We start from the raw sequence: 71111 nt of genomic DNA on the forward strand, positions 1-71111 counted from the left end.
TAGAAAATGATTTTGGAAAAGACATTTTATGTTAATAGCAGACCCCTTAGCCTTATGGCTTGCTATAACAAGGTTGAATAATTTGCAACAAGCTTCAAAACTTGAAGGCTTAGTCTTTACCTTCAATTACTGTCAGATCAGGCTTTATCAGGCTCCAGGTGCTTTGCTTCAAGCCATCCGTTGAAAAGAAATCATACTTCAGGAATGAAAAGGGGGCTAGCACAAGTACTAATTTAGTGAAATGTGGCCATTGTCACGGGGGAACACAAACCTGGTTAAGGGCATGAAAGTCCTCCAGCGTCTTTGAATCCTTTTCCTATGTAGAAGTTACAAGCGTGTTATTATTACCCATTGAAAATCAACGGGGAAAAGAGCCAGGAGCCCAAAGCCCATTCAGACTAATCATCTCAGTGCATTCAATCACACAACTGTCAGCCTTAGTGTAATCACAGCCAGCACAGGCAGAAAATGGCATTTCAAAAATGTTACTGTCAGGTCCTGCCTTCTTCCAGCCTCTGTGGCTTACTTTCTTCCACAGCTGACATGATTTGACCCACTAGCAGTGTCAGCCCCACAACATTTTCTAGGAAAAGGACTGCAAATATGCCTGCCACTACCTCCCACTTTCCTACCCAAGATAGATGTCGCTAACGGATTGCCACCCTCATTTCTGCTAAGCCCTGATAGCTGCAGCCTTAGATCCTCAGTGTTCCAGGCAGCTAAGTGCAATGGCCTCGGACTGGTATTCGGGAGAAAACCTATATGGTGTCCCTGCTCTTGGACCAATCTCGATGTAAAAGGCCATAGAGAGAACCAGTTTAGGACTCCAGCCCTCACATGAAGGCAGCCATTCTAATCAGTCTGGCCCTGACACTGTTTCTATTCTTATAACTGGGTTCTGCTTCATTCATTCATCCACCCATCCAACAAATGTTCACTTGCCCAAAGTCCTCCCTGCTGTGTGCAGTTGTGTAGCCTGATCCTTCACACTCAGACTAGTGTATGGGAAGATTCTTCCTTCACTCAAGGCCTTTGAGAGAATGTCCCAGAAAGGAAAAGAGGAAAGAATAAAAGGAAAAAAAAAAGTAAGGAAAGGAAAGGAAAAGAAAAACCAAGAGAAAAGCCTAGACTTTCTTAAGTCTGGTTCACGTGGACACACACACACACACACACACACACACACACACACCCCTCTGCTTCCAAGACACTTGAGTACTTCCTGCCCTCATCTTTCTTTCCCTGGCTTATCCCTGGGATGATCTGGTTTGGTTTTATTTGGCTGTGAGAATTCTGGACGAAGAGGCTAAGGAGAAAAAAAACAAACAGGTCCTTTTTCGTGGTGATGCTCAGGTGGTCCTGTGCATTTTCATCTCTTCAAAGTGATTTGGTCATCACTCGCCTTGAGGCTGCAGAGACTATTATCCTGTCATGACAGATAAGCAAGTGAGAAGCAATGGACTTCTCCCTGCTCTCTCACCCTCCACACCTATACATGGGACGCATCCTCTGAATCTGTCCTGCCTTTGTCATGCTTCGTCCTGCCTTAGCTCGGGCTCTGCTAGCCTCTTCCTGGTCTACAGCTATGGTTGGAGCCCATGGACCGTGCATGTGTCAGCTGCTGCTGATGAACTGTGGGAGTCCCTTCCCTTCTTTGTGCCCAGTCCCACAGCTTTCAAGGATCACTGAGATTACAGGAGATGTGAACCTACATATCCCCAAAAGGGTCTCAGAGAGTGTGCCCATCTCACTCTCCTTTTCTGCCTAGTCTACTCTCCACACTGATGCCACAGCAATCTTTCTGAAATGTGAACCCAATCAAGTTATTTTCTTTTCAGTACCCCTCCCATTCTCTCTCTATGCAATAGTTTATCATAGTTCATAAGCCTTTCCTGACCTGGCTCCCCCAACATTTCTGGCCTAACCTGTCATTCTGTCAAATACCGCTTTGCTTCTAACCATATAAAATTACACAAAATTCTCCCTGAATGCATGATTTCCCATTAACCCAAGCCTTTTCATGCACTATTACTCCTGCCTGGAATTTCTTCCTCTCTATTGTCCATTTGGTGAATTCTGGCCATTCTTAAAGAATCAGTACAAATGGGCCACATTCTGCAGAACCTCTCAAGCGCTCATGCTTGCAGGCTCTCTCCTTAGTGGGCCGTTCTCACCATGCACACGTGCCTCCAGTACAGCAAATGCCATCCTGCATTGTGTTGTTAGTTCACTTGTCTCTCTCCCAGACTGGGAGCTCTCCAAGAGTGGCTGCCTGATCATGCTCTTCTGGTGTCCCCAGCACACACTTGGGACTAACTGATGCTTGTTGAATAATAAGACTGAGTTGCTTAGGTAGTTAATGCATAGTGAGAAGAGTACAGACTTATGATAGTTTGACTTACTATTTTTCGAATTTACCAGGGTGCAAAAGCGATATGCATTCAGTAAAAAACCCATTTCAAATTTTAAATTTTGATCTTTTCCTGGGCTAGCAATATGTAGCATGATACTCTGTCATGATGCTGGGCAGCAGCAGTGAGCCCCATCTCCCAGCCAGGCGTGCGATCAGGGGCGTAAACGACAGATACTCTACAGTGTAGTGCTGCACACGTTTTTTGGATATTGTGTTCCGAGCACATTTAAGGTAGGCTGGGCTAAGCTATGATATTCATAGGTGTATTCAATGCATTTATTACTGATTATATTTTCAATTTACACCAGGTTTATCAGGACTTTGTAAGTTGAGGAGCATCTGTATTGTTTCCTTTCTGTTATGGGTTGATTGTGTTATGCAAAAAAGTACGTTGAAGTCCTAACTCCCAGTACCTCAGAAGGTAACTTTATTTACAATTAAGATGGTTGCAAGTGTAATGTGTTAAAATAAAGTCATGCTGGATTATGCTGGGCCCCTAATCCAATATGACTGGTGTCCTTATACTAAGAGGAGGAAGGACACAGAGACAGACACACACACAGGCCATGCAATATCAGAGGCAGAGACTAGAGTGAGACATCTATAAGTCAAGCATGCCAAGGATTTCTGGGAACTCCTAGAAGCTGGAAGAGGCTAGGCAGGATTTTTCCCTAGAGCCATTGGAGAGAACATGGTACTGCTGACACCTTGATTTCAGACTGCCAGCCTCCAGAACCATGAGACAATAAATTTCTGTTGTTTTATAGCATTTAGTTTGTGGTACTTTGTTAAAGCAGCCCTACGAAACTAATACACTTTCCATCAGACCATATGGTCAATCCTTATCCTTCACATTGAATAATGACCTTGCTGATTATCTTCCAGTCTTTGCACAGGGATGACAAAAAGGCCAGTATGCAGGTGACACAAGGACCATGAAACTCATAAAGGTTAAGCTCCAAGGGCCCATCATAAATGAGGCCCTTTCCAAGGGCATGGGAGGGTCTCCAGCTTTGTGTTCACATGATTATAAGTTTTTGTAAAATTTTCAAAATGATATTTTAATCACGATCAATTAAGGGCACTGTCTTTTGCCTCTCTAACTTTCCCGTGGGCCATGAACTTTTTGACATTCTGCTAACAGGATATAAATTTGGAGATATATTTAGTTTGGTTTAGTGAGATATATGTACGTGGTTTTCAGTCACTTATGTGTATAGTGACGTTATTGCTAGCTCTCACATTTCTCCTCCCACTCACCATGTCAACTCAGCAAAGTGCCACGAAGGTGCAGGGCCAGAGGTCACACTGTATTATGCATGTGTCCTTTGGTGTCCAATCCTGAAACTAGGGGGGAAGTTATATCCACATACTAGTCTGTGAAGGATTCTTTGAATCACCAGATGTGTAAAGTGTAATTGGAAAATCTGGTGCTCATACCAACTCTTTGTTAAAATTGAAGTTCTCTTCTGTCAGAAATATACTTCAATAATGTAGTGTATACAGTGATAAACCCTCCTTACATTTTTATATTGTGACGGGAGTCTCATAAAAGCATTTAATCTGAATTTTTGTGTTTGAGAACACAAACCTGTAGCAATTAGACTCACAAACTGGTGAGTCCATTCTGAATGTAAAGCTGCATGTTTTCTGCAATGCATATTAGACCATGTTTTAGTGAATCTAATCTCTCTTGTACTGATGAGGTCTGGTGGTTCTGGATGAAACAGCGTGCAAGAAACAGCCTGGAGAAATAAGTGTTGCCCTGGACAAAACTCCTACACATATTCATCTTTGAATCATTATGTAGCATAAGAGTAATTTGTTGTACAATTATGTAGCTCATTGCAACGCAACAGCCATTTCAAAGTGCATTTTTTTCTGGTGAATGTGTGTCATGAATTCTAAAAGTATTTAAGATTAGCCAAGAAATGCCCTGAAATCCTACAGCTAACTATGAAAGCAACTAGATAGAAATTTTCAGAGATTTGACAACTTTAAAAATGCAATAAAACCACTAATAAATTGTGAAGCCAATAACTTTTCAAACTATTATTAATACAAAACAACTTCTTTCTTTTGCTAGAAGACTAAATTTTCTGTTTTCTCTCCAGAACAGATCAAATTGTTAATTTATAAAGAATTAATCAGAGAGTATGCAGCCAAAAACTGTGAGGGAAGAAAGTCTTATAGAGATCTGCCAGGCAATTGTTTAATAAGAATGTTATATTATATTTATGGATTTTGAGATACTTTTGCTTTTAGTCAACTTTGTTATATTTGTAATTTGTTATACTTTCTTCTCTTAGTATAAACAACTACTTTTGTACCAAATTTTATATTTCTCATTTTTCTTAAAGAAGGCCCCTTCCAAATTATGTGTTAAGCCCCACGTAACTGGGGTCTGCCCAGGCTAATACATAATCATGATTGACATGATTTGTTTATCAAGTTTTATTGAAAGCCAACTGCAGGCAGGGCAATGTGTTAGAGGCTTTCTGGTATAGAGTTAAAGTGGGAAGAGACTTACGTTGGAAAAAAGGGTCCATGGGTCCAGTCCTAATTCTCCCAGAGATAGCCGTATGAGATTAGGCAAGTCCTTCCTGTCTTTAAACTTGATTTCTTCTTCAGTTAAATAAAATTTGTATAATATTAAATGAGTTCTAAAGCTAATCTTCACTTGAAGATTTTATGAACATGCATTTCAGAGTCAGCCCAAACCTCAATACCATTTCTGAATAACATTATCACCATCTAGCTGTTTCTGCTGGCTAGGAGCTTAGGGCTTACTGAGCCAGGGCTTGTCTGTGGTTTGTTGTGATAGGCAATCTTTGCTGGTAGTTCTGTTTCTTTGTTTCATAGGGTGGTTTACATCTTGGGCCAAATGAGTCCCATTTCTGATTGCTGAATTGTTGAAGCTGTGCCTGTTTCAGCAGGGGTTACCACACCTAACAGCTAGATTGCATCTTGGTCTTATTGATCCTCTGACAAGTTCTGCCCAAGATAGACTCCTGCCTGCCAGTCTGGGGCATGATTCCATGACTTTGTTTTCATGGACCCTAACTTTTAATAAAACAGTTTGTTTGATGTTTCAACTGTGCTGACTGTGTTCCAGGATGCTGGCTATGATTTCTGCCACAGGGATAATGTTTAATTTCACGTGGGAAATCAACATTGCTCTGTAATTGTTTGGTTTGCTAAGGAACCATCTTCCATATAAATGTCAAAAACAAAATTTCCATCAACCAGTTAGTTAATGCTTATCCCATGTTAGAAAATTAGCACTTGTGCTTCAGTCAATGCTTCTATTTTTATTTTCACACCTAAGTTAATCAATAACCATTTTATCATTATTCACTTGATTTGACTCACTTCCTCTTTTTTCCAACGAGGATTAGAGTTGGATTTCTTAATTCAACAGGGAATTCTGGCCACATCAAAATGTTACTTTTTAAACCTGGAAAGATCATAAATTGTACTCGGGTTTGATTTCGGTTTCCAAAGATAAGAAGGTGTCAACAGGCCTTAATAAGGTCAGTTACATAAGCAGGTAATTAGTGTGAGAACAGAATGTCAACGTTGATAAAAGCTGCTAATCTGGTTATTTTAAAAGATGTTTCAGCTGTGGCACATATCTTTTAAACAAGAACTCCTGTCTGCTGACTGTTTTTGAAGATTACACAGAGTCAGCTAAATGATTCATTTACTAACTCCCTCAATAAATATTTGCTAAGGCACTGGATGAGGAACTGTTGGCCACTTTGCAGAGATGATGCAGTTCCACAAAGGGAGAGTCAGTATGAAGAAGATGAAAGTTATAGGTCAACTTGACTCAGAAAAAGAAACCCTGCCTTTGAAGTTCCACCTCAAAGATCGGAAATTAATAGATGGTGTTGATCTATGCTGGCTTGGCAGAGCACTGAGGGAGCAATAGAAAAAGAAAAGCTCAACCCCAGCATGGTCCTTTTGGGAGCCAGGAGACATGTGGTCATTTGGTTGCTGCTGCAGAAGGTAACTAACCATAAGGCTGAGTCACTGTCATGCGGGAGACCCTGCTCGCTGTGCCATTTGTCGTGCGGGGTGGCCTGCGGGGTCTCTGGTCCCGCTCCCCACATAAGAACGCAGGACATGGTGAGGCCAAAAAGGAACACCCACGGAGCCATAGGTAGGGGAGTCATACCACTGTGGTCTCACTGGAGGCTGGGCCCACCAGACACGTGACCTGCTGTCAGCCTTTCTGCCAACCTACCGACGACTCTCCTCCACTCTCCTCGACTCTGTTCCTCTACTCTCTTCCGCTCTCCTCGGCTCCTCGGTAATCCTCAGCTCTCCTCCGCTCTCCTCCGTAGCCGCAGCAGTTATACTAGCGGCCAATCGGCCAACACACCACAGCCGACAGCCAATCAGCCACAGCTGATGGCCATCTACTACCCGAGCCAGCACCCTTCCACGTGAGGCCGAGAGCCTGTAAACTACTTTCTGGGGCTCTGTCCCCACAGTCACAAAAGCAATCAGACAATAGAAATTGCAGGGAGCAAATAGCACACTGTCTGGTCATATATCAGTCGATTTTTTTCTATCACTATGTAGATGGGTCAAATTATTAGAACCAATGCAACTATAGTTCTAAACTACGTGAAAAGTGTCCTGGGCATTTTACTAATTAATTAATTAATCAATCATTCAAACAATTTTTATTGAGCACCTGCTATACTAGGCTGTTGCTAGGTGCTGAGGAATCAAAGATAAATAAAACAAGGCCTGAGTGTCTGGAGGTCAGTGTAAGGAGACAGATGAGGAAATCAACATGACAATGCAGTTGGAAAGCATGATGATAGAGCACTTGAAAAGCACCTAGTTCATTCTGGTGAGGGAGTGGTGACAACAGGTGAGGCAGTAAGGCCTGAATTGTAGGTAGCCTACCCAACCACCATTCCCGAATTCGTCCTTGCCATCAGAATCATGTTTTTGTTCTGTATGAGGCAGAATGCACTCAAAGATGATGAGCTTCTCCAGTCATAGGTAAACCACAGTAATCCTTCTCCCTTTGCCAGTGATTGGTATAGGGTGAGCTAGTGACCCAGACCTACCTAATAGGAACAGAGGGGAAGTCTGCTGGGAAAGATTTTCTTCTCTGATGAAAAAGAGAGCTAGCTATCCAAGGGGAAGCCCTCATTTCTTTCCACTTTTGGATGTGGTTTTGTGCAGATCTGCAGTTTAGAGTCAAGGCATGTGTGGGGACAGAGCCCCAGAGAGCAGTTTCCAGGCTCTCGGCCTCACATGGAAAAGTGCTGGCTCGGGTAGTAGATGGCTGTCAGCTGTGGCTAGTTGGCCATCAGCTGTAACCAGTTAGCCAATTGGCCACTGATATAATTGCCGTGGCTGCACTGGTTGGTCAGTCGAGTCGGTCAGTTGGCAGGCAGAGAAGTGGACAGCAGGTTGCAGGTCGTGTGACTCCAGCCTCCAGTGAAACTATAGTGCCTCCAGTGAGACTATAGTGGTACAACTCCCCTACCTATGGCTCCGTGGGTGTTCCTTTTTGGCCTAACCATATCCTGTGTTCTTATGCGGGGAGCGGGACTAGAGGCCCCACAGGCTGCCCCACACGACAAATTGCACAGTGAGCAGCGTCTCCCGCATGACAGCATGCATTTTCAGACCATATTGGGAAAGCAAGACAAAGAAAAGGCAGCTTAGAGCTCAGACATCATCTAGCTGCTAACTTAACTAGTTCCAGAATTGGCTGCTGTGCACTTCTTACTAGATAATAAATATCTATATTGTACTATATTAAATATCTAGTTTAATATTTTGTTACTTGAAGCTGAAAACATACAAACCAGTGCAAAATTCTTCTTGAACGAAGTTCTGAGCTGAGTGTTGAGGAGTGTGTAAGACTTAAGAAGACAGAGAAGTGAGTGAAGGATGTTCCTGGTGGATACACGCACAAAGGCGCTAAGCCAGACTGACAGTAGTACATTTGGGGAACTACTGCAAGTACTTCAGCATAATTAACCAAGAGATGGGGCTAGAGAGAAATGCAGGGCCTTGTGTGCCATGAGAAGCAGCTTAATTGTATCCTAAAAGAATCTCTTAGATTTGACTATTGTAACGGCCACAGAGAGGACAGATCAGGGGTTTTGGGATGAAACAGAGCATGTAGGATAATCCTGACAAGAAATGGAAAGGGTCATGGTGAAGGGGATGCAGAGGAGGGGTAGGCTTGGAAGATGTTAGGGAGGCAGACTCCACAGGTCTTGAAGGCTGACTGAATGTGGTGGGGAAGATATAGGGAGATGAAGACCAACTCTTGGGTTTCTGGTGGGTATCTAGGGAGATAGGAAATAAACAAGGTGGTTCTGAGGCTGGGGGAAATAGCTGGTAAGCATGAGACGGGACTGAAGTGCACGGTGATAATAAATTTTACTTGAATGCATTACATTTGAGAATTCTGAAGGACCATCAAGAAGGGATTTTTAGTGGGAAGTTACACAGGTAGGACTGAAGACAAGTGCTCTAAGGAGAGGCCTCACCTGGAGAGAGACGCTATCGAGGCACGATAAATAGACTGAAATAAGAAGGCTGTCTCTGGAAATACCCAAACTTTAGAAGCAAAAACGTGGAAAAAGTAAGAAAAAGTGGGACAAAGGAGGCAAAGAGGCATCAGCCAATGAAATAGGAGAAAAGCCAAGGGAAAATAGTGCAATGAAAGAAAAGGGAAAATTGTTTCAAGAAGAGGAGAGTCAGTAGTGCCACATTCCAGAGAAATGCCAACTAAGATGGACACTGAAAAAAATCCAGGGGATTTTTCAAGAGGGAACTCATAATCACCTTTAACAAAATAGTTTCAGGGGAGTGGTGAATATAGAAACAGGTTTGAGCTGTGGTGAGGAGGGAATGGGAGGTAAGGAAATGGAGACAGACATATAAATCATGGGTTCCCAAACTTGGCTGCACTTTGGAATTCCCAGGTCTCAGCCCTGGCAAGTTTAATTGGTCTAGGGACTGTCCTGGCCATGGGGAGTATCAAAGTTCCCCCCCACATGACTCTATTATGTATCAAAATTAGAGAACCACGGCTACAGACTACTCTTTGGCAAACTCAGCTTTGATTGGGAGGAAGGCTTATCTATTGCGAGAAGGAGGCTAGAGTAAGGCATCCCATCTTCAGGGAGAGAGAAGAGATTGAGACAGACAGAGATAAAGGATTCAGCTCTTGATGGGAAGAAATGCAGCTGGTCTTCTATGAGGGGAGTGGAAGCTATAAGATGTGTAAAGGGGTTTGTAAAGAGCAAGTTGCGGGAGACCTCTCTTCTGGCTCTATTATTCTAGTGTTCCTTGTTGAGGCTCCTCAGGGGCCAGGGAGCTATCATTTGTGTGATGAGTTGACTGATTGTTTTCTTGTTTACATCTGACCCACCTACTACACTGCAAGCTCCATGGGGGCAGGGACCTCATCTGTTTTGCTCACCATTGGATCTCCAATGACAAACTTACTGTCTGGACTCCAGTAGGTGCTCATTAAATTATCTGTTGAATGAATGAGTGGTTTGTTTATCTTGGTGCACTCAGCAGTGATCACTAGGATGCTAAAAAAATAAGTTGAAAGAAGTGAGAAGCCAGAGGCCTGCCACAGCATCACACCACATCCAACTTCTTACTTTATCATCAAAACCACAGAGCCTAGAAACTGTAAATGAAGACCAGTGACCAAAGTGCAGCCAAGACCCCATTGGGCAGACTGGTCACCTGGGCAACTCACTGGAGAAGGAAAGGAGAGTTGGAGTGGGAAGTAGCTCTTTGAGAATGTGAATGAATCAAGAATAATTCCAAATGGTGTGGGCACAACAGGTATTTACAAACAGGTTTTCCTTTTTTTTTTTTGTAGGCTGAGTAGGCCAGCTGGCTCACATGATTGCACAAGTAGCTGAAGAAGCAGATTAATAAAATATAGTGTCTCTGTTCCCCTTATTGGGCTGGCATATGCCTTCTTGGATGCAGATGGTCTGTCTCTCCCTAATAGAAAGGAAGCTCCATGAGGGCAGGGAATTTTGTCTGTTTCATTCTCTGATGTATCCTCAGCCCCTAAGTCAGCATTTGGACCATGATAAATATTTATTGAACGAATGAAAGAACCTTCACCATGTGCTTTGGCTGTTATTCCAGGCCACTGTAGGATCCCTGCTCTCAACTCCTGTAGCACTTTCCCTCCCACTCTAGAACTTAACATCACCTGTTGTGTTATGGTGCTGGCTGTGTACACATTCTCGAGATTCTGGATTCCATAGGGAAGACATTTTGTCTAATCGCATTCTTGAATGCCCTTAGTACTTATCATAGTTCTATGCACATAAGGAAGTTTTAATTAAATGTTGAATTCATTCCTTTAAAAAATATTGGCTGAGTATTTCTAGTTCCTGGTGCGGTGGTAGGTCATTGATAAACAAGAACCAATTCCTCGCCTCAAGAGTTTGCCATCCAGGAAGGAGGCAGACCTACAGGCAAGAAATCAAACCAGTGAGAAGTGCTGCAGTGAGGTCTGTACATAGGGCAATAGGAGGGCGCATTTCTGTCTGCCTGTGGGTTAGGGTGTGGGTGGTTGGAAGGTGGATCAGGGAAGGCTCCTCAGAGAGGTTCTGTTTGAGTAGGGAGATAGAAGGAAATGTAGGTTGGCAGGCATGGTTGAGGACGGCAAAGGCAAAAGAGTGGTGGCAATGTGAGAAGCATATTTGGCAGAGAGAAGAGTATGGACCATAAACACAGGGAGACATGAGAAAGCAGGACTGTGTTCAGGGCTGGGAATGTCTGTCATGACATGGAAAATAAATCAATGATTGATTATAATCAGAATCTGGGACTCAACTTACTACTACAGCAGCTGAAGGTAGACAAAATCCTTTCTGCTCCTGGATGGAGGGAACCCAGACCCAGTGTGTAGATCCCAATAAATAAGAGATCCACACCAAAGCGTGGCCTCTGATTTCTTTGTTTGTTTGTTTTTGTAATTAATACTGTGATTGTTAAGATCTCATCTTTCTGTACGCTAAATCCTTCATGTTGAGTCTGATACTGATCTGTGTGATTACACTCTTCTCTTAATATTGACCTGCACTTATGGCATGAGATATACTTTCAAATAATAAAACTTGTTTTTCTTTGAGATAAAAAGGGCTGGAAAAGAAAATGACTATAGTGTCTGTAGAAAGAGAAATGAAATAAACATTTTGGGATAAACATAAACATTTGAAGCCCCAAACTGTGATCTATTAGGGATATTTGTATCCAAAAGAGAAATCTGTAGACAGTAGTGAACAGAAAATGTTTAGGCTTCAAATACCGAATGCTTCAGGGAGGACATAACTCTTAAAACAATCAAATTCAAAGGAAAGAGAATTGAAACTAAGTCCCATTCCTAATTTGTACTAAAAACTGTAGTCAAAGTGTATGATTTATAAACGAAATTATCCTTGGACTGCTGAAATGACGTGATAGACTTCCTCAATGAAAGGAGGAAAGAGAAAGAAGAACTGTTTTCTCAGAATGTATTTCCTCTCTGAGTGGGGCTCCTGTTTAATTGGTTTTGCCCTGATTTTTCTGTGAGCAGAAATGGAGAGAAAATTACAGGGTGGACCACTCAAGGCACAGCCCCCAGACTCCTGTCTCTTCAGAGGGAAGAGACAAAGTAGAAGGTATTTTGACATTTTGTTTTTATTTTTCTAAAATGGTTCAAGTAACCTACCTTTTTTCATGATGCTATCCACACAAGAGAAATGCAATTTCTCTATATAGGCATACCTCGTTTTATTGCTCTTTGCTTTATTGCACTATCACAGATATTGTGTTTTGACAAATTGAGGACAAGACCTCCACTAGCAAAAAGATTACGACTCATTTTATTGTGATACTCGCTTTAGTGTGGTGGTCTGGAACCAAACCCACGATATCGCCAAGGTTTGCCTGAAATTCTTGTCAGAGACAAAATTAGATAAATAAATAAAATTCCTCCAACTGCTTAAGAATGCAATGGGCTGTAAGTAAATAGACATATGTGGTATGAATTGAAAGGCTCCATGAAACTTTCTTTATAACCATAATACAAATAGTTTCCATTATTCTGCCATTGAGCCTAGAGTTCCTATTTGATTCATTCCTTTAGGGGAAGATATGTCAGTATTTCAGATTACTCTGATTAAATGATGATACCCAGCTAGAGAGTTGGCGACTGGATAGCAGGGCTTTTTTTTGCTTCCTTAGTGTGCCCCCTTGGCCCAAGTCTAGTCCATACCTATGGCAGGTGTTCAGTAAGTACATGTGAAGAGCCAAACTAGGCATAGTCAACCATTAACACCATAATAGAATGGTTCATCTATAAACTAATTCTACAACTAAGAACACTGGAATCTATGCTTATTCAGATGAAGGAAAGTTAGGTTAGTTTGGGTGCCTTTGCAGACCAGGTGTAGGAGAGGGTGCAGTGAGATGCCTGAGGCCCAGGGCTCTAGACTTGTATTAGAAATATAATGTGAACAACATATGTAATTTTAAAAACCTGGGAGCCACACTGAGAAAGGTAAAAGAAAAAGGTGAAATTAATGTTAAAATATTATATTTAACCCAATATATCAAAAATATTACCATTTCAACATGTAACCGAAATAAAATTATTAGTGATTTAAAATTTTTTTCATGCTAAGTCTTCAAAATCCAGTGTGTAGTTTAATCTAATAGCAAACCTCAATTCAGACGAGCTGCATTTCAAGTGTCCAATAGCCACATGTGGCTACCATATTATACGGCACAGATCCAGAAGGGAGAGAAAGAGGGAGGGGCACTGCAGTGGGGGAGCCTTGGGGAAATAGGGGCAGTAGAAAGTGGTGGGAACAGGGGGTCGGGGAGGAGAGTTGTAAAGCAAGAAGGGATCAAGACAAAACGTGCTTTGTATGTTTGCTGGGGCATCTTTGGTACCGTGGCTGGAGCTATGCTGGTCAGGTATGTTTGACTCAGGCTGGGCCAGAAGGATTCTGAGGGCCTGGGTGTAGGTGGGTTCCTTCAAGTGGAAGTTGTATGATTCTGCTGGTGCCTTTGAAGTGAATTAATCCAACCCAAAGTCTCTTAGTTTAATAAGTTCAATGAGTTAATAAGATACTCAAGATTATCAGTTATTTTCTTCTAGAGAAAATTATCATCTTCTAGAGAAACATAATCAAATGATCATCTTTAGCACAGGTATCCCTGGCCAAATTACATCTCCACAACTCTATATTTAATGCCATAGAGACAGTAGAGACTGTGAGGAAGAGGGCAACAGAGGAACTTTTGATTTCACCTTTATCAGAATGCCATCCAGTTTATCCCGGGCACTTTTCCATGATCTAAAACTCCAATCTTTCTCCTCAGGAAATCTTTCTCTTCCTCCTGCTTAATCAAACCATCTTCTTTTATTTGTCTTTCATTCTCTCTCTGCCCACATTTAAATAATAAAACAGTAGTGTATTTTGACAGCAATCCGGTTCCAAATTGAATTTCTGAGAAAACCTGCTTCTAGATGCACTGTTTTAGGCTCAGGTCTTCTAAATTGCCTTCTTAGCTTTTGGGTTAATAATACTTTCACTGAGCTTTCTTGAGGGTGGGAGGTGTTTTATTTGTTTTCTTTATGTAAACCTAATAAGATGGAATATTCTTTATAAAACAGTGGCTCCTATTCCTTTTTTGATGTATTCATAAGTGAAATCTACCACCCTTTGGGAATGTCATCAATGTTAGTGACCCTGAAATGTAAAGCTAGGGCAGAATTTATATAATTAACAAATTCAGGACAAACTTGAGGCCTGCTGGTTGGGGGGTACTTGCATCTGTGGATCAGCCACCTATTTCCACATTTCTCTTCCCAGGGCCTGAATGCAGTTCCTAACAACACAGAAAGAAACAGAATGTTGAGTAGCTGATCTAGTATTGGCTGCCTAGGTTTGGCAAGAAACTCACACTGCTGCTGTGCAGCCAGGAAGAACTTATCTGCCTTTGTAATTTAAAGGCCTGGACTATAGAAATGTCTAAGAAATGTAATCCAAGCAGGAAAAAAAATTTTCCTATCCAATGTCTAAAAAGCCAATTTTAGGATTAGCTTTAACAAGGTCTAAACTGTTCAATTTTTTCTAAAATCAAATTCATGCTGCAGTCATGCCTACTCAGACATAAAGGGCTCCAGAAGGGTCAGACCAAGGTCAGCCTCAGAGGCCATGATCGTTGTTGTTTATTGTGGTAGGCAGAATTCTAAGATTCTGCACTGAAAATTCTTGCCCTCTGGTATATATACCCTGTATAATCTTCTCCCCTTGCGTATGGGCAGGACTTGTGACTATGAGGGGATGTCACTGCTATGACTGGGTTCCTAATTAGTTGAGTTTAACAGAAAGGGAAATTATCCTGGGTGGGCTTGATTTAAGTGAAAACCTCAAGAGCAAGAGATTCCCCTGCTAACCTAGGAGAAGCAAACAGCCATGTTGTGAGCTGTCTATGGAGAGGCCTCTGAATAGATGGGAGCCATGGCCTCAGTCCTACAACCACAAGGATCTGAGTACTGTCAACAGGCACGTGAACTTGAAAGATGACCCCAGGCCTCCCATGACACCACAGCTCTAGCCAACACCTTGGTTATGGCTCTAGGACATCCTCTAGGACATTAAGAGGTGCTGAGCCCCTGAGTCCTGGAAACAGTGAGATGATAAACGTTTGTTGTTTCAAATTGCTAAGTTTGTGTTAGTATTTTACGTAGCAGTAGAAAGCTAATACACTTCTGAGGCATTCCTCCAGCCACAATAAACTGTGCTGTTAATTTCCAAGTTAAAAACCTGCATCTTGCATATTCTGTACTTACTCAAGCACTTGCAAAGCCCAAAGCTTCTAGCATCCAACTGAGCTTTCTCAGCTTCAATCATTTCATGGATTATTTTCTCCCCAAGTAGCAATCCTTATGAATATAACAGCGAGGACCCTGGAGCCAGACTGCCTGGGTTTGAGTTGCAGTTCCCACACTTCCAGGCTGTAAAACTTGGACAAGTTATTTAACCACTATTCCCTACAGTTTCCTCATCTGTAAGAGGGTGTGGTAACCATTGTGCCTTGCTTAGAAAATTGTGAGGCTTCAAAGGAATTAATACATGGAAAAGACATAGAATTTTGCCAGGCACACAGAAAGTTATGTTAACTGTTATTATTTCTCATGGTTTCTTATTCATGCAATAATATATTCAAGTTTAAGAGGTTCACTAAAGAACATCTCTTTTCCCCCCTCCAAATTTAGGGTTCTTTGAAAAATAAGACACAGGAAACCAAGAAATGGAGATCAAATAACAGCTTTATCACTGACAATGCTGACTGGAGAGGTGGCTCAGATGTTCTGTCACCATGGACCTCCTCGTACTTTTCTGAGAATTAAACTCCCCCACCCTTGGGCAGAGCTGGGAAGACAAAGTCCTCTCCCACAGGGCAGACTGCTCCCCGCATGTGGAAGCAAGCAGAGTGCACCCTCTTTGCGGGAAGGAAGAACAGAACCAAAGATTCCAGGAGAGACTGAGCCCAAAATGCTCAATTCCTTTCCCCAGACCCACCAATTAGACATACATACTTTGGGCAGGGCAAATCATTAGGAGGGTCACTCCACCTAGAGGCTGGGTCACAGCCAGAATCTGAATCAGTAAGTCTGGGGTATGGTCTGCGAATCTGCATTTCTACCAAGGTGGTGTTGATGCTGCTGGTCCATGGACCTCACTTTGCAAACCTCTGATCTCAAAGAAGGAAGGTCTCCTTCAAGAGGAAGGCCAGTCATTCCTTGTCTAAACAAGCAAACTGCCTTCTTTCCCCGAAAATAAGACCTAGCCTGACAATCAGCTCTAAAGCATCTTTTGGAGCAAAAATTAATATAAGACTCGGGGTTATATTATATTATATTATATTATATTATATTATATGAAAGACCTAGTCTTATGTTATAGTAAAATAAGACCGGGTCTTATATTAATTTTTGCTTCAAAAGACACACTTGAGCTGATTATCTGGATACGTCTTATTTTCGGGGAAACATGGTATTTGTCTTTGAGTGTCTTAGAGATGTGTGAGTGACAGAAAACAGGGGATGCAGCCCCAATGGCTTTGCTTTACAGCAGACCAGAGAAAGAAGACGTGACTAAACAAAATGACATTTACCATTCTGACACAGTCCTTCTTTACAAGGGGGATTGGATTGCTCTGTCAACACTATTATAGAACCATGGTGACATGTATTTTTTTCATGGAATTGACCCATTATTTCATTAAACTAAACAAATTCACTTAAAAAAACCCCCCAAAAAAACAAAATAAAACAGCCTGAAATTGTTGGATAGCAAAACCTAAAGTAAGATTGGTAAACCTAGGGTTGTTTTTCTTTACTCTCAAACAAAAATTGAGCATTTGAAAATCTTAGGGGCACATTTTCAATTTAATTTCTCTTTATATTTTCATTGTCATCAATCAACATCAGCGTTGTCAGAAAGCAATTATTAAACATGCTAATCATACTGGACACAGCACTAGGAGTTTTGCCGAGCAAGACAGCATATGGACAGGGTCCGTCATCATAACGTGGACTCTCAGCTTGGACTGCGTGGATTCTTGGTGCTCACAGTGAGGCCCCTGGACCAGCAGCACTGATGAGCACTGCAGAATCTCAGGCCATAGCCCAGGCTTCCTATAAATAACAATGTGCGTTTTCACAGGACCACCAGGTGAGCAAATTCACTTTAATATTCAAGAAGCACTGGGCTAGTTATACTCTCCCTCCCTATCCTTTATGTGGCTCCTAGAATGCTCTTATGAAGATCCAAATCTAAACAACCTTTGCTTAAAATTTTTTAATCATGAAAGATTTCAATTTCATAGCTTTTGGAGAGACAAGGGGTAAATAATAAAAATGATTCTAATAGAACAGTAGTAGGTAGATAGGAAAATAGGAAGGGTTAGGTGCTACCTAGCTTAATGGTCTGAATGGTGTTTCTCTGGCTTTTCATCATTTGGGGAGGCATCACAGAAGCCCAGCTTATCTTAAACCTTCACCCTGAAAAAAATATTGCTGTGAAAAGGGAAAAACTTTGTGCGTTTATGACACTGCTCTTTTTTGTGATGGTGGGTTTATACATCTGAGATCTGTGTGGGACAGGAAGATGTAACCACCGTGATTAGCAAATCTAGACATACCAACTCTGGGGGAAACTCTGTTTCTACATGTTGGCAGCCATGCAATGGGAGGTGGAATGTGTCCTGAATCTGAAGAAATTCAAAGAACAATAGAAAAAGCACCAAGGAGCTCACTGATACTAGCTACCGTTTACTGAGTGCTCACCATGCCACACACTGTGCTAAGAGCTTTGCTGCTATTGTTTCATTTAATGTCCATAACAGCCATGGAGGTAGGTATTGATAAAATCACAGTTGACAGGGAAATAAGTATTAGAAAGGTTAAGCAGCTAGTTCGTGTTTTTCAGCTAATAGGAGGTGGAACCAGGATTTAAAACGTCAGTGCTCTCAGCCTGGGCACCATGTTGTCTGCTCCTAAGAAGTCGGATCACATCCCTGCCTTTTCATTTAAATTAATATTCCTCGGACATGAATCTCAGGAAATTGTTTGCTGCCCTTTCCCACTATGCTTCCAGAATGTGTTTCCTTGCAAGTGATGAAGTGGAAATGACACCACTGAGTATGAATGAGTGCATGGAGGTGAAGGTGGGAATGGTGAAACAATGAGTCCTGTCCATACGTCAGCAGAGGTGCCACGGCTCTTGGTGACAGACACCCACTTGCCCCACAGCCAAACTGTCTGCTTTGGCTTCCGTGAGCTGTAGTGGAAGCCGAACTGTCTACTACTACAAGAGGGGCTGGAATTAAAAAATCAAGTAAAACAAAAATCAAACCCTTGTGCTGCTGTGGAAGACCAGGAGCTATCACGTGCCCGTTTCTGAATATTTCAGAGATTACTGCTGCCTGGGAATGGAATTCCAATGACTAGGAGGCAGCGGTATGATTGCCTTAATGCACTGACCATAAAGTCTGTTCATCTTTTTGCCGAGGAGTTAATGAAGCTAGGGCAGAAGCAATTGTTATTGCACCACCTAACGTCTACTATTAAAGCTAAAAGTAAAGCAAGAAGGAACATTCCCAAAGTCATAGAGGAAAATATTTTAAGCCAGAGAGGGAAATCTAAGGCAGGTTATTGTAAACCTTGATTTTCTATTCCATTATGGATGCAGATGGGCCTATAGAGCTCTTGAAATTTATTGCTTTTTCATGCAAATTTGAGCCAAGCAAATTTGAAATTGTGGAATATGAAAATAATAATAAAGTCCCCCTTTAGGTATAACATTTGAGATAATTCAAATTCCCCTATTTGTCATAGTCCCAGCAGGAAATAGATGGCACACTTAAATTGGATGAAAGGACTATTTATAAAGCTGTGGGTAGAGGATAGGGAAACTGCAAGGAATAGTACAAATCTCCCCTCTAGACCCAAAGTGACAAGGGAGTGAGCAGTTACTGAACCCCTTGGGAGGGCAGCTGTGTAGAGCTGGGGGTCTTTGGTGGAGGGACACTGCTGACCCAGGGCAGCCTGGCGGAGGTAACCCTGGGAGTAGATGACCCAACCTCTTTCCTCTATGCTCCTGATTTCTTGTGGGTGCTGCCCATTGGTGGAACCTACCTGGAAGCCAAAGGGCAAGAAGAGTTGTTGATGTAGTCCATACAGGTACACTTTCTGCAGGGACCAGGGTGGGGAAAGATCTAGGGGGCCCCCAAGCTAAACCAAAAAAGGAGACAAGAATCATCTAATTTCAAAGCAGCAGCAGGACAAATTGTAAATGTTATTTCTGCTATTGCCCCCTTCTCCCCCAAGCTATCTATCCATGATCAGGACTGCTCTTGAATTGTGTGGATTTTGATTTATGAGATGCTTCTAGGGAACATGTCTTCCATTAAATTGAACCTCCCCAATTTGTCTTCTTCCCTAAAATACCACTTTGGTTTGGAGTCTTCTGTAAGAAATTTTAAGCCACAAATTAATTACCGGGCTACAGTAAGAATTCTGGCTTACCTCCCTCTATGAAGTTTCTGAGTTCTCGAAATGCCACAAAATTAAGGTTTTTCTAAATACAATTTTGTTTTTATTTTGAGGCATGGGATATTTTCAGAACTATGTAGCTTTTTCTCTTACCATGGAATTGATTGGTGCTCCAAGAAATTAATTTTGAACAGAATTAACAGCTGTGTTTTCACTGTCACAATGGTTGCAGGAACTCTGGTTGCTGGACTATAAACTCCCTGAGGGTAGGGGCGGTGTTTCACTCAACAATTTATCCCCAACTTCTGGCACAATACCTGGTTCTTAGAAAGTACTCAATAAATATTACTTGAATGAATTAACAAAGGTTTTAAAATTATGCATAGATCCATAACTGAATCATATCAATTTCCAGCCATACTCCCTAAGTATGTGTTATTTACTATTTCAGAATCGCTATAAATGATATTGTGAAGGTCGCCTGGTTTCTCCCTTCCACTGGGATGCTGGGAACCTACAAACTAAGAATTTAGTATCCAAGATTAGTCCTTGTGTTATGGTTCAATCACTTTAGCCCTGCAATACTGTGATTTGCTTAGAAAGCTTATATTCTGGCATCTCTTAATGATGGTTTAATCTGAGGTATTTTTTTAACTCAGATTAAATCAAGCCACCCATTAAGAAGGTAATCCATGCATTTGATTTCCATTAAGAGGGAGAGGGATGGATTTCTCCTCTCTCTATCTTCCTTTTGCCCTAATTTCCCTTTCACTTAAACTTCTCCTCTGCTTGCTGATGTCATTGTAGCTTTTAGTGTCTGGCAGGGGTGTGGGTGTGAGCAGCCCCCTTTGCAGCCACTGCTGATTCATCTGGGTGAATCATCTGCCTGGGGCCGAGGTTGGGAGAGAGTAACATCTCTGTACACCCGCCTCCTCCTCCCCGTCCTCCTCTTTAATTCTCTGCATGTTCACTGCAGGCTTGCTCAGATGAGGCTGCCCAGGAGCCTGGGAACTCACTCAGCTTTCCAAACATCGGGTGATCCTGGGCAGGGAGCCCGCGGTTCTCACCAGTGCAGGGCTGAACTCCTTCACCCTGCTCATCATGAGGCCATTTATAGATTCGAATAGCTAGGAGGTGACCAAACTGACACATCCAAGGCAGCCAGATGTCCAGGAGTCGAGCTTCCCAGCCCTGCCCAGCCTTTCTGCTGTGGGGTTAATTATTATAAACTATCACTTTTGGAGGAATGCTCTTAATTCAACTGTTCTGTAAACCATGGGTCTGTTTCTCAGCTATTAAAATTCAGAGCTTTCCAGACAACAGTAATCTCTGGTTTGATCTTTTTTTCTCCCTTTCCATTTCTTTCTTCTTCTCTTCTTGAACTGCTTCCCCACCTCACTCCTAACTTAAGTTTCCAGCTGTGTATCATTTGGCTCTGTTTCCACTCCAGCTTTTTCTGTAATATGCAGCTGGACCCCTTCCAAGTCCCAGATGTGCTATTTATTTCTGCTGAAGCATCTGGGCCACGACACAATCCTGTTGCTGCAACGTGGCAAACCCACATAAAATCCAACTGGCAGCTAGCTAGCAGGCTGCATCATCCTGACAAGCCAGGGAGGCATTTCAAAGGAAAACAAAGTGAGGACAAAGGAAGAGCTCTGAGGGTGACGGGAACCCAGGTGGAGCCAGAAGCTCACTCTCCCGAGCTGTGGCTTTTAGATGGGCCTAGTAACACTGGAAGACGAGGGTTTGGTTCCTTTCAAAGCAGGGTGGTGCTGCTGCAAACTCAGCCTCCTCCATAAGTGAATAGCAAGCGAGGTTACCCAGTTAACAGATGGGGCTGTGAGCGCAGCGACGGCAGCCCAAAGTCTGAGGAATAAAGAGCTGTAGGGGAGGGACGCTGGACTGGGGGCCGAAGTCCTGGTTCTGGTTCCAACTTCCTGCTGGTTCTCTTCATGACCTTAGGCAAGCCTTTTCATCTGAGCTCCCATTTCCTTTTCCATAAAATTGGAAGGTTGGGTTAAATTGTGGGATTTCAAGCTTTTGTTTTAAAAATTCAAACTAAATCTTAAGTGGAAAGCTTTTACGTATGTGCATTCACTACTGCTGTGAAAGGAAGTGATATAATAACAGTGTTTTGTTAAACAGCCTTACTGGCAGCATTCCAGAGCACCCTGGATCCCACAGAGCTCAAACAGAGGTGGGGGTATGGAGGTGTGCCTTTCCAACATTCTCACCTCAAGTCATGGGGCTCGGCCACATGGCTACCTTTCTCAGTGGCACAGAGAACAAACCTCCCCCTTAACACCTTCTCTTATTTGTTCCTCTCCTGGACTGTCTCTTTAAATTCCTCCACCCCTCCTCCCTTTTATGTTTTCCTTAGCTTCCTGCATGGATGGCCAGTCATTCAGTTCCATCTTTTCTGAATAGGTCTGGCACAATACGAACAGGTGAAACAAATACTTAGCACACAAATCTTGCAGACTACAAAAAAAGGAGCCTGCCTTAGAGCAGATTTTCTGTGTATTATTATATCAAAAGGAACTCTTCTCTCTCTTCTTTCACCTTGAGTCTCATTATTGAAAGCCCCATTTCATATCCTAGCCTTAGCGTGTGTGCCAACCACCAGGAATGAGGGTAAGAGAATATATGGGTGTGTGTCCCTCTGTCTGGCCATTTCTGAGACAACTTTATGGAACCTCAAGAGCTCTGTGGAACACACTTTGAGGACCATTGCACAAGATTCAATCATCACTCCCAATCCTTGGGTCCTCAGAGACGAGTATACTTCTTCACCTGCACTAGAATCCTAGGAAGTCTTTGGACTAGACAGGACTTTTGGAGACAACCCCACGCTTTCTTACCTGCTGCTTTGGGGAAGGTCTGCATCAATCTAGTCCTACGAGTTGATAGAAATTCCCCTTGAAGAAAAATTCTTAACTCCTAGTACCACATAGCTATCTTCAGGTGGCATAACTTTCTCCCTAAGGTGGCGTGGTAGACACTTTGGGAACATGGATGAAGGCAAAGTTCAATATCTCAGAATTTCCTTCCATACACGTGACTTCTTATATGTAGACCAGGAGTCTAGGTGGTCCAGAGATGAGTGCTGTGCTACCAGGGGAGGCCTCACATCATCCTGACTCTTTGGATAAAGTATTGCTTTTCCTCTTATCTTAAATGAGAGGTACAACACCATACTTAAAGCTGTTATAGATTGTCTTATTCTTTCCAAATATTTGCTACCCTATTTGGTGATAGATTAGTATCTCCTGGCTACATGGATGTCAGGCTTAGTTGCTGATTTGCTGTGGCCAATGAAATGTGAGCAAGAGTGATGCACATCACTTCCTAGATAACACTCTGAAAGCCTACGTGAGGTTCCGTCATATCGCTCCTCCCTCTCTTCTAACAAAGGGCAGTGTCTGAGAAGGATGGTACCCCACCTAGGGGATGCTTCTTCAGCCTGGCTCGCAGATTCATGAGAATGTGAAGACAGCACACCCAAGATAGATATGTCGTGGATGTGGCCATGAGCAAGAAACACACCTTTGTTGTTGTAAGCCTCAGACTATTTGAGTTGTTTCTTATGCGTTAGGAGCAAGACATACCTAGCTTTGAATTTCAGCTGTATAACCTTAAGTTACTGAATTTCTCTAAGCCTCATTTTGCTCATTTCTGAAATGGGGATGGTGACGGCACTCATCTCATTGGATTGTTGAAATGATTAAATATGAAAATACAAGTAAATTGCTTAGCACTTATAAAACAATAAATGTTACTGATTATTATAAAATAGATTTAGGGCATAGAATTAAAAGATGGGCGTGTATGAAAGACATGAACAATTATGAAGCATAACAATTTATTATAAATCTTTTAGCACATCTTTTAGAAATAACACTCAGTAGTTTCTGGTCCTATGTTAAGCAGAATAATGGCCCCTAAAGATGTCTAAATCCTAATCCTCAGAACCTGTCAATCTATAACCTTATGTGGCAAGAGGGATTTTGCAAATGTGATTAAGAATTTTGAGATGGGAATTTATCCCGGATAATCTGGACAGGGCTGATGTAATAATATAAATGAAAGAGGGAGGCTGGAGAGTCAGTGAGAGATGTGAGTATGGGAGCAGAGTTAGGAATGATACAATTGCTGGCTCGGAGACAGCCTCTGGAAGGTAGAGAAACCACTGGAATAGATTCTCCTTTTTAGAACCTCCATCAGAACACAGATCTGCCAACACCTGGATTTTAGTCCATTGTGACCATTTGGGACTTTTGACATCCAGAACTATAAAATAATACATTTATGTTGTGTTAAGCCATTAAATTTGTGGTAATTTGTTATAGCAGCAATAGGAATCTAATTAAGGTCCCAATTTTGTTTTCTTTTACTTCAGCACTGCTGCTTCTCGTCAACAGGTAGGCTTGTTCTTTGAGTTCAAAATCATAAAAGTCTGGGTAGGATTTCTTTAGATCCCAACGCATGCTGATCATAAATTAGGCCCCTGCCTGTGGCCACTCTTTCTTGCCAGCTCCCTACTCCACCCCCCAGTACCCCACCCTATCCCATCCCACATACATAATCTCAAAATCATAAAAGAAATGTTGTATTTTACTTTAAAAGTGACATGTTACTCTGTTGGGTGTGTGTAGTTTAGGAGTGGTTTGTAATTATTTTCCAGTCACTACTGAATGATAAAATTAAGGTCAGAGCATCGGGCCCTTAGAAAAACATAAATTATCCCAGCATAATTCTTTTTATTTAAATAATTTTATTTTTGGCATTTTGTACTGAAGTATAATTGACATGTTGACAAAAATTGACACACACTTACAGTGTACCATCTGAAAGGCTTTGACACAAATATATATATATCCATAAAACTATCACTGTAGTCAAGATCATGAACATACCCTTCACCCCCCCAAAGTTTCCTCATATTCCTCTGTAATCCCTCCCCAATCCCTGACACCCCCTTCCCAAGCAAACATTGATTAGCTTTCCACCACAATAATTTTCATTTTTAAGATTTTTATATAAACGGAATTATGCAGTACGTACTTTTTTTTGGTGGATATTTGAATTGTTTCCAGTGTTTGGCTACTACAAATAAAGTTGCCCTGAATATTTGTGTACAAGTATGTGCATGAATGTGTAGTTTCTGTTCTTTTGGGTAAAAGCTAGAGTAGAATGATTGGATCATATGTAAGTATATTTTTTTTATTTTAAAAAAATTTATTAAAATATAGCTAACATACAATATTATATTAGTTTCAGGTATACATTATCATTATTCAACATTTATATACCTAAAGAAGTAATCATAATGGTAAGTTTAGTAACCATCTGACACTATATAATGTTATTACAATATTATTGACTATATTCCTATGCTGTATATTACATCACCATGACTTATTTATTTTATAACTGGAAATTAGGACATCTTATTCCCCTTCACCTTTTCCCCTTTATTTAACTTTTCAATTATAATTGACATTCAATAATATTTTATATTAGTTTCAGGTGTACAGTATAGTGGTTAGAAACTTATATATTTTACAAAGTGATACCTCCGATTAGTCTAGTACTCACCTGGCACTTTACATAGTTATTACAATATTATTGACTATATTCCCTATACTGTACTTTATATCCCCATGACTGTTTTGTAACTACCAATTTGTAGTTCTTAATCACTTCACCTTTCACCAAGACCCCGAGCCCCCCTCCCATCTGGCAACCATCAGTTGTTTTCTATATCTATGAGTCTGTTTCTGTTTTATTTTGTTATTTAGATTCCATATATGTGAGATCATATGGTATTTTTCTTTCTGTTTAACTTATTTCACTTAGTGTAATACCCTATTGGTCTATTCATGTTGGTGCAAATGGTAAGATTTCCTTCTTTTTTATGGCAGAGCTCTACTCCATTGTATACATGTACCACCTCTTCTTCACCCAATTGTCTACTGATGGGCACTTAGGTTGCTTGCGTATCTTGGCTATTGTAAATAATGCTGCAATGAACACAGGGGTATAGATATCTTTTCAAATTAGTATTTTGGATTTCTTTGGATAAACACCCAGAAGTGGAATTGCTGGGTCATATGGTAGTTCTATTTTTAATTTTTTTGAGTAATGTCAATACTGTTTTTTATAGTGCTTGCACCAATTTGCCATGCTACCAACAGTGGTTTTGCACGAGAGTTCCCTTTTCTCTACATCCTAGCCAACACTTTTTTTGGTGTGTGGATTTATTGATGAAAGGCATTCTGACAGGTGTGAAGTGATATCTCATTGTGGTTTTAATTTACATTTCTCTGATTAGTGATGCTGAGCATCTTTTCACATGTCTATTGGCCATCTGCATGTCCTCTTTGGAGAAATGTCTATGCAGGTCCTCTGCCCATTTAATTGGATTATTAGTTTTGTTGTTGTTGTTATTGTTGTTTTTGGTGTTAAGTTGCATGAGTTCTTTATAAGTTTTGGAATATTAACCCCTTCTTGGATCTATTATTGGCGAATATCTTCTCCCATTCAGGAGGTTGTCTTTTCATTTTGTTGATGGTTTCCTTTGTTGTGCAAAAATTTTTCAGTTTGATGCAGTCCCATTTTTTAATTTTTTCTTGTTTCCCTTGCCCAAGGAGATATATCATTAAAAATGTTACTGATTCATTTCCAGTCAAGATGGCGCAGTAGGTAAACATTGTGCTTAACTTCTCTCATGACCACATCAAAATTACAACTCAGCTACAAAACAACCATCATTGAGAATCACCTAAAATCTGGGTGAACCAAAGCCCTACAACTAAGGACACATAGAAGCCACCTTGAGACTGGTAGGAGGGGCAAAGGCGTGGAACAGGCTGGTCCCACACCCATGTGTGACCATTAAAAAAGGAGGGATATCTCGGCTGTGGAGGTCCCTCCAGAGAAGAAAGGGGTCCCAGCCACTCCCCAGCCCAGGATTCCACTGCTGGGGAGAGAAGACCCATAATTTCAGGCTGTGAAAACCAGTGGAGATTATGACTGAGTGAGACGGAGGGCAGCTGCACTCACAGGCATGCCTCTTAAAAGGACCACGTACAGATTTACTCACTGATGGAATCACTGGCTCTGAGCTCCAGCATTGGAGCACAGCTGGAGAGGCGACAGGGACAAATAAGGGGAACTGAGTTGTTTGGCTTCAGGGCAGGGGCTGGAGGGGCAGCTTTCTCCTGGATGGAGGGGCTGGCAGAGGCCGTTGTGTGTTTATTGAGCCCTCCCCCTTCCTGGCTTGCAGATGCAGGTGGCCGCCCTATCTGAGTCTCCATCAAGCTGGCTGACACCATTTGTTCACCACACCCTAGTGATTCGAGATCCCGCCCTCCCAACTTTTGGTCACATCCAAGCCACTTTTTTGGTACAAGTGGCTTTTTTTGTACAAACTGCTCATGCTGCAGATTTTCCTAGGGTCTCTCAAAGGTTTGCCAAACCCAGACATGCAGAATCTGGTTTGAGCACGTCTTATACCTCTGGCTGAGCAGCCCTAAGCCAGACACTAGTGACAGCTGGCCTTGGTTCATGGCTTGGCCTCTCAAGGTACTTCCAAACACAGCATGAATGGTGGTCATCTGAGAGTTTCTTTTGGCTACTGCTGGGTGGATGGGGTGGGGCATGGGCTGTGGCTGAACTTGACTTATAGTGGGTTCCCTCCCAGGTGACCTTGGGGATGGTGCTCCCAGTGGCTAGCTTTGAAACAAGTTGGAGCATCACCCAGCTGCCTCCAAGGACAACACACTCAAGGGGCAGATCGGGCAGGCACCAGAGCCCTGCTGAGGCAAATCCCGCTTTGTAGGGTCAGCCCCTGCACCATAGCTCCTCCACTGTAGTCAAGGCCAGTCCTCACAACCAGTGAGCCTGAGGGTCAATCCCTCCCACTGATGTGCAAATAGCAACCGAAGCTCAACTACAAGAGGAGGACACACACAACCTACACCATATACACACCTGGAGTGCTTGGCTCAAGTGACCAGAAAGATATGCCACTGTGCCCCACAGCACACCTACTGTATAAGGCCACTCTTTTGAGACAGGAAGACACAACAGCACTACATAATACATATAAACAAACACAGGGAGGCAGCTAAAGTGGGGAGAAAGAGAAACATGTCCCAAATAAAAGAACAGAACAAAGCTCCAGAAAAAGAACTAAACAAAAATGGAGACAATCTACCAGACACAGAGTTCCAAACATTGGTTATAAGGATGCCCAATGATCTCAGGGAGAACTTCAATGAAGAGATAGGAAACATAAAAATGAAGATAGAAAATAATTAATAACCAGTCAGAAATAAAGAATACAATAATGGAAATGAAGAATACATTACAGGGAAACAACAGATTAGAAGTAGAGGATCAATCAGTGATTTAAAAGATAAGGTAGGAGAAAGCACCCAATCAGAACAGGAAAAAGAAAAAGGGATCCAAAAATTTGAGGAGAGTTTAAGGGGCTTCTGAGACACTCTCAAGCATAACAACATTCACATTTTAGGGGCACCAAAGGGAGAAGAGAGAGAGAGCAAGGAATTGAAAACCTATTTGAAGATGTAATGACAGAAAACTTCCCTAACCTGGCAAAGAAAATAGATAAACAAGCCCAAAAGCACAGAGAGTCCCAAACAAGATGAACCTAAACAGGCCAACATCAAAACACATCATAATTAAAATGCCAAAGGTTAAAGTGAAAGAGAGAATCTTAAAAGCAGCAAGAGAAAGGCTCCCATAAGACTATCAGCTGATTTCTCAACAGAAACTTTGCAGGCCAGAAGGGATTGGCACAAAATATTCAATGTGATGAAAAGCAAGGATCTACAACCAAGATTACCCAGGAAAGCTATAATTTAAAATTGAACAACAGAGAAAGAACTCCCCAGACAAGAAAAAGCTAAAGGCGTTCATCACCACCAAACCAGTATTACAAGGAATCTTAGAGGGACTTCTTTAAGATGAAAAAATAAAATAAAATAAAAAATATGAATAAAATGGCAATACCTACATACCTATCAACAATTACTTTCAATGGAAATGGATTAAATGCTCCAATCAAAAGATAAGGAAGCTAAATGGATAAGAAAACAAGACCCTTATATATGCTGCCTACAACAGACTCACTTCAGATCAAAAGACACACACAGACTGAAAATAAAGGGATGGAAAAAGATATCTCATGAAAATGGAAACAAACAAAAAGTTGAAGTAGCAATACTTATACCAGATAAAATAGACTTTAAAATAAAGACTATAACAAGAGACAAAGAAGGACCTAGTAATCCCACTTCTGGGTATTTATCTGAACAAACCCAAAGTGCTACTTCAAGGAGAGGTGCTCATCCATATGTTCATTGCAGCATTATTTACATAAGCCAAGATATGAAGGCAACCTGGGTGTCCCTGAATAGATGAATGGATAAAGAAGAGTGGTACATATATACAGTGAACTATTACTCACCTTTAAAAAAGAATGAAATCTTGCCATCTGTGACAACATGGATGGATCTAGAGGGTATTGTGCTGAGTGTAGTAAGTCAGACAACAAAAGACAAATATCATATGATTTCACTTATAAGTGGAATCTAAAGAACAAAATAAACTAATGAAACAAACTCTTAGATACAGAGAACATTTTGATGGTTGCCAGATGGGCGGGGGATTGGGAGTAGGTGGAAAGGGGAAGGGATTAAGAAGTACAAAATTGGTTGTTACACAGTAGTCATGAGGATGTAGGGCATTGCATAAGAAATATAGTCAATAATATGGTAATAACTATGTATGGTGTCAGATGGGTACTAGATCTATTGGGGTAATATATGGGAGGTTGGGGGCAGGGTAAAAAAAGGTGAATGGATTAAGAAATACAAATTGGTAGTTACAAAATAGTCCTGGGAATATAAAGTATGGAAATATTATCAATAATATGGTAATACTATGTATAGTGCCAGGTGGGTACTAGTCGGGCGATCACTTACTAAATTATATAAATGTCTAACCACTATGCTGTACACATGAAATTAGTATAAAATAATATTGAATGTCAACTCTAATTGAAAAATTAAAAGGGGAAAGAAGATAAAAAAGAATCAGAGGTTCAAATTTCCAGATATAAAACAAACAAGTCTTGGGGATGTAATATACAACATAGAAATATAGTCAATAATATTGTGATAATGTGGTAGTGTCAATGGTTGCTGAACTTATCATGTTGATCACTTCTTTTGCATAGGAAATATAATCAATAATGTGGTAATAACTCTGCAAAGTGCCAGGTGGGTATTGCTGAATAACTATGATGTACATCTGAAATTAATATAAAATTGTATGTTAGCTATAATAAAAATCTTTAAAAAATAATACTAAGAGAAATGTCAGAGAGTTTACTGCCTATGTTTTCTTCTGGGAGTTTTATGGTTTTGGGTCTTACACTTAAGTCTTTAATCTATTTTGAGTTTATTCTTGTATAGTGTAAGAAGGTGGTCTAGTTTTATTTTTTTGTTGTTTGCATTATCTGTCCAGTTTTCCCAACACAATTTATTTTATAGAGTGCCTTTACCCCATTGTATATTCTTGCCTCTTTTGTCACAGGTTAATTGACCATATAGGTGTGAGTTTATTTCTGGGCTATCTATTATGTTCTATTGATCTTTGGGTCTGTTTTTATGCAAGTACCATGCTGTTTTGATTACTATAGCCTTGTAGTATAGTTTGATATCACATAGCATGATACATCCAACTTTGTTCTTTCTGAAGACTGTTCTTTCAAAAGACTGTTCAAGGTCTTTTGTGGTGCCATATAAATTTTAGAATTATTTGTTTTAGTTCTGTGAAAAATGCCATTGGTAATTTGATAGGAATTGCACTGAATCAATAGATAGCTTTGGGTAGTATAAATATTTGAACGATGTTAAGTCTTCCTATCCATGAGCATGGTACATGCTTCCATTTATTTTTATCTTCTTCAATTTCTTTCTTCAATGTCTTCTAACTTTGAGTACAAGTATTTTACCTCTAAAAACACCAATTAATTCCATTTCACCCAATGTGTCATTTAAGGCTCCTGTTTCCTTGTTGATTTTCTGTTTAGACCTAAATACTGACCTTTAATTCGGTCAATATATATGTATTTAGGTGCTGCTATGTTGGGTGCATAAATGTGTATAAGGTTTATATCCACTTGTTGGGTTGATCCCTTTATCATTATGAAATGTCCTTGTCTCTTATTATAGCGGTTTTAAAGTCCATTTTGTGTGATATACTCATAAGTATTGCTACCCCAGGTTTTTTTTCCCCTCATTTCCATTTGCATGAAATACATTTTCCATCCCTTTACTTTCTGTTTCTGTGTGTCTTTTGATCGGAAGTGGTTTCTTGTGGACAGCATATGTATGGGTCTTGTTTTCTTATCCACTAGCTATTCTATGTCTTTTGATTGGAGCATTTAATCCATTTACATTTAAAGTAATTATTGATAGGTATGTAATTATTACCACTTTATTATTCACATTTATGTTCTTTTTCTTTCCTCTCTTCTTCTTAGAGAAGTCCCTTTAACATTTCTTGTAATACTGATTTGGTGGTGATGATCTCCATTAGCTTTTTCTTGCCTGGGAAGCTCTTTATCTCTTCTTGAATTTTAAGTGACAGCCTTGCTAGGTAGTCCTGGTTGTACGTCCTTGCTTTTCATAACTTTGAAAATTTCATGCCAATTGTTTCTGGCCTGCAAAGTTTCTGTTGAGAAACCAGCTGATAGTCTTATGGGAGTTCCCTCATAGGTAACTACTGTGATTCCCTGAAAATAAGACTGAGTCTTATACCGTATTTCCCTAAAAATAAGACTGGGTGTTATATTAATTTTTGCTCCAAAAGATGCATTAGGGCATATTTTCAGGGGATGTCCTGCACAACAATCTACATTTATTCAAATACAGTCATGTCATCTTCTTCTGGAACATCGTCATAATGTACTAAATATGTCTGTCTTGCTGACAGTCTTAACTGGGGCTTATTTTTGGGGTAGTCTTATTTTTGGGGAAACACGGCAATTGCCTTTCTCTTGCTGCTTTTAAGATTCTCTTTGTCTTTAACTTTTGGCATTTTAATTATGATGTGTCTTAGAATGGGCCTTTTTGAGTTCATCATGTTTGGAACACTCTGCACTTCCTGGGGCTTGTATGTCTATTTCTTTCATGAGGTTAGGGAAATTTTTAGTCATTATCTCTTCAAATAGGTGCTCAATTCCTTGTTCTCTCTCTTCTCCTTGTACCCCTATGATGTGAATGTTGTTACACTTGATGTTGTCCCAGAGGTCCCTTCAACTAACTTTTTTAAAAATTCCTTTTCTTTTTGCTGTTCCAATTGGGTGTTTTCTGCTACCTTGTTTTCCAATTCAATCCTCTGCTACATCTAATCTTCTTTTGTTTCCTTCTAGTGTATTCTTCATTTTATTTATTGTACTTTTCATTTCTGACTGGTTCTTTTTTTTATGGTTTCTATGTGCTTACTTTTATGGTTTCTTTTTATGCTTACTATCTCTGTGTTGAAGTTCTAAGTTCCTCAAGCATTCTTAAAACCAGTGTTTTGAATTCTGTATCTGATAGATTGCTTATCTCCATTGTTTATTTTTCTGGAGTTTTATCCTGTTCTTTCATATGGGACATGTTTCTTTATCTCCTCATTTGGGCTGCCTACTTGTGTCTGTTTCTATGTATTAGGTAGAGCTGGTATGTCTGCCAGTCTTGGCAAGGTGGCCTTATTTGGTAGGTGTCCTGTGGGACCCAGTGGCACAGTCTCCCTGGTCACCTGGGCTAGAAGCTCCAGCAGGGTCCCTTGTGTGGACATTTCCAGTACCATTCTTGCTGCAGTGGTTCTTGGCTCCTCCACTGCTTCAGCGGGGGGGGGGGGGGGGGGAAGGAGTGGGCTTGGAGTTAAGAGAACACATCATATAGGGAAGCAGAAATCTCCGGGCCCCTCCAACTATACGTAATATATTTAGCCACAAAATTGTAAATATTCTCTTTCTGTTCTAAACAATATAATAAATCCATGTTCAAACTGCTACTTGCTTTGCTTCCCATTGGCTCCTGACACACAGATCTCATACTGTGAACATCATCCAGAAATCTCCTCAAACATGATATGGTCTTTAGCTTTAGTTATTTTCTCCTATTAAAAGAGCGATGTAGCATGGGAGGGGCATCCTTTTTAAGTCCTGGTGCCAGAAAAGAAATCTTTCATTTTTCCTTTGGTCTTGTATTTCTAAGTCTTTTCCCCACCAACATTTTAGAGCTCATAGCTGTGAGGAGCTCCAAGTCTCCAAACTCTTCCTCTCCTTGATATCTGGTCCTTGAGAAGGGGTGTCTAATTACTCTCTCAGAGTATGTGTAAAATCTGAGTATACACGATATACTCACTGTTCTCATGTTAGATTTTTACTATCATATTTCAGTCCAGATTCTTCAGTGGAAAACTTACTGTCATATAATTAACTTTTACTGAATATTTTGTCTAAATATGGTTACACCCATTTTTATCAGGATATTGTATCAATTAGTATTCAGTCATACCCAAGACCAGATGGAGTTGGCTTTTTCTTAGGGGAAAAAAAAAAAAAAAAAAAAAAGCCAGCATGAGCAATTACCTGGCTGGTGTCCTAACTGTCTTAATGTGTGAATCAGAGGGGCCATATGGCCCACCTGATCAATTATGTGGATATTAAGAAGGGGAGGAAAAAATAATCTAGAAAGTCATAGTTAGTCACTCAAGTCTATCATTTATGTCAGAAGTGTGTTAGTCACTCAGTCAAGATTTGCAGATTTGGCTGCTGGGAGCAGCCAGCAGTATGGATGTGTCTCTGAGTTGGTCTTGAAAAGCCTTAATATTATAGGGAGATGAAAATGTTTTTGGAGTCTGCATTACACATGTTAAGAAATCAGAGGTAGCACAGAGTCCTATGTATGAAAAAAATAAAACCAGTTAAAAACCATCATCATTTTGACATTCAAAATGAAAAAGGATAACAAATCTTGCTTAACAAAAACATCATTCCTTATTTGTGCCCATTTTGAGTGACAGATGTCTCCTAGTTGCCATAAATTCCTCACCTGCCTTAACACCCAGTAGAGTCCTACTTTGAGTCATATTACCGCTCTTTATTTTCAAAGGCTTTTCTTGAGTGACAGGCACAAAAATCTCTCTTCTTTGGAGGAATTCATATGACTTCCAGACAGTTATTCATAATTTCATTTAAAAACTCAGTTTTAAAAAAACAATGATGCAGAACAGGGGTTGCAAAGTGCAGCCCATAAGCAGAATTGTTTTGTTTGGTTCTCACAAAGTTTTTAAAGTGAGAAATTTCACATAAAAATACAGATTTTTCCATGGCTATAGTCAACTGGAGTTGAGTGGCAAGTGCCAGCCTGAGATGAGCCCTCTTCAATTCTCTAAGGATGTGCACTGGGCCTGTTTCATTTACTTACACCACCTGCCTAATTCTGTACCTGAACTCTGACCTGAACAACCACCTCTAACACTATGGATAAACTGAGGTATGGAGTCACTCTGAGAGGAAAACACAGCATAATTCCATGGGGACTCAGCTTAGTCTGTGTGAATGGGGGAGGACTTAAAGTGGGAAAAGTTGTTTTTAAAGGTACTGGAATTGTTTCTCTAAAGACATAAATCTTTGGGGGAAGCAAAGAAATGATATTGAGAGACAAAAAAAAAAGAGATGAAGGAAAGGGAGAGGAGGGCATGGCTCTCAGGAAAGACCTGTGTACACTTGGTAGCATGAACAGAATGAAATTAACCAGTCTGTTGCTCACATGTCATTGTCTACCACAGACAATATCCAGGCTCCTGGCACAATGTCAATCAAGAGAGGCCATATTTACAGAGGCTGACTTCGGAATATATGTCCACCTTCTCCTCTAAATTCTACAAACTCTTTGGATTAAGCCATTCTAGCTTTGGAACAGAACCACCATGCAAGTGATTTTACAAAGTGACTTTCTGTCTTGCTCACCAGCCTATAAAGTGTGTGTGGTAGGAGATGCCCATGATGTTGGATTCGTCAGGATACAACTGGCACTTTCAATCCTGATATTCCTTTTTGGATTCAGTAATGAAAATAAATGTTTTCTCTGAAAACCTTATTTTTAAAAATATTACAAACAGTATAAACATTACACCACATGTGATTTCTCTCTTTGCACTGGTGCATAAAGCTCAGAATCAAATCTGTGGCTAGCTTCTACCAAGTATAGGAGACACAATGGAATGATATGCATTTGGGCACCTCACTGTTTTGCTTTTTAAAATTTTCCAGCCCTTAACTTTCCTTTGTTCTTTTTCTTGACTATTAATATTTAAGTGCTTTTAAAAATGTCTCATTGTGATCAGATATTACACAAGTACAGAAAGAATAACCAAACTGGACATTCCAGACGGCAAGCAGTATCTTCAGTCAAATTATCTCAGGTAAAAGGAAATGGAACGATAAAACTTATGGGTAGTAATTGATTGTAATATATAATCGAACATTTTGACCACAAGATGTTTGCCCATTAATTAAAAATTCAATTTAATTTTTGTTCATTTTCTCCATATCTTTGATGAAAATACCTACTTGCATGAAAACTGGTGACTTATTTGACAAGAGTCTTCTCATTGGTTTCTTTCACCACTATAGTCACCTGGCGGGTGTCTGAGATGTGCTGGGTGATATGAGAGGATTCACTTCCCCACCCCCATGCCAGGACCCTAACTCCATGTAGACTGTGGTCATCCTCCATGAAGATCTTGGCCTTCTTCAATCCAGGACTTGGTGTCATCCATGCAGGTTCTTAGATTATACAAAATGAAGGTGATTACAGTTTCTTTTTCCATGTTACCCTTTTTCAATGACTTTTTTATGGGATATCCCAAGATTCATATCCCTGTTGGGATCTTTCCTCCCAATTAATCTTCCAAGTGAAAATTTACCAACCTCACTTCTTTCTTTAGAAAATTTCTGTACTATTAATGTGTTGTTGGGAAAGAAGAGAAGGAGTAAAGATATTAAGAGTGTGTCTGTGGGGACATATAGAAAAGGAAATAATAATGATAATAAAAATGATAGGTATGATATGACTAAAACATTCCTGAGTGGCATAAAAAGAGATGGGAGGGAAGAGAGAGACCTTGATCCTAAGGGTCTCTGCACTAGGCAACACGTGGTGGTGTTGACTGAGGACTGCTTGTTTTTGGTTTGGAAACTGATAACAGTTGTTTGGTACAGAAATGGCTGTGGGTAATTCAGGGAGTAAACATTGTGCAGCTTATATATAAGGCAAGTTCAGCCTTTGTAAGTCCCAGAGTTTCTAATCCGGTTGGAGACAAAGGCTTGCATATGCAACTCAACCAGAGAAGATGTCAAGTATATGATAAATTATCAAGTATATGATATCAAGTATATGATATATTAAAAGTAATAACTTCATTCATTGGGATGCACCCAAATCTCTAAATTCAACCCATAACCAATCCATGGAAAACTCTTCTTACAGAGCACTTAGTTTTGCTTTAGAAGTCCCTCTCTGAAGTGTAGTGAAAATGTTCATATTTCATGACTAGAATTTCATGGATTTCTTGATTTTTGCACTCAAAACCATGTTTTATGAAGCTTTCTTTTAATACCTCATTTTTTCCCTAAAACTATCAATGTCACTTATCTTCTAAGGAGTTTTAAGGTAACCTGTCTCGTTTCTTCAGTTTTGGTATTGCATGGCTAAACCCATTAAATGTTGGGTCTGGTCTGGGTAATACTACTGTAGTGACTACTTTCATAGTTGCAGCAATTTACAAAATTCAGATGAATTTAAACATTGCATTCCAAGTAACTTGGTAATTGAACACTGAAATTTCAGTTTCTTTTAGGTAAATACTTAATAATTTAGCATGTTCTCTGTTCCTTTTCTCATCTCTCCAGGGCTAAGGGTTCTCTATCTTCTCACTGATGGAGGAGGGTCTGGTGTGAATATTGTTTTCTGTCTATGCTGGCCTCTGCTGAGGCTTAGCTGGACCTGCCTGGCAAGTGGAATCTGCCTCTAATCCCATTGTGTCCACTCATATACCAAGTCCTCCAGTTTCTGGTTATCAAGTCCTTTGTTCTGTATCTTTTTTGCTGACAATGCAAGGCCCATTTGGATTCCCCATATGCTCTTAGCCAACCTCCTTGCCTCTCTCTACTAGACACGGGGAATGAATGGTTGCTCTTGCACTCCATTTTAGGGCCATAAGAGATTGCGAGTAGGGAAGATGGAAGATGCGAAAGGCTATTTCAGAATTTCCTTTGGCAACACTTACCCTGCACATACTTTTGTACTCTCCTGGCTGCCCTGTGATAGATGGAATGAGACCCTCTGAGAGGATTTCTTTTCTGAGTTCCAGTTTTCAAGTTGGAAACTAGTCCTCCCTACTCTCAGACTGCTACCTTTTCCAGGGAGGATGGTCTCTACCAATTCCCCAAGGATTCTGACACCTGGAGAGATGACTGTGAGAATCCGTTTCTCAAGATCCTGCACCAACTACCGTGTTTCCCCGAAAATAAGACCTAGTGTACCATCAGCTCTAATGCGTCTTTTGGAGCAAAAATTAAAATAAGACTGGGTATTATATTATATTATATTATATTATATTATATTATATTATATTATAGACCAGGTCTTATATTAAAATAAGACTGGGTCTTATATTAATTTTTGCTCCAAAAGACGCATTAGAGCTAATGGTCTGGCTAGGTCTTATTTTTGGGGAAACACAGTATACACCCTCTAAATTTTCTCCAAGCTCTTTAACCCCAGCCCAGAAAAGGTTCTTATCTCCCCTTTGTGTGGTGGAGATATGGCTTGTATACCATCACATGTTTTTCGTCCTCTATGGTTTATGTTATAAACTCTATGCTCTTAGTGCTCCAGGATTTGCCTTTGAAGAGTTAATTTTTTTTTTTCTCTTTCAATGCTATTGTATCTTCCCCTCTCAAGAGCCTATTTTGAAATTCAAAGTGAACACTTTGATTTGCTGAATTCTGCTGGGTTCTTGGGTATTTTCCTTTCTCTAGGACAAAAGCCTCAGGCTAAAGATCTAATTTAATGGTGAAAATATTGTAGGATAAAAAGTAAATGCCAAGAAGGAAGAACACAGCTGTCAATATTTAAAAATATTTTACAGTTACTTATATGGTATGAACTGAATGACTTAGGTGGTCTACCATAAAATTTTGCCCTTTTGGTGGGGAGCTGGGAAGAAGCAAGGCACATTTCTCAAGATGCTAAGTTCAAATAGTTTTTGAAATTTACTATAGGAGGCTGATGTTTCTCTCCCTCCTTGGCTTTGAAAATATTCCCTATGAAATCCCTTTCTTTCCCATGATCCTCCAGAACCTGGGAAGGTAAATTGGCAAAATTCCATGTAGTAAGCAATACTCACTACCATCTAATAGACTGAACTATCTCCTTGGGGAAAGACAAAGGCTGTGGCTAAAAATGCCAAGTCTAGGATCTTAAAGCTGTACCAGAAAAACTGTGGGAAATATTGTTTTCTTGGCTGGGGAATAAGTTGGATGAATGGAATGTCTTTTTCCCAGCTTGTTAATTGCTACAATTCAAGGAAACAGACCCTAAAAGGAATGGAGGAAATACAATTTTCAGAGAACAAAAGTGAGGACTAGTTATTCTAATATTTTGAGAAGTGTTGTATGAGTATTTGATAAATATTTGCTAATGATGAAATATCACATCTAAAATAATTAATTAAATGCTTATGTTATCCTGGGGTTAAGCTCCTAATTATTGGGAAAAGGTCAAAACACTCCCCAGATTTCTGAGTTCATGATTGTAAACTTGTGTGTGTTTTTTTCATAATATTCACAGAGTGCTTATGTCAAATGCAGTGCAAATGAAGATGCTTTATTCCCAATATGGACTGTTGAAACTAAACTCATTTATATTGAGTGTTGCCATGGTAGGTGTATAACCCATAGAAAAATGATTCATGACTAAGTGATGTATGTATGTATATATGTATGTATAAATGTGTATGTGTATGAATGTCTATGTATAATTATATATATAGTTTTTTTACCTCCTAGAGAGAGTTTGATATTTCAATCTGTCAAAAAATAATTTCATTTACGGGGTGTATCACTTTGTGAGGGGTGTAAATGTCTAACTACTACATTGCTTTGTACACCTGAAAGATATGTATACCTATATACACATATACATATATATGTGTGTGTGTGTGTGTATATATATATATATATATATATATATATATATATATATATGATGAAACAAATAAAAAAACTTATGTCATGGAGCAGTGGTTAAGAATATGGGTGCTGGAGTCGGATTGCTGGGCTAAAACCATTCATTAGCTGTGTGACCTTGGGCAAGGTACTGAACCTTTTTGTATAGCAGTAACCTCATCTTAACTGCACCTGCGCCACGGAGTGGTTGTGGGGATTAAGTGAATTAGAACATGGCACCGTATAAAGTGCCATGTATAACTATTGTTCACAAAACAAATGTGAACTTTGATTATAATTACTAAAATGTGCAAGGCCCATGCTAGACACTTCAAGGGATAAAAAAGAGATAGTCTCTACCTTTATATAGTTTACTATCTCATTGGGAACCCAAGCTACAGTCCAATATAAAGTTAAATAATGCCTGAGAAGAAAACCAACAGTTTACTTCAGCAGCACAGATCAGTCTCTGAAATATAGAAGCCATGGGGGCTGGGTGACCTACATCGAGAGAAGTATCTTTATATAAGGTGTTAGTCTCATATTTATTTCCTTTACTTGATGCTTATCTTTTTGACATGATAAAAAAAAGGCTTACGGCAGATTATATAATAAACATCATTTGCAATGGCCCAGCCTACATTAATCCTGCAGTGGTTTAGCCCTGAGTGTTAAATGATGCCGATGCTGGATTAAGACAACAGAGGTTGGCCAAGCTGTGAGTACTCTGAGAAGTGGGCCAACCCATCATTGCTGCATTTTATAGAGAGATGGTCATTGCTTCAGCTGATTTGTAAATTTTTCTGAGGTTTACAGAGAATTCCAGATTGTGGTTATCCACCTTCAGAAGCAATTCTATAAAAGGACTGGCACAAAACTGCATGTCTAATTGCCAAAATGAATATTACAGTTAAGAAATTCTCCATGAGATCAAGGACAGGGCTGCTTATTATGGTCTGGGATGATGATGGAAGGCCTTGGGGAAGAAGTGAATATGAAAGGGCCTTCAACAGGAATGTAAGGTAATCCTTGGATTAATCCCTTTTCACTCGAACATTAATTCCCCTAACTTAATTTTTTAACTTATCACTCCAGAGTTTCACATAAAGACTGTCTTTGAATGGTACCCATAACAAAAGATAACTTTTTGGTTAAATTATGTGTTTAATAGGTTTCCAGTGTTGATCTGATTATATAACCTTCGTCTATAACATTGTTCCTGTGGGGAAAAAAGGGCATTCTGAATTTCAGACAATTAACTTATAAACCCATTTTTGAAAACTCTGGTTTGATTGGTTCTTTCACCAATTTATTGAGTGCTTTTCATGTATCAGACATTGTTGTGGGTATATATGAATAAAACAAAGATCCCTGCCCTCATGGAACTGACATTCTAGAGAAGAGACAATTAAACAATAAACATAATAAATAATTGGTATAGTATGCTGAAAGGTGCTAAGTTCTATGGAAAAAAGAAAAATTAGAGCAGGGTAAGAGGGCTGAGGATGGGTAGTAATTTTGAATAGGATGGTCATTGAGAAGGTAACATTTAAGCAAAGTGTGAAGGGAGCCAGCCAAGATGACTGACTACATCTGCGTGAAGAGCACTTAAGGCAGAAGGAAGAGCCAGTGCAAAGGCCCTGAGGTAGGAGCTTACCTAGTGAGTTTGAGGAACAGCAACGACGTTGTTGGAGAGGTGGGGGAGAGAAGATGAGGTCAGAGAAGTAAGTTGGGTAGAGGTGGGGGTGGAACTTGCTACATCAGGTAGAGCCTTGCAAGCCTCACCAGGCTATACTACACAGCCGTTGAGAAAGTTAGAGGTCACTTGCACAGGCCTGTCTCAATGTAAGGCCTGCATATATCACTCCTTTTCCTTGTCTCCTATACTTTAATGTGCATACAAATCACCTGAAACCTTGCTAAAATTGAAATTCTGATCAGCAGGTTTGGGATGGGGCCTGAAATTCTGCATTTCAAACAAGCATGCAGATGGTGCCAGGCTACTGGTCCACAACCACACATGAGTAATGAGAGTAAGGTGTACTGAGCTCCCAGGGGCTTTGGGGCTTACCTCTGCATTAGCTGGTTGCAAGGAACTTCTTGTCCCCTTTGAGACTGAAAGGATAACATCAAAAGGCTTTTGTTCACACTTTTATATAGGTCATGGTCTCACCACTGGCCTACTTCATGGTCCTATCACCTGGCTAGTAAGAGCATGGTCTAGGGCTTCCTCCAGGAATATGAGATGGGTTGTCTGGCTGTTTCCATGCAGGTTCTAAGGAGTTTCTAGTGCCTCCTCACTGCCACTATGGAGGCTCTGCTTCTGAACTTCAACCTGGGAAACCCTACTCTGCTCCTTCAATGATAATTAAACTCTGACCACATTCCTGTCTCACTACAGTAACAGGAGTTCTGATTTGTGGCTTTCACTCCTAGCCCTATACTTTGAGTGACAGCTCAGCTCTGTAAACTGGGCCTGAGGCAGCTAGAGGGCTTGGGTGATGCTCCCAGAGAGAAGTGCTCTGCTGATGCCTGTTTATCAGGCAAGGCTGGTGTTCTTAAGAGCTAGCAAGGTAACTGACAGCTGAGCGGGCCTGAAAGGACTTGTGAATATATGAAGCATAGGTTATGAGTCAGATAAGGTAGGCTTGGGTTTGAACTGTGCTTCCATCCTTTACTGTGTAATCTCTGAAATGTTCCTTGGAGTCCCTGGGCCACAGTTTTCTCATGTGGAAACTGAGAATGATAACAGTATCTCCTTAATATACTGAGATAATGCATATAAAGCACTTACGTAGTAAAGTGCCTAATACATAATGAGACTCACAAAATACTAGCTGCTATTATTTTTATAATTACTATTAACATCCCACCACGTACCAAATCATTTTGCGGCCTGGCATTATAGTACTCACCTTTTTATGCCCTTGGAGTTAAGGTACCAGGGCAAATCCCTCCGGAAAGGCTTTCAAAGATGAGACACTGAGGCCAATAGCAGTTTCACCATGATAGATGTCCCAGGAAATATATGAAGGAACTGAAGATGTTTAGTTTAGAAAGTAGATAATGGGGAGACAGGCGTGATAATGGGGAGCTGCCTTCAGCTTGTCTTGTATAAGAGGTATTACACATGTTCTGGAGACCCCCGAGGGCACAACAGAGACCAAAGAAAAGAAATCAAAGGGAAGCACATCCCTTTCTAAAGCAAAGTGAGCTAGGAAGAGAGAGGAAGAGCGTATGTGAGGGGCATCTCCTGCGCAGCTGCGGCGGCAGAGCCAATCATCGGGCGCAGCCCGTCCTCGCACGACGGTACAGTCGCACAGTCGTGACGACGTGGTTGCCATGGAGAGTACCGCTCACTTGGGACCGCGAGCTGGCGCCACAGGCCACCGGGGTGGAGTGTGCCTTTGAAGTCCCGTCGGCTGCCACCATGAGCGGCCGAAGTCGGGGTAGAAAGTCCTCCCGCACCAAAAGCCGGGGCAAAGGCCGCGCCAAAGCCCGAGTCCGCACAGCGCCTGATGACGCCCCGCGTGAGCCGAATCCTCCACAGTTCCAGAGGCTGGAGGAGGAAACCACGGCAGCACAGGTGCAGGCTGGCGAGGGTCGGGGTCGCCTGGAAACCGCTGCGCCGGTGCCGCTCTTCCGCGCGGGGGAAGAGGCTGCCTGCCGGCTGCCTCTGGATTGTGGCCTCGCGCTCCGGGCCCGAGCGGCGGGGGATCGCGGGCGGGCTGAGACCAGGCTCGGCCCGGGAAAGGCCACGTCCCTCTCGGAGCGACTGGCGACAGACACTGTCTTCGTAGGAACCGTGGGAACTGTGGGAAGGCCGAAAAATGGCCCCCGCGTTGGAAACCGGCGTGGGCCTGCTGGGAAGAAGGCCCCAGAAACCTGTAGCACCATGGGGAAGGTGTCTCAGGCCAAAGCTGGTGGGAAGCCGAAGAAAGGGACCTCTGGAGAGTGTATGTCCGTCCCAGTGGTAGAGGAAAATGAGGTGGAAAAGGATGCAGGCTCAGGGCCCCTGGCGTCGGATGGCAGCATGGATACGCTGGAGACCGTCCAGCTGAAGCTGGAGACCATGAACGCCCAAGCAGACAGGGCCTACCTTCGCCTCTCCCGCAAGTTTGGGCAGTTGCGACTGCACCACCTAGAGCGTAGGAACCTCCTTATCCAGAATATCCCAGGCTTCTGGGGGCAAGCTTTTCAGAACCACCCCCAGCTGTCATCCTTTCTGAACAACCAAGATAAAGAAGTACTCAGCTACTTGAACAGCTTAGAGGTGGAAGAGCTTGGCCTCGCCAGATTGGGCTACAAAATCAAGTTCTACTTCGGGCGCAATCCCTATTTTCAAAATAAGGTGCTCATCAAGGAATATGGGTGTGGTCCTTCAGGTCAGGTGGTGTCTCGTTCTACTCCAATCCAGTGGCTCCCAGGGCACGATCTCCAGTCCCTAAGCCAGGGGAACTCAGACAATAGCCGTAGTTTCTTTGGGTGGTTTTCAAACCACAGCTCCATTGAGTCTGACAAGATTGTTGAGATAATTAATGAGGAACTGTGGCCCAATCCCCTGCAGTACTACCTTATGAGTGAAGGGGCCCGTGTAGAGAAAGGAAAGGAGGGCAGGCAGGGCCCAGCAAGACAGCCAGTGGAGACCCCCGAGCCTGGGGTAAACAAATCCAGCTGATCTTGCACAAGTCTTGCTACTATCTCCTAGTGGACCGGTGCCTGGCTGACCACATGTGTTTGGCTCTCTGCCTCCTCTTTTCATGTTGACTGCTGTGCATTCTGTCCCATCTGAATTTCAGTTACAAGAATATGACATTTATGATCATGTTCTTTTGCTTTCCCATGGCCTTGTTTTTTTACTAGTGTCGCATATTATGTGATCTCACTCCTACTGTTTATATGTTAAGAACACATGCTTCAGATGTGTGCTGCCTTTATCTACATGCCTGGACCTTGTTGTTGGCTTGCGGCTTTCCCACCTGTCTTTAACATGGACACTCATGAGTCATTCTCCAAGAGGACCAATGCATCCTTAAGCTCTGCTCCTTTAGGGCCGTTGACTTGGTGGGCTTCGTATTCATGCTGGTCATGCATGCTATGTATGACAAGATATTCTTTTGCCACTGCAGAATGAAGCTAGTACACGGTAACAGCCATCAGCCAGAACTGATTGTTCAGTAACTTGGGGTCACTGGCCAAGGTCCCTCCTACTGGATCTCTGACCAGCGGTCCATGCTACCCTGCAGGACATACAGCAGAATGGCACTTGACTGCCATGCATGGATGAGGTTAAGGGTGAGAGCAGTATTCCATGTGTTCTATACCATCATGCGTCTCTTCCTGCCTCTGGGCCCTTCTACTGGTGAACCTTCACCAAGCTCTGCACTGTGCCCCATCACCATCAGGCCATTGAGTTTTGTCTAGGTTGCTGTTGGCCCCAATTGGCTTCCTGTTCAACAAGGACCTCAAGAACTACCTGTGGACAGAGGCCTCCTGCCAGTGTATGAGACACACACCTACTCTCCCCAGCCTTCCAGGAACCCTATTGGCTGCCAGACTGATGGGTGGGCTGGTATGCATGGACATGAGATCACTGTCATCATGCTGTGGCTCCAGATGATGGTGGGGACTAGAACCACATAGAATGTAGGTACTTTTCTCAACTCCCCTTGTCCCTTCCTCACTCATGACCAGAGTGGAATAGTGGGGTTGCTGGGGAAGAGGTATTCTGATAATGTGAGCCTGTGTCTACATCTCACACGTCCGTACATCCTTACTCACTTTTCCTTCTTTGCTTCTACCTTTGAATACCCATTGGAATAGTCTTTAAAGTCTCCAGTATGGGGCATCACAAGGCTTTCTCCTGGGGTTTGGGGACGAGGGTGGGCAGAATCTGTTCTGGATCTCCAAGATTCATTTCCTCAGGGTGTAAAAGCTGAGCTGGGCCCTCCCTACCCAAGCTTGCTTTGTGTTTTATTTCCCCCTCTCATCCCTGAAGATGGGGAAGTAGGACTGTATCTATATTTGTTCTCCCCCTAACTTTCCTTTCCTTGTGGAAGACCTCATTCTGAGATCCCAAAGGACTGGGGAGGCCTTGACTCACACTTGTAGAGAGGGTGTGCTAGGCAAGGGAGTTAGAGCAAAAGTGTAGTACAGAAATAAGTTTGGTATCGAATGGGTCTGGAAAAGTAGGTGGAAATGGCTTGAGAAGCCTCAGGGAGAATATGCCTATCTCAGTGATGGAGGTGATGTGGAAGGACTCCTGTGGGTGGGAATGTGAGAATTAAAGGGGTTGCAGGCAAATACAGAGTAACAGAATGCATCCACAAAAGGAGAGCGTATGCCCAAAATTTTGTCTAGATCAGGATATGCCCAGAGTTCTGTCCAATCTCTATTTCACCATTAGTGTGTTTTATAAATAAGAGAAACCAAAAATGGAATGATGTTATTTTGGATTCTTTTTCTTTTGTTCTAGGTATGGCCTTATGTATGTGGAAGATTAATGCTATACGCTGCTTATTTTGCCGCTAAGTACCACATTTCTCATTTTTGCCTAATGGGAAAATAGAACTTTAAGATCTGCCTTTTTTTTTTTTTAACTTTTTGCTCTTTATTATGGATATTTTTCAGACATGCACAGAAGTGAAGAAGATGGTCCCTGGACCCTTTGTGCCTATAACCTAGCTACATTATTTATTAATTGTGATCAACTTGGTTTCATCTGTATCTCTCTCTTGCCACCTGTATTGTTTATTGAAAGTCCAAGACACTGTGCCAATTCAACTGTGACTAGGAGATTGGGACTCCCTTTTGGTGGTGATAGTGGTGGGGTACACTATCATTATTGCATCAGGTCTGTTTTTCGCTCCTAATGTTAACTAATGAAGTTCCAGAGATAAGCCTTAGGAATGGAAGTCTCCAGAATTAACAGGGAGTCTCAGAAAGAGACTCCTGCATCCACAAAAGGAGAGAGTGACTATTCTGCTGTAAACTCTTTTGAAGACCAATAGAATACGGTGCTTACGAGACCCTTTAGCAGAATATCAGTCTTTTTCTCTGTGTAAGATGGAGACTCATGTGACTGTTAGAATTGTTTTCAGCTTGTCCTGGTTTCATAATATAACTCTGGTCTTGGAATAATTTAGAAATTGTTGCTGTGTTCTGTGAAAATAACCTCCCAATAATAATCGGTAACTGGTTGTTTTACTTGCTAATTTGACACCCTGGTAATAATGCGATTATTTCTTTGTTCCTAAGCAGTATAAATTGTTGTAACCTTTCATGCATGAGGAAAAAATAAAAGCCTGTATCTCTGTTATATTTTATTTTCAAAAAAGACTTAGAGGCTGGGTAGTTGAGGGGATGTGTGTACATTGGCCTCAATGAGGGATTCCTAAGCCTTGGGCCCTTGTACGACTAGCTGTATGACTGTATATAAAATTGTGATTTCCAAACCCTTACCAGAGATTGAGATTCTGTGATTCTGGCAGGAAGCCAGGTAGTCTTTTTTTTTTTTTCATAAGCTTTCCGGGTGATTCTAGTGGAAATCCAGTGCTTCTCAAAATTTTTAGTACATCTTATTTGTAGGGGGAATCCTGTTAAAATCCTGTTGAAGTACTGAATTTTGATTTCAGTACTCTGGAGTGGAACCTGAGATTCTGCGTTTCTAACAAACTTTTCAGGTGATACCAGAGCTGGTGCTTTGTGACCTGTAGGAAGGAAGGTGATCTTCAAGTCCGGCTCAGACTAGAGGAATGGTGCTCAGCCCTGGCTTCACATTCAATTCTCTGGGAAGCTTAAAGAAATACACTGCTGGAGTTCCACACAAATACCACTAAATCAGAATTGAGGGGGTAGGAAGGAAGGGGTTGGCTTAGGTATATTATTTTTAAAACATCCCAGGTGATTCTGATGTCCAGGCAGAGTCGAGAACTAGCCCTGATGTTGTTCATAGCACGTCCATAACAAGGACCGTGACCGTTTTCCTTTGATCAGGAGAAGCAGCAGCCACATTAGGACAAACAAATGCCATGTGAAGCTGCCCAGCAGAAAGTGGGTGGAAAAAGTTAGAAGTGGGCTGTTAAATGACAAGAGAATAAAATCAGTCTGTATGATGAAGGACTTGAATCAATAAACGAGCAGTGTTCAGGACATAGTAGGGGCTCAAATTTTGAAAGAATTTAAACATAATTTATATTCAGATGCCTCAGGGCTATGTTGGTAATTAAATTTATAAAGGCCAAATTTGTTTCATAAGGACATGAATTAACTTGTTAGGGTTGCCATAACAAAGTACCACAGACTGGGTGGCTTAAACAATAGAAATGTATTATATTTATTTCCTCAGTTTGGGAGACTAGAAGTCTGAGATGGAGGTGTCAGCAGGGTTTCTTGGTTTCCTCCCTGTGTGTCTGGGAGCAGTGGAAAGAGGTGGAGGTTACATGTAAATTTGGGTGTTCTGCAATGCTAGATGGTGTACCTGGGGGTAATGTAAGCCTAGTGTTGCTATGTCTTCAAAGAGGAATGGGGGGAATCAGGATCTTCATATAGAATCTCCCAATTTTGAATGTTTTTGAGTAAAAAAAAAAAACAACGAAAAAAACATTTAAACACCCAGAGCCCTGCTGTTAGCAATATGTGGAGTACAAAAGGGTATGGAGAGCAGCCTCTTCTTCAGGCTTGAGAAGCTCTCAGGATTCATGCAGAGTTCACTGGGGTAACGAATCTGGAAGTGCTGTCTGCCCAATTCAGGTCACCCACTTGCTTCCCTGAAACAGAGCCTCCATTTCCCAGCCCCCCCTTTCATACCCTTCTCTTCAGTTCCTTGGAGAACCCATCTGATCTGGGATTCACCAGCTCCCCATGGGCTCGTTCATTCATTGCCTGCTGAATGTGCCAGTCTAGGCATTAAAGATACAGTTACGAACACTTGAATTCTGCCCTCCTCCTAGGTTTCACCCTCTTCTCATCTTTTCCCTGGGATTGTCAGTTTCTTTTTCCTACACGGGCTGGTGAGTGCTTTAGGTCCACGTGGGGGTTAAGGAAAGCCTCTTTTCATCCTTTGGCCTCTAGATCAGACTCCACGAGGCAATTAGGCTTTTAATAACCTGGAGAATGAGGGCTTCTTGGAGTAATTCTTGTTATGCTGAGTCCTCGACCCTTTTTTCAAATTTGAGTTTTATTACAAAAGGCCTTCTGGTGTCTTGTTACTTACCGGGCTATTTTGGAAGTGTGGTGGGCTTGTGCTATGCCATAGGTGAGGGTGGAGAGGAAAAAAAATGAGCTTGCTTCTCTTAGCTTACTGGAAGTCTGTGAACTTGTGACTGCCCCTCCTTACACTTTGAGCTTCCTCTCTCTGGTCTATTGCCCTGATTTGCAACAACAGAAAGAGGCACACTGCCCTGAGGTGGCCTCACCTCAGGAGGGAACTTTGCCCTTATTTGCCCCTCTGAAGATTTTGGAAACTCCTTCTGCCCTCTTACCCCTTGAGATCCTTAGTCCTGGAGAGCCGCTGTTACAGATGGGTGGGGCCGCCTGCTTCAGGTGTTGGGACAGCACACACACACACAAAAAGGTGGGCGGGGAGAGACAGCCCAGGCCATCCAGTCTATGGTTTCTATTTCTCTCTCTCCTCAGCATCTTCACTTCTTTTGGAATCTTCTCCAACTGGATTTCACCATTCAGGCTCACAGCTCACTTCTGATTTGCTTTCACCTGAAACTCTGACCTTGGGTTAGTTCTGCTTCTGTACCCCAGATCAGGTGTTCAGTTACTGACTCTCCTAGCCTGGGACCTTGAATTCCTTTCTCTGTCTGGCTCCTATCAATGTGACCCTCAGTTGAGGTTTGACAAATAAAAGACAAAATAGCTCCCAGCTGCGTGACACTTCATGGTTTACAGAGCACATTATTTTACATTATCTCAGTGATAACAACTGTCCCATAAGGAGGCTCAAAGAGGTTAAATGATGACCAAAAGCACAAAACCAGTAAGCAGTAGAGCCAGGACTCCAACTCAGGTCTCCTGATTCCAAACTCCATCCATACATGTGAGGGCGAACATGAGGCCCAAGCAGGTATGTGGCACTTCTTTCCGCAGAGTCCGTACTTAACCCTCTCACAGTGCATCAGGAGCCTCAGCACAACACACTAGTCAGTCACTGCCAATCAGACTTGACCATCCCAACTGGCCTGCAGTCAGAGCTCAATTAGCAGCAGGACTGATTCAATGGGTGGCTCAGAATGGCAGCTGAGGCTTCCTTTTAACTGCCTCATGCTAAGGTCAGGGTTGGTTTTAGACACATGACTGCAGATGGAGGCTGAGTGAGGAGGTTTTTGCCGATAAGTATTAACATCTAAATATGAATGATTTGGAAAAAAGATACTTTTTCTTCCATAACAAGAAGTCTCGTGATAGGAAGTCATAGGCTTGCTTCAGTGGCTCATTGGTATTAGGGCTCTGACTCCACCTCTCTGCTTCTCTTCTCTTGGCTTTCTCCTCATGGTTCCCAGCTGTAAGCATCACATCCTCACTCAGCTGCAGGCAGGCAGGAGGGGGAGGGGAACTTTTCACCTGTCTCTGTCCTTATCGGGGAAGAAAATCTTTGTCAGTAGTCCCTGGTGGGTTTCAGGAGACCTGAGTCAGGTCCCTTGGGGCAAAAATGGGTCACACTCCCACCTTCCAAGGAAATCTAGCACTTTTCAGCATCTCTCGTGGGAGTGGGTTTCTGCCATCGAGGAATAAGGAGAGATCAAGAGTCTAGAGTTGATGGGGACTTTAGTCACTGTAGCTTCGTCTCTTCTGGGGTGATGTGCGGCTATGTTGGTTATGGAACACTACATAATACGTGGAGGCACTTCCCGCGTCCTGGCTCCCAGTCACCTCTGACCAAACTGTACCTGTGCTCCGTGTTTGGTGCCTCATCTCCTCTATTACATGGTAAATGCTTTTCAGGCTAGGCAATGCCTTTCTGATTTTCCTGTCTCCCATAGCACCTAACTCAGTGTTCACTTAAAATTTGATGTAGGTGGTCAATAAATGCTAGTTGCCTGAATGCAATGCATCAATAATCTTTCTAAAATGTAACTTTGATCATGTCAATCGTCAGTTCAAAACCTTCCGGAGTAAGGTCCAAAAGCCTAAGAAGCTCATAACAGTCCCTTCATTATCTGACCCTACATTTTTTTTCCTTTCAAACTTTATTCTGAAAAATTTCAAATATGCATAAAAGTTGACAGAAAAGTACAGTGATCACCTGTATACCTACTATTTAAGTTCAATGATTAATTTTTTTATATGTGTGTGTCTGTGTGTGTGTTGCTGAAACATTTGAAAATAAGTTGCTTGATGCTTCACCCCTAAATACTCAGCATGAATCTCATAAAAAAGGATACTTTCCTACATAATCACAAGACAGTTATCAGACTGCAGAAAATTACAATTCCCAAATATCATCAGTATCCAGTCCATATTTAGGTCTCTCCATTGTACCCGAGATTATCTTATCATATTAGTTTTAAAATCAAGATCTAATAATGTTCAGGCATTGCATTTAATTGCGATCCCTTTAGTGTTTTTAAAACAAAAATAATCCCCTTCCTTTTTTCTCCCACTGACTTTCTGAAGAAGTTAGGCCAATTATAGGATATGCCATGTTCTGGATTTGTCTGATTGCTTCTTCTTGGTGTAATTTAACTTTTTCCTCTGTCCCCTGTATTTCTTGTAAACTGAGGATTAGGGTGAAACACCTTTGGCAAGAATACTACACAAACGAGGCTGTGTACTTCACCATGCGTCACCTCAGGAGGCACAGTGATAGGTTGTCCCACTGTTGTACTAGTATTAGTTTGAGTCTTGATTAAGATGGTGAACACTAGATTGCTCCTTTGTAAAGATTTGTTTTTCCCTTCCAATTAGCTGATAAACTCTGAGATGGTACTTTGTCACCGTGAGAATATCCTGTTGCTTTAAACTTTTCATCCCAAGCTTCCAGTAGCCATTGATGATATTTGCCCAAATCAGTTATTTCACTGTGGGTTACAAAATAGTGACTTTCTAATCTTGGCATTCCTTTTACATATTTTAGCTGGTATTCATTCTCCTTCTTGCTCTCATCATCTGGCCATGAACTATACTTCCTTCTGGAAAGGCAGTATAAATGCTTAACTTGTTTCCTTTAACGACCAATTGTCAACATCAGACGTTGGTGTGATAATCATCTCTAATGTCTTAAATAAGGACGTTTTTCTTCTTGTCTCCTTAGTATCAATGTGGGCTTGTGGGTTTTTATTTAATGTTTCACAATCAATTACAGTTGTCTTTCTTTTGGCTGCTCAATTGACCTGCATTTTGCTGCTAAGTAACTTTTACCAGACTCCTCTAATCTTTGTCCTCGATTTCCTCCCATTGCCCCTGTGTCCTGTGCTCAAGCCACTGTGAGCCACTGCTGGGTCTCTGGTTACCCACTGAGCTTCTCACATTTGCACAAGCTGTTTGCTCAGCGAGAAAGCCCTTACAGCCCCTCTTAGGTGCTCAGATACAGCTCAGATATCCTTGTTCTGTGCTGTAGTTATTACTCTTTCAAGGCTGAATTAGTCCCTCCCTTCTCTTTATTTCCACAATATTTCATCCACACTTCACAGTACCTAACATAGTGACTTGTTCTTGTCTGTTTACTCTCTGTTCCCACCAGAGACTGAGATCCTTGAGGCTGCAGAATAATAAGCACATGTCTTAATCATTTTCACATTCCCGTAACTCAGGGCTTACACATTGTAGGTACTCTTTAAGCACTGAACAAGTGAGCAAATGAATGATCTCTAAAGATTCATGAAAGCATCGCTGACAAACTACAAAGAGGTTACAAGTGCTTAGGTGTAGAGAATGGGAATGATTTCAAGTGCGGGAGAAGCATGACCCTAGTACAAATGGATTAAAGGATGGTGGGGAGGGAAGCTATTACCTGCACAAAGCCTCAGGCAAAAAACTTAATGGCACCAAATTGCTCTGCAATGTATTGGAAGTCAAGTAGGAAAATGGAAGTGAGCAGGAAAGCAAATGAAGAATGTTGGAAATGTACCATGTATGCTGTGCTTTAGTAATCTTCCCCGGCACACGAGTCTATAATCGAAAACAAGAAAAAGCTGATGGGATTTTGGCAATGACTTTCCAGGGGATCTTTCTCTCTCTTTGTATATGGTTATGTATATATAGGCTGAGATCTCTTAAGAGGCCCCTTGAATTTAAACGACTTCAAAAAATCGGGTTAGAACAAAGGCAATCTCTAAAAGAGACTTTTTTTTTTTTTGTCATTGCCAGAGTTCTTTATCTTCCATTTTGAGAACCGTTACTTCACTGAAAAGTAAGCTGGACAAGATTAAACCTGCAGAATGGAACATAGTGAGTGGATCTAAGGAAAACTTAACCTTGAGCTTCAATAGTAAATAGCCCAAATTCCAGGATTAATGGGAAAATATGGCCATCAAAGCCCAGTGCTACATTGCCTAGTGCTATGTCACCAGATACTTTATGAGAAAATTCTGAACACTTAGTGGGGTAAAGCGGCAAGACCAGGCCTTTGAAACTCAGTAACAATGTGGAGAAGATTATGATCACAGAACAGATTGTCCCTCAGGAAGTGAGGTTGTAGGGTCTGGTGTGTCATTGTGAGAGCACTTTACCTTCCACCCTGAAAATCCATCTTGCCACCAGTGCTCCCTCTGGCTTGGGGAGGATTTATTCATCCAACTAGCATTTATGTGAGGGACACTGAGCTCTTACAATTTACATGTCATTCTCAGCAAGTGGGCTTATCTGACTCACTGATAAAATGATACTCCCACCCTCACCGCTCAGTCGATTCCTTCTCACAGCTCCCTCTTCTTCATGTCTATGGTTTCGCCTCTGAGTTTGTTTCTTCCTCTGGACTATACGCTCTCAAGGATATTTGTGCACTGTTGAATCCCAAGTGCATACACATAGGAAGTATGTGACCAATATTTTGGACTGGTGGAAGTGTTAGTCTTATGAGCTATGGCCTGTCAAGATGGCAGGTAGCATGGGCCATACCTTGGAGCTGTCCTGTGGCAGGACGAGCTGTCTCTGCCTAAGTATGCATTGGGACTTGGAGAGACCATTTTGTTGAACACATACCACAAGCCAAACAAAATAATAAGCACATTTAACCACATCATCACAACAATTGTATTGTTATCTTTATTTTCCATATGAGATAAAAGAACACGAGAGTGTAGGTAACTTGTTCAGTTATATAAATTGTAATTCCCAGATCTGGGGTAGAGGCCCTTAACCACTATTCTGCCCTGTTTCTCAGGCTGGGATGTGCAGTATGAGTTGGTAAGTTAGACTAACATTATCTCCTAACTTCAGAGGGAGGTAAAAGGGTGTGTGGCTACAGATATGCTTCCAGAGGGTGGCTGCCAGTGTACCCTCTCATTAGGGAGGAGGTGCGTATGCAAGGCTTTATTTTATTTTTTTGTCAGTGTGTATGCATGTGTGGTAGCACACCTGGGTGTGTGTCCAGAGAGGGTGTGACAGTGGCCAATAAGTCATCTTTGGGACAGCCTGCGGACTGCCTGCTGCTTGTCATCAGGCCCACAGCACCTTGAGGCTGGCAGGGCAAGTGCGCTCACTGAGCAGTTGAGTCCACATTTTAAAGGCTCCCAGCTATGCGTAGCTGGTGGGGAACAGAGACTCTTCCAGCCTGAAGCAGCTCAGAAGAAGGGGGCCTCTCTTGAGGCCCTGAGCAGATGGTTTGACGGTTTGACAGGGAGGCTGAGTTACAGATGGCAGAAGGCTCAACAAAAGGCCATCGCAGCTACTAAATGAGGGGATTTGTGTGTGTACAGACAACATGGCTAGGCCTGCCGGTCGTAAGCTGTTCTTTGAGCTGCAGCCTCCCACTCAGATAGACCTCTCTATCACTGCTGTTTGTCTCCGAATAAAAGACACGGTGAAAATCATTTTCTTGACATTTCCATAGGGGTGTGCTTCCCTATTTATAAAAATTCACTGAAACTTCTACTCCACACAGGAATCATGTGGAGAGAAAGGAAGCAAGACAGTCAACACTTATTGGGCACCTACTGCATACCAGACTAAGTGACTTATATGGAAATTTTTTTTTAATTTCATTTTTTATAATAATAAGTTTATGAAGTCTTGTTATCTACATTTTACAGTTAATGATACCGAAACTCTGAAAGTTAAGAAACTTGCCCAGGGTTACTCAGCCAGAATTCTGACTGAGGGGAGTGTCTGGCTACAAAAACCTGTTTTCATTATACCACACTGCCCCTCCTAGAAGAAAGGAAACATAATTACTCCTAATTTTAATGAGAATGATATGAATCAATTAGAATGCTTTTAGCTGCAGGTAACAGAAACTGACTAAATGAGGCCTAAGAGTAAGGACTGCTGTTGTTCCAATAATAAGGAATTTGGAGGCAAGTGAATCCACAGTTAGTTTAGCTGCTCAGTTATTTTATCAAGTCTCAGATTCTTTCCATCATTCTAGTTCTTCTAATATCCTTGGCATAGACTCAACAAGGACATTTTGTCTTCAAACTTGTCTCATGGTCTCAAGATGACTGCTTCAGTTCCAGGCATCATAGTCTCAAAGACAGTGTCCAAAATAGGAAAGTAGGAAAGGGGGCAAACAGGGACTTCTGTACAGCCCTCTCTCTCTTACCAGGGAAGGAAACACTTTCTGAAGTTTAGTGTACTTCCTTCACATCTCATTCATCTCATTGGCCAAGTGAGTGTGTGTGTGTGTGTCCTCTTAGACCAGGGGTGTCCAAACTTTTTTCAACTTTTTTACCAAGGGCCATATGCGGTAAAATACACAAACAGCCGGGCCACTCACTCGAGATGAAGTACGTATTGCCTCACCTGGTTTATTTAAGTAAACTAAATATATTTTTGGAATTTGCTGCGGGCTAATAAAAAATGGATTGTGGGCCGCAGTTGGCCCGTGGGCCGCAGTTTGGACACCCCTGTCTTAGACCAATTCTTGGCAAAGGCGAGTATTATATTACATTATATTATATTTCATTACATTACATTATATTGTATTTATTATATTATAAGACCCAGTCTTAATATTACTGTAAAATAAGGCCGGGTCTTATATTAATTTTTGCTCCAAAAGATGCATTAGAGCTGATTGTCAGGCTAGGTCTTATTTTCGGGGAAACACGGAGTTCCCCGGGGCTGGGTACATTGCCTGCAAGGAAGAAGGGAGCATGGCTGTTGGGTAGGACTTGCCACATGACACTAAAGTCAAGGGCTCATCAGGCTCTGTGACCACTAGAGCTGGAATAGAATACTTGGGATAACTGAGGACATTCACTATTCGTAGATTTAGATAGCAAACTTGATTAGTAAACTCTCTGATCCCAGGTGTGAATTAGGCACTATGGTGGGTTTAAAGAACCATAGGATACAGGCTTATCTGTATTTTATAATCTAGAGGCGTTAAATAACAGTGAACAGTTAAACAAAAACATGAATCAAAAATTTAACAACAGCCAGCATATCTCTGGGTCAGTGGGCAATTCAGCAGATTCTTCTTGAAAGTATTTTGTGTTTCTTTGTCATATGCATAATTGGATGGAAGTACACTAAACTCTTCAACCAGCAGGATTTATTTTTGTATTCTCTGCTGGTTTTTATTATTTCCTTCCAAAGAAAATACATAAATTTTTCAATGATTTGAGGATATTTTTGGCTAAGAAAATTATTTTTAGGTGTTAAATACAATGTTGCCAGTCTTCTAGAAAAAATATTTGCTTTTTTGACAAGAGATCTAAACTAGTCATAAATTTAACTAGCAGTTCTGGTAGCTTTACTATGTAAGGTCGACATTTTATGTTGTTGTTTTCTTTTCCTTTTGTGGGGGTTCCCTGTGGATCTAAGCAATATTCAAATTAAGCATGAACATTCATTTCAACAGTTACATGAGAGGCATTTGAATGCTGCTCAGCAAAAGGCCACAGCAGCAGCTAAAGCTTTAATTTGGCCTCTGATTAAAGGTAATCTTCTCAATCTGGACTCGGGTTCCTAGTGTAATCCTTTGAACAGATTAAACACAAACACATACTTTGCTGATAATTATGTGTTGATTTGTAATAAATTGGTTAGGAGTAGTTGTCATTTGATTATAAATGGTGATAAAAAATACAACTCTCATTTCTTTAGGCTTCCAACTGGAGAACTTTCCCTGTCACCCAATGATTTTGCTAAGATCACCATTTGGGAGACTACCCTCCCACCTTTTTATTTTTGGACTTTTGTTATATGATCCTCCTAGAAAAGCTTACCTTATTTGTTCCAGCCTCTTCTTGGTTGGCGGCTGGGAAGATCAGGGAGGGTCATGCCCAACATGGCATTTCTCAGGCTCTTTTAGGGGATAGTTCTAATTACAGTGGGGTGTAAGGCTTTTGCCACCCTATCCCACCCTGTTGAGCATTTTAAATGCTCTTCAACCCTAGTTGAGCTGAAGCCATGGTGACTCACAGCAATCTAAAAAGAGATTATTTTGCCGAACAGTCATCCATGGCTAGTTCTCTGCCCTCAGTGCTCCAGTAGCTTCTGGCCAACAAGCAGTTGAGGAAAATGTGGGTCTCTTGACTAAAGGAAAAGGCTAAGATGCACACTGCAGAACATGTTCACCTTATAGCTGCCTTGAGCTCTGCACTTGAAAGCAGTGGCCTTCAAAACCAAAACTGGAACTCCAGTTGGAGCTCAGAGAGCAGTGGGTGTGGAATGTAGTTTAAGAAAGCCTGGCTCGAGTCACTGGTTTGGGGTATGTGGTCATGATGTCGAATGTTCCAGAAGGGTTGACTGCTAAATGTTTACCAAAGTTAGGTCTGGGACCTAGAGAGTTGGGGAAAGGGATATAATGGGAGGTTATAGAGTATGGCAGCTAAGACTTGGAATAAAGCATATTTGGTTCATGTGCAAACTCTGAGTGTGTGCCACCTTAGTAGGTTGTTTGCCTTTGCTAAGCTCCAGTTTTATTATTTGTAAAATAGAGACAAAAGTTCTGAGTTAGGTGGAAGTCATAAAAAACAAGACTCAAATTAACAGAATAAAAATATAATAAAAATTGCTGAAAAATCCAGGGGTGATCTGGACCTCAGATAGGGCTTGATGCAGGGGCTCAGATGGTGAGTCCCTCAGCTGCCTCTCAGCTTTTCTTTCCTCTGTATTAAATTTATTTTCAGGCAGGTTCTTCCCTACTGGTGGTAAGTCAGCTACTTGATGCTCTAGACCCACAAATCTTACCCTTTCAGCAACCCCAATGAAGAAAAACAGTTCCTTTCCAGTTCCAAAAAAAGTCCTGGGGTTGACTCTTAGTGCATTAGGTCATTATGCACACTATAGCCAACTGCTAAGAACTGGGTGAATGCCCAGCCCTGGAGCCTGGAATAGGGTCAGCCCCATCCAAGCTGCAAGGACTGACACCGAGGAAGGGATGAGTTTTCCAAATGAAAAGAAATCATGGTGCCAGTCCCAGAGGAAGCAGGGATGAATGTTGGGCTGGCAAAAACAATAGGTGCCTACTGAACAGCAGTCCATTTCAGGGTCATCCTTGTTAACAAGGAAGTGTGAAGGGCAAGAACAAAAACATACTGCTATTTACCGTGTTTCCCTGAAAATAAGACCTAGCCGGACAATCAGCTGTAATGGGTCTTTGGGAGCAAAAATTAATATAAGACCCGGTATTATATTATAATGATATTATATTATATTATTATATTATACCCGGTCTTATAGTAAAATAAGACCGGGTCTTATATTAATTTTTGCTCCAAAAGACCCATTACAGCTGATAGTCAGGCTAGGTCTTATTTTCGGGGAAACACGGTACAAGGATCAAGTACCAACTCCCTACCTTGCCTTCACAGTACGACTGTCTTTATACTATAGAAGTTTGGTTGCAACTTGAATGTGACATAGAACTCACGTTGCTTTAGGCTCTCAAGGCATCAGGCCTTGTTTTTACTGTTGTTATCTCTCGAGGTCTTGATAGGTTCTCTGCATTTTTTGGTGTGCTTCTTGGCTGTGGATAATCCAGACAGTGGTAGCTGACTGTGATCATGTGAGGCTGGGGGCTGCTTCTGACAGGTGAAAATGGCTCCTGCAGAAGCAGAGGCTCAGTGCCTTTCATCTGAAGCCATTCAGAGCTGGTGATAAAGGTTTGTGCCTCAGAGTCTGGGGAAGGGATATGGGATTTCCTGGGAGCCATGGGACTTTCCGTCTACCTTAGAGAGGTTAAGGAGGTTTTCAGTCCGCCTCCCCAGACCAGTCGCCTGCCCTTCATCCTCCTCATGGCTCCCACTCTGGGGCTTACCTTTCTGTAGCTCCCTCTTGTCTTCTGTTCACAATGGGTCTGTTCTTTAGCAGGTAAACCATTGCTGGTCGCCCCTCGCGATGGCAGGTGGTAGAGGAACACACAAGCAGGTGGGTGTCTTCCAACTCTGGACAGTGCCAGTTAAGGAATGGATGTAAGACTGCCACACAGGTGAAGTCCCTGAGGCTCAGAGATCGCAGGGTTTACCTTAGGATACAGAGCAGAACAGCATTAGAATGAATTCATAACAATGTGGAAAAGACTATTCAGGAGAAGTGTTCCACACAAACGTACTACAGCAACATCAGTCAGAGAAAGAGGTGGACTCCACCTGGTGGGGGTGGTGGGCTCTTCCCTCTGGGCTGGGCTGTGGTGAGGGAGGAGGCAAGCGAGGGAAGAGAGTTTTAGATGAGTTGCTCCAAACGTGGGACTAAGCTAAAAGGAGGCAGGATGTAGAAGGGGCACGGGGCTGACCGCTTGGGGTAGGTGAGGTCCAGATAATTTCAGCCACTAGTAAAAGGGGAGCCTTGGGAGCCAGCGAGGAGGATGTTTGCCCTCAGCAATCCAAAGGAGTCCGGAGGACATACCTACGTAGCCTTGGGCCACAGGGAGGAGGGAAGCTTTGCTATAAGGATGAGGGTTTAGAGTAGAGGCAGCAGCGACCACTCAGAAAGGGGAGCCTCTTCTGTCCCAGGCTGGGAACTCAGGGGATTGCACAGTTATCTTGGACGACTGAATGCCTCTATCTCCTTCATCTGTGGTCACGCTTTGCTCTGTACTTGAGCCAGCTGTGTGAGGACAGGTGTGGGATGATGTGACGATGATGTGATACTGAGGGAGAATGCAGGGCCAGTGGGGGACGCCTGGGTGTCAGGACTGAGGCCTTTGACAGAGAAAGCTCCTTTTCCTCCTCATGCTGAGGTGGTGGTTGGTAGGTGTGAACTGGAGAACCATAAATGGTATTACAGGATAACCCCTGCAGGCCCTTCAGCCTTCTGGGGGGAGCTCTGCTGCCTATGGCTAGGGCAGGGTTTGTGTCCTGTTTCCTGCCCTGTGTGAAGGCCATTGTGAGGTCATTCCCTCACTGTCCATCCCTACCCACACACACATTTCTAAATCATAAAGCCCGCCAGGCTCCAGTCCAACCTAGAGGAACTATTTGTTCTCTTAGGTTTTATTCCAATTTCCATTGCACAGAAGAAAATAAAAAAAAGTCCAAAATAAAAATGAAAACTATTTGTAACCACTAGGGGTTTTGTTTTGGTTATTTTGGGAAGGGTACGTATGGGGGAATGGGTGGGTCAGGGAGTTCTTCATCCCTGGAGAATCTAAATCAATGAAAAGTAAATTAAATTGGCTCCCAAAATTACACTGAAAAGTCTCAACTCAGAATAAACTCTGAAAGCTACATTTCAGCACGAAAAATGAGGGCTTTCTTTTTTTTTTTCTTCTTTTTCTTCTTTTTTTTTTTTTTAATTAAATTTATTGGGGTGACAATTGTTAGTAAAATTACATAGATTTCAGGTATACAATTCTGTATTACATCATCTATATATCCCATTGTGTGTTCATCACCCAGAGTCAGTTCTCCTTCCATCACCATATATTCGATCCCCCTTACCCTCATCTCCCACCCCCCACCCCCCGCCCCCGTTACCCTCTGGCAACCACTAAACTATTGTCTGTGTCTATGAGTTTCTGTTTCTCATTTGTTTGTCTTCTTCTTTTGTTGTTTTTGGTTTATATACCACATATCAGTGAAATCACATGGTTCTCTGCTTTTTCTGTCTGACTTGTTTCGCTCAGCATTACACTCTCAAGATCCATCCATGTTGTCACAAATGTTCCTATATCATCTTTTCTTACTGCCGAATAGTATTCCATTGTGTATATATACCACAACTTCTTTATCCATTCATCTATCGAAGGACATTTTGGTTGTTTCCATGTCTTGGCCACCGTAAACAAAGCTGCAATGAACATTGGAGCACACGTGTCTTTATCTCTAAATGTTTTCAGATTTTTTGGGTAGATACCCAGGAGAGGGATTGCTGGGTCATATGGCAATTCTATTCGTAATTCTTTGAGGAACCTCCACACTGCCTTCCATAACGGCTGCACCAGTCTGCATTCCCACCAACAGTGTATGAGGGTTCCTTTTTCTCCACAGCCTCTCCAACATTTGTTATTATTTGTCTTGTTGATGATAGCCATTCTGACTGGGGTGAGGTGATATCTCATTGTGGTTTTGATTTGCATTTCTCTGATGATTAGTGATGTTGAGCATTTTTTCATATGTCTATTTGCCATTTGTATGTCCTCTTTGGAGAAATGTCTCTTCAAGTCCTCTGCGCATTTTTCAATTGGGTTGTTTGTTTTTTGTTGTTGAGTTGCATGAGTTCCTTGTATATTCTGGATACTAGCCCCTTATCGGAGGCACTGTTTGCAAAAATTTTCTCCCATTCAGTTGGTGGCCTCTTTATTTTGTCAATGGTTTCTTTTGCTGTGCAGAAGCTTTTAAGTTTCATATAGTCCCATTCGTTTATTTTAGCTTTTACTTCCATTGCTTTTCGAGTCAAGTTCATAAAATGCTCTTTGAACCCAAGGTTCATAAGTTTAGTACCTATGTTTTCTTCTATGCAGTTTATTGTGTCAGGTCTTATGCTTAAGTCTTTGATCCATTTTGAATTAAGTTTGGTACATGGTAACAAATAGCAGTCCAGTTTCATTCTTTTGCACGTGGCTATCCAATTCTCCCAGCACCATTTATTGAAGAGGCTGTCTTTGCTCCATTGTATGTTTTTAGCTTCTTTGTCAAAAATTATCTGTCCATATTTATGTGGTTTTATTTCTGGGTTCTTGTGGGGGCAGAGCCCCAGAAAGTAGTTTCCAGGCTCTCAGCCTCACATAGACAGGTGCCTGGCTCAGGTAGTAAATGGCCATCAACTGTAATTGCATGGCCATCAGCTGTGGCTAGTTGGCCGTCAGCTGTAACCAGTGAGCCATAGGCCACTAATATAACTGCTGTGGCTACGCTAGCAGAGAGAGGGAGGAGAAGAGAGGAAGGATGGGGGCTAGCAAGAAGATGGCGGCTGGGCTGGCAAGCATGGATGGCGGTTTGCGGACAGTGTGGATCCAGCCTCCAGTGAGAGTATAGTGCCGCCAGAGAGAATATAATGGTATGACTCCCCTACCTATGGCTCCGTGGGTGTTCCTTTTTGGCCTCACCATATCCTGCGTTCTTGTATGGGAAGTGGGACCAGAGACCCCACCAGACGCCCCGCATGACAAATGGTGCAGCGAGCAGGGTCTCCCGCACGACAGTTCTCAATTCTATTCCATTGGTCTATGTGTCTGTTTTTCTGCCAATACCATGCTGTTTTGATTATTGTAGCTCTGTAGTACAAGCCAAAGTCAGGAAGTGTGATACCTCCATTATTGTTCTTTTTTCTTAAGATTGCTTTGGCTATTCGGGGTCTTTTGTGGTTCCAAACAAATCTGATGATTTTTTGTTCTATTTCTTTAAAATATGCCATTGGGATTTTGATGGGGATTGCATTGAATCTGTATATTGCTTTGGGTAATATGGCCATTTTAACTATGTTGATTCTTCCAATCCATGAGCACGGAATGTCTTTCCATTTCTTTGTGTCTTCTTCAATTTCTTTCAAAAATGTCTTATAGTTTTCAGCATATAGGTCTTTCACATCCTTGGTTAAGTTTATTCCTAGGTATTTTATTCTTTTTGCTGCAATTGCAAAAGGAATTGTTTTTGTATTTCTTTTTCTGAGATTTCATTGTTAGTATATAGGAAGGCAATGGACTTTTGTGCGTTGATTTTATTGCGGCAACTTTACTGTATTCGTTGATTGTTTCTAATAGCTTTTTGGTGGAGTCTTTAGGGTTTTCTATATATAGCATCATGTCATCTGCAAAGAGTGATAATTTAACTTCTTCATTCCCAATTTGGATGCCTTTTATTTCTTTCTCTTGCCTGATTGCTCTGGCAAGGACTTCCAACACTATGTTGAAAAGCAGAGGTGATAGGGGACAGCCCTGTCGTGTTCCTGAACGTAGAGCAAAGGGCTTCAGTTTTTCTCCATTAATTATGAGATTAGCAGAGGGCTTGTCATATATGGCCTTTATTATGTTAAGGTATTTTCCTTCTATACCCATTTTATTAAGTGTTTTAATCATAAATGGATGTTGTATCTTGTCAAATGCTTTTTCTGCATCAATTGATATAATCATATGATTTTTGTCCTTTATTTTGTTTATGTGATGTATCACATTGATGGATTTGCGGATGTTGAACCATCCTTGTGCTCCGGGGATGAACCCCACTTGGTCGTGATGAATAATCTTTTTAATGCATTGTTGTATTCGATTTGCTAGAATTTTATTTAGGATTTTTGCATCGGTATTCATTAGAGATATTGGCCTGTAGTTTTTTTTTTTTGTGTGCTGTCCTTACCAGGTTTTGGTATCAGGGTAATGTTGGCCTCATAAAATGAGTTAGGGAGTACTGTCTCTTCAATTTTTTGGAAGAGTTTGTGCAGAATTGGTATTAGATCCTCTTTGAAGGTTTGGTAGAATTCACTAGTGAAGCCATCTGGTCCCGGACTTTTGCTTTTGGGAAGGTTTTGGATGACTGATTCAATTTCGTTACTGGTAATTGGTCTGTTTAGATTTTCCAGTTCTTCATGGTTCAGCCTTGGAAGGCTATATGTTTCTAAGAACTTGTCCATTTCTTCTAGGTTGTTGAATTTGGTGGCATATAGTCCTTCATAGTATTTTGGATGATCCTTTGTATTTCTGTGGTGTCCGTGATAACTTCCCTTTTACGTTTCTGATTTTGTTAATCAGTGTCTTCTCTCTTTTTATCTTAGTAAGTCTAGCCAAGGGTTTGTCAATTTTGTTAATCTTTTCAAAGAACCAGCTCTTTGTCACATTAATTTTTTCTATTGTCTTTTTGTTCTCTATTTCATTTAGTTCTGCTCTAATTTTTGTTATTTCCTTTCTTCTGCTGACCTTGGGTTTTACTTGTTCTTCTTTTTCTAGTTCTTTAAGGTGTAACATGAGGTTATTTATTTGGGAGTTTTCTTGTTTCTTGAGATAGGCCTGTAATGAGATAAATTTCCCTCTTAAAACTGCTTTCGCTGCATCCCAAAAATTTTGGTAGGATGTATTTTCATTGTCATTTGTTTCTATGTATCTTTTGATCTCTCCTCTAATTTCTTCTTTGACCCAGTCCTTCTTTAAAAGTATGTTGTTTAATCTCCATGTATTTGTGTTTTTCCGCTTTCTTTTTACAGTTGATATCCAATTTCAAAGCCTTGTGATCAGAGAATATGCATGGTATGATTTCAATCTTCTTAAATTTGTTGAGACTGATTTTATGTCCCAATATATGGTCTATCCTTGAGAATGTTCCATGTACACTAGAAAAGAATGTATAGTCTGATGTTTTAGGATGAAGTGCTCTATAAATGTCAATTATGTCCATTTCATCTAATGTGTCATTTAGGGCTACTATTTCGTTATTTATTTTCTGTTTGGATGATCTATCCATAGCTGTCAATGATGTATTTAAGTCCCCTAGTATAATTGTGTTTTGGTCAATTTCTCCATTTAGTTCTGTTAGTAGTTGCTTGGTGTATTTCGGTGCTCCCTGATTGGGGGCATAAATATTGATGACTGTTATGTCTTCTTGTTGTACAGTCCCTTCACCATTATGAAATGTCCATCTTTGTCTCTTGTTATCTTTTTCACCTTGAAGTCTGTTTCATCTGATATCATTATGGCTACACCTGATTTTCTCTGGGTACCATTTGCTTGGAGTGTCAATTTCCACCCTTTCACTTTGAGTCTATGCTTGTCCTTGTAGCTGAGATGTGTCTCTTGGAGACAGCATATGGTTGGGTTTAGTTTTTTGATCCAATCTGCTACTCTGTGCCTTTTTATTGGTGAGTTCAGTCCATTTACATTTAGGGTGATTATTGATATGTGAGGATTTCCTGTCATTCTATCTTTAGTTTTCTGGTAAGGTTGTGTCTCCATTGTTTCTTTGCCTTTTTGTTGTTGTCTATTATTTCTGTGTGGTGGTATTCTATGATGTTTCCCTCTGTTTCTTCTTTTATTTCAGTATATATTTCAGTTCTGGATTTATTTTGAGTGGTTACCCTTAAGTTTATGTAAAAGAAAGTTTGATATTTAGAGTATTCCATTTTCTTCAGCACGCTTGCTTTCTCCATTCCCATATTCCGGTTCAGGCATTTATTCTCCCCCTTTTTGAGTTTTCGTTGCCACAAATTGTCCCTGTTGATGGTGGTCGAATAGCCTCCTTTAGTATTTCTTGTAGTGCAGGTCGTGTATTAGAAAATTCCCTCAGCTTCTGTATGTCTGGAAAGGTCTTTATTCCTCCTTCATATCTAAAGGATATCTTTGCTGGATATATTATTCTTGGCTCATGGTTTCTCTCTTTCAATAGTTTGAATATTTGGTTCCACTCCCTCCTGGCTTGTAGAGTTTCTGCTGAAAAATCTGATGATAATCTAATGGGCTTTCCTTTGTAAGTTACCGTCTTCTTTTCCCTGGCTGCCTTGAGGATTCTTTCTTTGTCGTTGATTTTAGACAGCTTCAATACAATGTGCCTTGGATAGGGCCTGTTGGGATTGAGGTAACTAGGTGTTCTATTTGCTTCTTGGATTCGAGGGTCCAGTTCTGTCCACAAATTTGGGAAGTTCTCATCGACAATTTGTTTGAATATATTCTCTGTTCCTTCTCTCTTTCTTCTCCTTCTGGTATGCCCATTATTCTTATATTGCTCTTTCTGATGGAGTCAGAAAGTTCTTGTAGAGTTCTTTCATTTCTTTTAAGTCTCAAGTCTCTTTCTTCTTCAATTTGTGTCATTTCCAGGTTTCTATCTTCGATGTCACTGATTCTTTGCTCCATCTGGTCAACTCTACTACCTAAGCTGGTTATTTCATTCTTAATTTCTTCTATTGAGTTCTTAATCTCCAGAAATTCTATTTGGTTCTTTTTAAGATTTCAATCTCTTTCGTAAAATGCTCATGCTGTTCTTTGATTGAGTTTCTGAGTTCCTTTAACTGCCTATCTGTGTTTTCTTGTATCTCGTTGAGTTTTTCAGAACTGCAATCTTGAATTCTCTGTCATTTAAGTCACATATTTCTGTATCTTTAAGTGCCTTCTCTGGAGATTTTTCACTTTCTTTCTGAGCTATCTTGTTGCCTTGGTTATTCATGGCGATTACTGGTTTACTATTTCTCTTCCTAGACATCTACAGGAGTGACTTCTGCAACAGGTTGATAGAAAGCGGTCTTTCTTTTGTTTGCCAGTACTTGTTGGTAGAATGTTTTATTATTTCTCCAACTGCAACTTATTTTTCTTCTCCCACACAGTAGTGCTATGTTTTCTCTGCACTATTCCAACTTCTCACGCAATGGGGGGATTCCCTGGGAGACGGGCTTCTCCTCTGTTAATAGTTCGTCTAGGTCACAGGGCGCAGTGTCCCGGTGGGTATGCGGAGAGCTTTTGATGTTCGAAAGCTCTTCCAGCTGCTGATTCAGAGCCCGTATATTTCAGCAGTTCTGTTTACTCCTGCAGGGATCCGCCCAGATAGGTGGGGTCAGGGGCGGGGTGAGTTGTGAGAGGTGGCCCAGAGCAATGGCAGCGACCACCACCACAGCCGGTCCTGCTTCCACAGGTCTCTCCCCTTTGCTGGAACTAGTTGGGCTGTGAATTTGTGTTTGCGGTCCACAGATCTCAAAACAGCAAATTTTCTGTTGTTTTGATCTGACACTGCTACTGTTTCGCTTCTAGCACCGGGCAGGTGGGGGCAGGGCAAGCTCTGGGAGGTGGGGGAGGGGGCGGCTAGTCTCAGTGCCTAAGGCTCCGTTCTCTGCTCGGCAGTGCAGGCTTAAACCACCGTTTTCAGCCTTTTTCCCTCAGTCTTTTCTCCGAGGTCTCTGCCGTGAGCGTTGGGTTCAGCCGTGTTATATGCTGTCCCCTCAGCCCTGTGGAGCCCTGGCGGAGCCCTAGCAGTCCGATCTCCCGCAGCTGTGGTAGTTCCGGGAAGAAGTGAGCTCGGCGCACTGAGCTGGGTCTGCGTCCTGTGCCCGCGAGGCTCCTTCTCCGCGCGCTTCTCCCTTTCCTCCTCCCTCCACTCGCGCGAATCTCCCACCTGTAGGTGATTTCAGTCGGTAGTGGGCCTCTTCGTCTTGCCTGTCTGCTGTGCAGGGAGTCCTTTGTGGAGTTTTTGTTGTTCGATTCTTTGTAAATTCCAGGGGAGCTTTACAGAGGCTCACCTCACGCCGCCATTTTTCCGTAAGTCATGAGGGCTTTCTAATGGAAAGTTTGGCAGCTCCTGGCTCTGTGGCCCTAGTCCTGGGCAGTGCTGCGACGCTGTTTATTTGAAGATGAGGGCCCAGCCCGGGAGTGACCCCTCCTGGGGAGTGTGGTCTTGGCAGTGCCCAGCTGCCCTGTGAGCCCCACCCTCCGACAGAGCCCTTGCTCTGAACCCCATTGCTAAAGGGCTCTTGCTGCAGATCAGTCCAGGGCATCTGCCACGAGCTCCCTTTCACTTTCCACTTGCCTCTTCAGGGGCAGTTTTCCTTCTGCTTTCATGGGAGGGTGTGCAGTTGTGGGTGGGAAGGAAGCTGAGACTCATTCCATTCTGAGATCTCTGAATATGTTTAAAGCTTACATTTCTCTGTTCTAAAGCCATGCAGTGTAAAGGGTTCCAGCTTTCTATCCTGTCAGTCAGGATCTAAGAGGCATTTCAGACGCAAGTCTGAGTTGCAGTAGATAATTAGAATGAGGCCTGTGGAAGGTTGTCTCAAGGACGGCCTTAATAAATCATGCCTCCTGGTGGTCACATCCTTTTGTAGTCCGTCTCTCACACTGGCTCTGGTCTTGGCCAGGTGACTTGTTTTGACCAATGGGACATTAGCTACTGTAACACAAACAGAATACGTGCTGGAGCCCTGGGATTTGCTGAGGTTTGGACTCCTTGAGAATGAAAGACCAGGTGAAAAGAGGGGCCCCACCCTCCCAGCCAACCCTCCTGCTGAATGGAACCTAGGGGAAGCCAGCAAAGCCAGCTGTCCCACAGAATCAAGAGAAATATTCAGTTGCTGTTATTTTTAATTGAGGTGAAATACACATAACAATAAATTAGCCTAAAATAAGTGTACAGTTCAGTGGCATTTACTACATTCATGATGTGCAACCATCACCTCTTTCTAGTTCCAAACATTTTCATTACCCCAGAAGCAAATGCTGTATCCGTTAAACAGTCACTCCCCATCTCATCTCCCTCTAGCTCCTGGCAACCAACAAGCTGCTTTCTGTCTCTACAGAGACAGACCTTTTGTGACTTCTTTTTGTGTGGTTTCTTTCATCTAGGATAATGTTTTCCATACTCATCCACATTGTAGCTGGTCTCAGTACTTCACTCCTTTTTGTATTAAAGCAAGTAGTTGTACAGGGATATTCTTTGCAGCATTATTCATAATAGCAAAAAGGTGAAAACAATACAAATGGATTGTGCATCAATGGATGAATGGATAAATAAATTGTGGTATATACATACAGTGGAATATTACTCATCCATAAATTGCTAATATTTTAAGCGATTAGGTTTTGGGATGGTTTGTTTTTGTATTAATAGATAACTGATGGAGTTTTTAAGGCAATTGGAGTAATGACAAGAACTGTCAATTCTTATGTGGTGTCTCCATGCCACATACTGTGTGAAGCACTACGAATGTATTATGCTTTCATCTCTGCAAGAACCCTGTTGTTTAGGTACTAACATTCACTCCATTTTATAAATGGGAAAACTGAGAGATTAAATAATTTGCTCAGTTTAAGCCAGACAATCTGATTCCAGAGCTCATGGCTTACCTACTCACTGTACAGTGCTAAACCCTACACCTGTTCTGGAAGATGGAAGGGCAGGAGCCCACCAGTCTGTGGCTTTGCTAAGAAAGAGATATGACTCTGGGTTCTAGATAGCTCATAATGAATATCACTGGTGGAAATAATCAACAGAAATTAAAGCCAGTAGTGTTTAAAGTCTGTACAATGTGATGCCTGACTCAGGAACATTGAAATTTGTAGAGGTAATACCTATAAAGTAAGTGTTCAAAGGCAAAAGTTACAATAAAAATATTTAATGTAAACAAAGCACACTGAGAGATGGGTCAAAGCTTTAAAATTTGCATGTGAAAGATTCCAATGTAAATAACTTCTGTGAAATACAATACAAATAAAAATGGAAAGAATTAGGATTTAACTGGGCAATTTTAAAAAATTGATCAAGGTATTAAATTGACTTAGTGGAGTTTTTGTTCCAGAAAATACTTTCCATGATGATATAATTGTGGTTTAAATGGTAGTACTCTTAGGAGTAGAAATATCTTCAGATCAGAACATCTTTCTGAATCAAACCATTTTTTATCTTTCATAAGAATTCTTTGAAGAGTATAAAATGGCATCAAAATGTACTGTGGGTCACTCTGGGATGCCGAGACAGATTTCTAAGATCCTTAGGAGAATAAGTGCATTGGGATTTAGTCAGACCCTAAGACAGTGGGAGTACTTATGATGCAAGGTGAAGAGGTGAAGGTAGGGTTTCCAGGCGGGAATTCCTGCCAGTTCTCGGGAATTTTTTTCACTTTCCCATTCCCAAATCTGAGAAAAGTTGGTCAGGAAATCGGGAAAATCGGCTCCTTGAACCCAGATGGTTAGTAGTATTGGCCGTCACTTTGTGGAAATGATTCATCACGGAGAACAGAAAACAGTTTATATCTCAGGATTCGGGAACAGGAAAGCAAAAAAATTCCTGAGAATGGGTGGGAATTTCCGCCTGGAAACCCTATGTGAAGACTGCCCTAGGGAGTTTGGAATTCACCCCAACACAGGGGAGAGTCAAGTGTTGGTGTCCCTCTTGAGACACAGGTTCTCAGCAGGGAGGAGAGTGGCCCAGGGAGAAGCCACATGAGTAACCTTGTGGCCCAGTGTTTAGGGAACTTAATATAAACTCTCCATAAGAGGAAGCCTTAATTCTTAAAAGAAAATGAAGAGCAGCAACTCTTTGGGGTGTGGTCATATCAGGTAATCACAGAACCCAGCACAACAGAAATATGGATCCAGCAGCAATATCTACCTAATAGACAGGATATGGGAGCAGAATTTACTTGGATCCGTTAGAAAGGCATTTAGGGCTGGTTGGGGTAGTGTGGGGATGTGCAAGAAGTACAAGGCTGTTTATACATTAGTCCCCATATCTAGGCCTACAAGCTTTTCAGGTCTTGTAGAAATATTTATTAGCTATAAATACATGGAGAAAGTTCAAAGTTAAAATGAATAATTGTATATAAAATGTAATATTAGTTCATCTAATAATGGATTATCTATAGGTCTCTTTAGTTACATATAAATATAAAAAAGCTTGGATCATAAAAATGAAACAATTTATTCACAAACTCAAATTTATGAAGATTAAACATCCTTTCAAAATATTTATAGCAAAACAATATAAAATATATAATATAAATATATATAAACTATATCTATCTGTATGTCCATCCATCCATCCATCCATCCATCCATCCATCCATCCATCCATCCATCCATCCATCCATGAAAGCTGTGAGTGTTTTAATATATTTCACATGATATAGGGGTGGTCTAGGACCTACAAAGGTCTTCATGTGACATGAGTGGGGATCGGGATATGACTTGAAGGTGAGGTAAGGTAGTTATCCTGCTAACAAAATTGGGAGGAGTCTGGAGCTAGTGACCTTGTTCATTAGCCCAAGGGTTTGATTTTTCTTGAGGCTGGTGTGGCCTAGGAAACAAGAAATGTATATAATATTATTAGAATTTGAGTAGAAAAAAATACTGAGTACACAGGTAACAAACAGAGCTAGATTTTAAGATTAAAAATGTAGATTGTGGTTTAATGATATACTAGTTGCCAAGGGGGCTTAAAAATAAAAACCCTAAACTATTAGGTTGGTGTAGAAGTAATTGCAATTTTTACAATTATTTTTAACCTTTTAAACCTCAATTACTTTTGCACCAAACTAATAATACATCCTGGGGCCTTTGTGTGAATGGAGTCCTCTGGAGTTGTGCAACATGGTGGCCCTACCACATCCCTTGGATTCAAAGACACGTGAAAAGCAGATGGAACCATGGGGATTGTTCTTTCTGCATTCCATTCAATGGGATCCTCCTCAAGATATAATGGATGTGTAGTCATCATAGGGAGAAGGAAAGAGAGCTCCTTTGGAGAAAGGAAACCCCCAGGCTGAGCCCCACACAAACCATCACATCTTCATCCTTCCTTGGAGGACTGGGACCTGGAGCCTTGGTGAAGACACAGCTCTCTCTTTCTAGAGAAGCTGAACAGTTCTGGGCAAATGGCCCTGGGCTGAGCAGACAGATTGAAATGCAGGGAGCACTAATTTTTAGGAATCCCCAAAGCCCCTTCTGTCACCAGCCGTTACTTATTTCCTGGAAGCTTTCTTTACAGGGCCTTCTCACTCATGAACACATCCAGAAACTTACTGCCTTTGTTTTTGAAGGAGAGAGAGTGTAAGTCAAGGGCTATCTCAGTCGATCCGTGCTCTCCAAGCACTGCACACTGTCATTGTGCATCCTGTTGAATGATGGCAGGTTGGCCTCTGGAGAAAACAATTAATTAGTACAACTCCACTTTTGGAGAGAACTTGAAAGTTCTCTGGATTCCCGGCCTCAGTGCTGGTTCCCCTAAAACAGGAACCTCTCACCTTAATGTTTTGGAAGCCAAACTATTAAAGGAATAACTTTCCTGGTGGATACTGAGAAATGGATCCTTCACAAACACCACCCTCCTCAAATTCAA

The 71111-nt window shown here is 41.5% G+C and overlaps 1 protein-coding gene and 1 long non-coding RNA gene across 3 annotated transcripts; one reads left to right on the plus strand and one right to left on the minus strand.

The window, feature by feature from the left end:
• Positions 1 to 35090: 35090 nt before the first annotated feature.
• On the minus strand, positions 35091 to 42043 carry LOC141567884 (uncharacterized). The gene is made up of 3 exons (XR_012490826.1): positions 41736 to 42043; positions 40892 to 40935; positions 35091 to 35376 (listed from the first exon to the last, which is right to left on the minus strand). It is a non-coding gene; the product is annotated as an uncharacterized LOC141567884 (long non-coding RNA).
• A 95-nt stretch (positions 42044 to 42138) lies between these two features.
• Positions 42139 to 46138, plus strand: TSPYL5 (TSPY like 5). 2 transcript variants are annotated; one of them, XM_019716607.2, is made up of 2 exons: positions 42139 to 43171; positions 45296 to 46138. In XM_019716607.2, exons 1-2 carry the CDS (start codon positions 42251 to 42253, stop codon positions 45386 to 45388), a joined length of 1014 nt encoding a protein of 337 aa, XP_019572166.2. In that variant the 5' UTR covers positions 42139 to 42250; the 3' UTR covers positions 45389 to 46138. The 2 variants fall into 2 exon arrangements, with proteins under 2 accessions (XP_019572166.2, XP_019572164.2); XM_019716605.2 differs by having other exon boundaries at positions 42140 to 44466.
• The last annotated feature ends 24973 nt before the right edge of the window (positions 46139 to 71111 follow it).

This window comes from Rhinolophus sinicus, linkage group LG12 (assembly GCF_036562045.2).
Source record: "Rhinolophus sinicus isolate RSC01 linkage group LG12, ASM3656204v1, whole genome shotgun sequence".
In the NCBI taxonomy this organism is placed as follows: domain Eukaryota; kingdom Metazoa; phylum Chordata; class Mammalia; order Chiroptera; family Rhinolophidae; genus Rhinolophus; species Rhinolophus sinicus.

Coding starts and splice junctions, on each gene's coding strand:
- TSPYL5 (XM_019716605.2), top strand. CDS start 42,251: ATGAGCGGCCGAAGTCGGGGTAGAAAGTCCTCCCGCACCAAAAGCCGG.